Source organism: Zingiber officinale, chromosome 11A (genome assembly GCF_018446385.1).
Source record: "Zingiber officinale cultivar Zhangliang chromosome 11A, Zo_v1.1, whole genome shotgun sequence".
Taxonomy (NCBI): domain Eukaryota; kingdom Viridiplantae; phylum Streptophyta; class Magnoliopsida; order Zingiberales; family Zingiberaceae; genus Zingiber; species Zingiber officinale.
Window position 1 is genome coordinate 95,742,392 of NC_056006.1, and position 72,089 is coordinate 95,814,480.

The 72,089-nt window shown below is 38.3% G+C and overlaps 2 protein-coding genes across 2 annotated transcripts in view; both read left to right on the forward strand.

The window, feature by feature from the left end:
• The first annotated feature begins 40,951 nt into the window (after positions 1 to 40,951).
• LOC122031638 (terpene synthase 10-like) lies at positions 40,952 to 42,286 on the forward strand. Its single transcript, XM_042590729.1, has 4 exons — positions 40,952 to 41,182; positions 41,255 to 41,531; positions 41,601 to 41,985; positions 42,064 to 42,286. Exons 1-4 carry the CDS (start codon positions 40,952 to 40,954, stop codon positions 42,284 to 42,286), a joined length of 1,116 nt encoding a protein of 371 aa, XP_042446663.1.
• Positions 42,287 to 70,441: 28,155 nt separating this feature from the next.
• The window catches only part of LOC122032115 (terpene synthase 10-like), a 2,414-nt gene continuing 766 nt past the window's right edge, over positions 70,442 to 72,089 (forward strand). The window contains exons 1-5 of the mRNA XM_042591369.1: positions 70,442 to 70,701; positions 70,774 to 71,050; positions 71,148 to 71,532; positions 71,612 to 71,830; positions 71,922 to 72,060. Coding sequence (XP_042447303.1) covers positions 70,471 to 70,701; positions 70,774 to 71,050; positions 71,148 to 71,532; positions 71,612 to 71,830; positions 71,922 to 72,060 — 1,251 coding nt within the window. The 5' untranslated portion in view covers positions 70,442 to 70,470. The remainder of the gene's footprint in view (positions 70,702 to 70,773; positions 71,051 to 71,147; positions 71,533 to 71,611; positions 71,831 to 71,921; positions 72,061 to 72,089) is intronic.

Here is a 72,089-nt window from a genome sequence, read left to right on the forward strand (position 1 = left end):
TGCCAAATCAACATGCACTCTCCAATACGGCCTAACCAAAGAAGAATTGAACCTGGTCGACCCCTTTAAAAGTGCGAAAGAATTATGGGAGAAACTGATCAAACCACACGAGGGAACCTCAGAAACCAAGGTAAGCAAACATGATTTGATATTAAATAAAATTTACAATATAAAAATGCAAGATGATGAACCGGCAAGCCAACTTCATGCGCGGATTCAAGACCTCCTCAATGGCCTTCACGTAATTGGACAGAAGGCGGAGAATCGCGACATCATCAGGTATGCGCTCAATGCATTTTCGAGGAATAGCTTGTGGGCATCAATGGTAGAGACTTACAAAGTATCCAAGGACCTTTCTTTAATTAGACTAGACAAGCTTCTTTCTGAATTTGAACTTCATGAACAAACTAATACTACTCGGACCAAGAAAGGTATTGCTTTGATTGAAGGAACAAGCAGAATGCGGGAATCAAAAGCAAAGTGCAAAACCAAACCCGAGTCCGAAGATGAATCGGACTCAGAAGACGACGACGACGATGAAATTATAGCCGAGCTCATAAAGCTGGTACGAAAAATATGCAAAAAAAGAATGTGACTCAATTGAACACGAAGGCCAAGTCTGGAGTTGTTAGAATGTATACTAAAAGTTTAACTTTTTGTATAAACATTTATTTTGAAATAAGAATCATATTGTTCAAATGTCTACATTTATATTCTAAATGTAGTTGTTCATTTAATTTATATTGAAGATAACATTGTTGGTGCAATATCCCTCAGGTCAAGGTTGACCTGGGTAACCAAGCTGAGTCTTGGTTTGGGTTTAGATGTTTGACAATAAGATATTGATTGAAGAAGAGTCAAGTAGGTCAAGGTTGACTGGATACTTGACTGGGAAGTCCTAACTGGGATGTTAGGCAAAATGAAAGTCCTGGTGAGTGAAGCCAGGCAGAAGAAAAGTCCTGGTGAGTGAAGCCAGGCAGAAGAAAAGTCCTGGTGAGTGAAGCCAGGCAGAAGGAAGTCCTGGTGAGTGAAGCCAGGCAGAAGAAAAGTCCTGGTGAGTGAAGCCAGGCAGAAGAAAAGTCCTGGTGAGTGAAGCCAGGCAGAAGAATAATCCTGGTGAGTGAAGCCAGGCAGAAGGAAGTCCTGGTGAGTGAAGCCAGGCAGAAGGAAGTCCTAGTGAGTGAAGCTAGGCAGATGGAAGTCCTAGTGAGTGAAGCTAGGCAGATGGAAAATCCTGGTGAGTGAAGCCAGGTGAAAGTCCTAGTGAGTGAAGCTAGGCAGATGGAAAACCCTAGTGAGTGAAGCTAGGTGAAAGTCCTGGTGAGTGAAGCCAGGCAAGGGAAAATCCAGATGGATCAAGGATGATCGGACATCTGGTGCTGGGAAGTCCAAGTAGGTTAAAGGATTGACTGGATACTTGGCATGAAAGAAAAGTCCAAGTAGGTCAAAGGGATTGACCGGATACTTGGCACAGAGAAAAGTCCAAGTGGGTCAAAGGGATTGACCGGACACTTGGTAAGGGAGTCCTAGCAGGTCAAGGGAGTGACTAGATGCTAGGCATGACATACCAACAGGTCAAGGTTGACCGGATGTTGGTTTGGGAGGTTTGGGACTTGGTTTTGGACAAAAATCAAGTGCTGGATCGATCCGTGGATCGATCCAGGCTCTGGATCGATCAGTGGATCGATCCAGACCTGTCCCAGCGAACAGAGAGCTTCTGGATCGATCCGTGGATCGATCCAGAGGTCCCAATCGATCAGTGGATCGATTGGGACGCGGCTGCTTCGCGCGATAAGCGCTGGATCGATCCGTGGATCGATCCAGGCGCACATAGGCGCTCTGGATCGATCCGTGGATCGATCCAAAGCCTCCCCGATCGATTGGGAACATTCGAATCGATTGGGATCCGACCGTTGGCGTCGTTTATAGCTGCAGGCGTTCGATGGCTGCGGTAATCTCTTCACTGATTCACTCCAGAGCTCTCGCCAACTCCTCCACAGCACTCACAAAGCTCAGATCGCCAGTTCTTGAAGGATCTTGGAAGCTCTCCAAGTCAAGAGGCGGATCAAAGCCAAGAAGAGAAGCTAGGGTTAGGGTTTTGTACTCATTGTAAGCTTGTAAGCTTGTATTTCTTGTATCATTTCCCTCTCTTCTTGTATTGAGTCTTGTAGGGCTTCTCCACCTTTGGTAGTTACCATAAAGGAGAGTTTTATTTAGTGGAGGGTGTGTGTGTTGGTGTGGATCCTTGGATTAGTCACCTCTTGTGAGGTGGATACCAAGTAAAACCAACCGTGTTAGCGTTGTGTGTTTGTTTCTGTATTTTCCGCTGCACATCTTTGAAGGAACAAGCAACGCCGAGCACCGAGCGAAGCGCGACGAGCTATTCACCCCCCCCCCCCTCTAGCTACTTTTGGTCCTAACAAGTGGTATCAGAGCAAGGTTGCTCTTCACCGGAATCATCGCCGGAAGGGTCAAGTATAACAAGAAAAGCTAGAGGGTGAAGAAGTTGGAGCAAATTCTTCAAGTTCAAGATTCTATCAAGCTCAACTTCAAGATGCAATTCCAAGATGGACTTGGATTTGACACAAGGGTGGCTCCACCATACACATCGGCAAGCTTCGATTCTTGGAGATCAAGAATCGAAAACTTTCTTATGATGGAGATAGAGCAATGGTTTGCTCTAATGGAAGGCTTCAAAGCTCCAACGAACTCCAAGGGCAAGCTTCTAAAGAAAAGCAGATGGAGCTCAGAGCAAATTCAAAGGGGCGAGGCAAATGACAAAGTGACCAAGCTTCTGGTCAACTTATTGCCTAGCCACATCTTGGATCGAGTTGGAGAATTCGAAGATGCCAAGGAGCTTTGGAGCAAATTGGCCAAGCTTCATGAAGAGATACCCTCCACTGTACAAGATCATGAAGAATCCAAAGAGGGTGACTCTTTGGAGCAAGACCAAAAGGAGGATTCCGAGGTTGATAGATGCTCAACCTCCGAAGAAGAGGAAATCCAAGAAGCTTCATTCTCAAGGGAATGCAACGAAGGGAACAAGGAGGGAGCATACTCCTTGTTTCATATTCAAGATGATGAAGCCTCCACCTCTAGGATTGAGGGGGAGCAATCCTTGGTGACGCCGGATCAAGAAGAAGGAGAAGCTTCTACATCCGGGTCAAGAGACGAAGAGGAGGAAGTAGATTCTACCTCCACAAGTCAAGAAAAATCAAATGGAGGAGAATCAAGGTCCGATCAAGAGGAAGCTTCTACCTCCGGATCCAAAGAAAAAGATGCCACCCCTACAAGCAAAGGTATAAATATTTCAATTAATAATAAAAATCATATAATATGTTTTGAGTGTAGGGAACATGGGCACTATAAGAGCAAGTGTCCCAACTTGGCCAAGAAGAAGGGCCAAGTGGCACAAAAGGGCAAGGAGAAGCCCAAGACACACCCGGGACAAAGAAGAGCAAGGAGCACATTGTGTGCTTCTTGTGTCAACAAAAAGGGCATTACCGAAGTCAATGCCCCAAGGGGAAGAAGATGGTCAAGGCTCAAGGAGGCACTAGTCAAGGGGGAGCCTCCAAGGTAAAAAGGAAGGTAACTTTCATTGAGCCTATTCCCTTGCAAAATGGTAAAAAGCATGCTAGGTCAAATTTTTATCATTTTAATGCGATTTACCATAAGAATAGGAAGCATGAGGGCTTTAAGGAAAAGCATGTGGCCCTACATGCCAAAACTACTATCCCTAAGGCTAGGAATGTAGGTAAAAACATAGGCAAGAACACTAAGGATAATAGATACAAGCCCAAGAATAAAAATGCTCATGGATCAAATGAAAAACCAAAAACTAAGGACTTAGTGATAGAAAATCAAGTCTTGAGATCAAGGCTTGATAAAATGGAAAAGACCCTAAAAAGGATGGAAAATATCCTATTAGGGAAAAATGAGCATAACCTAGGTTTAAGGGTACAAAAGTCATCCAATGGCCATAGAGGTTTGGGATACAAACCAAAGGCTAAGAAGGATGTGCCCTCTTACCATAGAGTTCCATATAGTTATGGAATAAACCCTAGGTCTAGTGGTCAAGCCAAGAATACTAGGGAAGTCATCCCTAAGAGTATTTTTGCAATAAATGTGACTAAGACTTCTAAGAAGTCTAAGAAAGTCACAAACAAGGTCACAAGGGAGGTTATTCCTAGAGTTGACCTAGAAAATGTGACCAAGGCTTCTAAGAAGCCCAACAAGGTCACTAGGAAGGTATCTAGGGAAGTTATCCCTAGTGAGTATCTAGAGCATCCAAGGAGCACCAATAGGTGTTGGGTTCCTAGGAGCATCTTCTCTACCCCATAGATGGGTTAGAGAGTGTCAACTCCGATTAGAAGGGTAGTTAACCCAACTTTGAGGAAATTGACACTCAAGGAGCATTTTCAAGGTTTTTGTTAACCTTTGAAAATGAAATGGAATTATTGATTACTCCTTGAAAGAGTAAAATGTGCCTAATGGTGGAAGAATTGATTTTAATCTTAAATGGCACATATTGGAAAATTCATAAGAACTATCAAGTTGGGTTTTTGGTATGTTCTTAGGCAATTTAAGGCAATCCGGGCCTCAAATTTAAAAGTGCTACTCTTGAGGAAAAATGGAATATGCCAACATTTGAGGACATGTTTATTTTAATTGGCATAAATTAATCAAGGGAATAAGAAATGCAAACTTAGGCTTTGGCATTTTCTTGAAGCACTTTAGGGCAATCTAGGTTTAAGTTGTAAGTTTAGCTAAAACTTTACGGATACTTAGATAGTTAATCTAGGTATATTTTATTTATGCTAAATCTTGCCATGATTGTTTGCCCATCATATGCCATGACATCATGTCTAGTTTTTGCATTCATGTCTTATTATGAAAAATCCAAAAATACCATGTCATGACATTCATACATCATGTAGTAATAGGATATTTTCTTTTGAAAATTATTTTCTTTTGATATATGCCATAACATAATCATGCATTAAGTTTAATTCCTTGTAATTAAGGACAAATGGCATCTAACGACACTTATTGACAAGTGACATCCTAGGTGGATGTCTAACATTTCTAAAATGCCTAGATAAATATGCATGATCCCTAGATTAGGGCAAAAACCAAAATCTACATCTCACAAGACTATAAGGTGACTTGTATGTGTTTTAGTGCATATTATATACAAGTGAGATGTTAGGATGATGAACAAAACTCAAGATGTTGATTTAGTGCATTCTTTTGAGTTTTAGGTTCATCAAAACACATAGTTATGTGTTTTCCCATCATTGGGAAAGCTAATGTACAAGTCATGTGCATTATGCCCAAGGAACATGATGGGATATTGGTTTTGAAAATGTTTTTAAAATATTTTTGGAAAACCTTGGTGAAGGCTATCTTTTGATAGTAATCACCATTGAATAGTTAGACACAAACTTGAAGAAAACCACTAAAGTTTTTGCAAGTTTTCAAGTTTGTGTCAATCTTTGAAAATATGATGTATTTTCATAGAAAGATATTTTTCCATGATTAAGTATGCCCTAAATAATGTCTACACGAAATTTCATATTTTTTGGATTTTTGTAGGATTTTCTAGGGGTTTCTGAAGTTGACTGAAATGGAATTTCAGCAACTATCAGAGCTCCGATCGATCCATGGATCGATTGGAGTTCCATGAATCGATCCATGGATCGATTCAAACGGCAATTCCCGCGAGCAGAAGCTCGCTGGATCAATCGATCGATCCAGGGAGTCTGAATCGATCAGTGGATCGATTCAGAAAGGTTCAATCGATTGGAACCCAACTCCAATCGATCCAAGTTGATGATTTTGGCTGGGAAGGCCTGATTTCAGCATCTTTGAACCTCTTTGAGTCTAGGTAACCATTCCAAACCCCTTAAATACATTTGTATACATACAAAGGGTGTTTTCATGTTGAAAACAAGGATGGATTGGTTAACGAAGACTAAGTAGAAGTTTAGGTTGAGGTTGTTTCAAATTTTGAATATTTGAACCTCAAAACTTCTAAATTTGGGTTTCCTAATGGTTTAGGGATTCCAAGTCATTGTTGGTGCAATGACAGAAGTTACCACCATGTCTTTAGGGGAGGGACTCTTTAAAGACATGAAAATTATTTTTCATGAACCTTGGAAGGTGGTTAACCTTCTGTTGTGAACTTGCTCAAGGTTGAGCATTTAAACTTGAAATGGGGAGAAATGGGGAGTGGATATCCTCATTATTTCAAGTGGACACTCAAGTGGTAGATAATGCTCAAGGTTGGGTAGTTGTCTACATTGAGGGAGAAGTTAAGGATAAATGAAGGGTATGGGACCTTCATTATCGTGTTGATCACAACGAGTGATGTTGTGAACAACGATGAGCAACTCTTCAGGGGGAGAGTCTTCAACAAATGGATTTGTTGAAGTGTGCCCAGAATTGGAGCATAGGTTGATGTGTGTCCAACGATGGGTTGATGTGTGCCAATAGGGGAAGAATGTATGGTTAAGCTTAGTCCTTCATTACCTATGGGAAGGTCATAGGGGGAGAATGAAAGGACTCATGAAAGGGAGTAAGTTAGGCTTTCATTACCTAGAGGGAGTTTGCCCTCTTAGGGGGAGAATGAAGAGCTTAATTTATCCTTTCATTACCTAGTGGCATGAAGAAGGAGGCTATGGGATTAGCCTAACTTACATATGGGATTGTAAGAGTTATTGTGGTATTGTCAAACATCAAAAAGGGGGAGATTGTTGGTACAATATCCCTCAGGTCAAGGTTGACCTGGGTAACCAAGCTGAGTCTTGGTTTGGGTTTAGATATTTGACAATAAGATATTGATTGAAGAAGAGTCAAGTAGGTCAAGGTTGACTGGATACTTGACTGGGAAGTCCTAACTGGGATGTTAGGCAAAATGAAAGTCCTGGTGAGTGAAGCCAGGCAGAAGAAAAGTCCTGGTGAGTGAAGCCAGGCAGAAGAAAAGTCCTGGTGAGTGAAGCCAGGCAGAAGGAAGTCCTGGTGAGTGAAGCCAGGCAGAAGAAAAGTCCTGGTGAGTGAAGCCAGGCAGAAGAAAAGTCCTGGTGAGTGAAGCCAGGCAGAAGGAAGTCCTGGTGAGTGAAGCCAGGCAGAAGGAAGTCCTAGTGAGTGAAGCTAGGCAGATGGAAGTCCTAGTGAGTGAAGCTAGGCAGATGGAAAATCCTGGTGAGTGAAGCCAGGTGAAAGTCCTAGTGAGTGAAGCTAGGCAGATGGAAAACCCTAGTGAGTGAAGCTAGGTGAAAGTCCTGGTGAGTGAAGCCAGGCAAGGGAAAATCCAGATGGATCAAGGATGATCGGACATCTGGTGCTGGGAAGTCCAAGTAGGTCAAAGGATTGACTGGATACTTGGCATGAAAGAAAAGTCCAAGTAGGTCAAAGGGATTGACCGGATACTTGGCACAGAGAAAAGTCCAAGTGGGTCAAAGGGATTGACCGGACACTTGGTAAGGGAGTCCTAGCAGGCCAAGGGAGTGACTAGATGCTAGGCATGACATACCAACAGGTCAAGGTTGACCGGATGTTGGTTTGGGAGGTTTGGGACTTGGTTTTGGACAAAAATCAAGTGCTGGATCGATCAGTGGATCGATCCAGACCTGTCCCAGCGAACAGAGAGCCTCTGGATCGATCCGTGGATCGATCCAGAGGTCCCAATCGATCAGTGGATCGATTGGGACGCGGCTGCTTCGCGCGATAAGCGCTGGATCGATCCGTGGATCGATCCAGGCGCGTTTCCAGAGCACAGAGGCGCTCTGGATCGATCCGTGGATCGATCCAAAGCCTCCCCGATCGATTGGGAACATTCGAATCGATTGGGATCCGACCGTTGGCGTCGTTTATAGCTGCAGGCGTTCGATGGCTGCGGTAATCTCTTCACTGATTCACTCCAGAGCTCTCGCCAACTCCTCCACAGTGCTCACAAAGCTCAGATCGCCAGTTCTTGAAGGATCTTGGAAGCTCTCCAAGTCAAGAGGCGGATCAAAGCCAAGAAGAGAAGCTAGGGTTAGGGTTTTGTACTCATTGTAAGCTTGTAAGCTTGTATTTCTTGTACCCTTTCCCTCTCTTCTTGTATTGAGTCTTGTAGGGCTTCTCCGCCTTTGGTAGTTACCATAAAGGAGAGTTTTATTTAGTGGAGGGTGTGTGTGTTGGTGTAGATCCTTGGATTAGTCACCTCTTGTGAGGTGGATACCAAGTAAAACCAACCGTGTTAGCGTTGTGTGTTTGTTTCTGTATTTTCCGCTGCACATCTTTGAAGGAACAAGCAACGCCGAGCACCGAGCGAACGCGACGAGCTATTCACCCCCCCTCTAGCTACTTTTGGTCCTAACAAACATGGTGTGTGATGTCACACAGAAGATCATGTTATCAGTTCCTTATAAATTATAAATAGTTGCTCACAACCAAGATAGAATGGGACAAACCATTGGAATGGTTGTATTATAAATTTGATATTAGTTTATCTTGACTATAAAATTACACTAGTACACTCTGAGTGTATTGAGCAGGATCATTTGAGGTTGTTCTTTTTATACTGACTATAAAAAAGAACAGGACCTCTGTTATTATGGAAGTGTGTACTCTTAATCATGATATAATTGTTAGAGTGTATACTAAAAGTCTAGCTTTTTGTATAAACATATAAGAATCACATTGTTCAAATGCCTACATTTATGCTAAGTGTAGTTTTGCATTTAATTTATATTGTAGATAACATGATGTGAGGAGACATACAGAAGATCATGTTATCAGATCCTTATAAATTATAAACAATTGCTCACAACCAAGATGGAATGAGATAAACCATTGGAGTGGTTATAATGTAATTAGGTATTAGTTTATCTTGACTAATAAATTACACTATTACACTATGAGTGTATTGAGCAGGACCAATTGAGGTAATATCTTTTTATACTGACTATATAAAAGAACAATACCTCTGTTATTATGGAAGTGTGTACTCTTAATCATGATATAATAACAAGCACATATACTTAATATTTATTTCTTTGATTTATCAAAGGCTGCGATTTAGCTCGTTAAATCAATAGACCCGATAAGTTTGGTAATGATATTATTTATATGGTGTGTTGTTGATTATAGAATGAAACCGTGTCCTAGTAATCTAGGTTGATGATACCCCCTTGAGGAGCTCATAAGGATTGTCATGTAAACCCTGCAGGTGGACTTTGTCCGACATGACGATAGGGTCGAGTGGTACTACTCTTGGAGCTAGATATTAATTAAGTGAGTTGTTAGTAACTCATTTAATTAGTGGACATTCAATATCTTAAACACAGGGAGACTAACACACTCATGATAAGAAGGAGCCCATATAGTAATATGGGATTGGTGCGGTAGTGCAATAATAACTCTTTAGTGGAATGAGATATTATTGATGAACTTGAGTTGGATGTTCGGGGTGAACACGGGAAGCTCAAGCTCATCGGGAGACCAAAACTAAATCCTCCTCTCGGTCCCTATTGTAGCCTCTTATTTATAAAGTCTTATATTCACCAAAACCCAACTTCTTACCCACCTTAAGGTGGTCGACCAAGCCAAGCTTGGAGTCCAAGCTAGGGTCGGCCAAACCAAGGTTAGATGGGTTCAAGTTGTGACCAGCCCTAATTTGGAGCCCAAGCAAGGGTGGCCGACCACATTGAATTCAAAAGGAAGTTTTATTTTGTAAAATCTTACCTTTTATAGAGATCCATTAAAAGGATTTAAAGGGATGATTTTAATATAAAACTTTCCTTTTTTAGATCGGTTATAAAAGGAAATAAAAGGAAATTTTTATTTTGTTGAAAACTTTCCTTTTATGTTGGTTTTAAAAGAGAGTTTTAAATTTTTAAAATCTTTCCTTTTATATTTTTCTACAAAGGAATAAAAGAAAGATTTGAAATCTTTCCTTATTTGTAGTTATCTATAATGTGAAAGAAAGATTTTAATTTTTTGATAAAACTTTCCTTTCTTGAAACCATGTTTTATTTTAAATATTATTTTTTATAGATATCCATAAATGGATTTAAAAGAGAAAGATTTTAATTTATAAAACATTCCTTTTAGAACTATCCACAAAAGGAATTTTTAAAAGAAAGATTTTAATTTTTGTTTAAAATCTTTCCTTCCTTGGAGAACAAGCATGTGGTCGGCCATGACAAGAAGAAAAGGAAGTTTTGATTTTTTTTATTTTAAAACTTTCCCTTTTAGTCATTGGCAAGGAATATAAGGAAGTTTTAATTATGTTTAAAACTTTCCTTATTTACCAAGACCAAGGAATATAAAAGAGAGGGTAGAGGTGCCTCACCTAACAACAATACATCTTCTATTCCTCTCCTCTCTTCCTTGGTGGTAGCCGACGACCCTTACTCTTTCTCTCTTCTCCTTTGTTTTCCCTCTTGGTGGCCAGCGGCATATTGGTGTGGAGATCCATTGATGGCCGGTTGCTTGAAGGAGAAGAAGAAGAGAAGGAGGTTCTCTTGTCTAGCATCCCTTGGAGGAAAGTTGGTGGCCGAACTTCATAATCTCTTGGAGAAAGTTGGTGGCCGAAACTTGGAAGGAAGAAGAAGGCTTGGGTGGATTCTTGTTTTGGTATATCGTCGCCCACACGACGCCCGAGATAAGAAGAGGAATATAATAGAAGATCAAGAGGTCTATAAGATACAAGAGGTATAACTAGTTATAAGTTTCCGCATCATAACTAGTGCATCCTTTTGTATAGATCTTGTAAAACCAAACACAAGAGGTTATCGATTTTAATTATCATTTTTGTTTTCGATATTTGTTTCGATTTCATGTTTTGATAATGTGTTTCTATTGAGGTCTCTATTGTAAAACCTAGTTTACTGTGAGAAGTTTAAATATCCGATTTCTTTGAAAGGCTTTGTCTAGACAGTGGTGGATGTTCTCATACCCAAGAAGGCTTAGTGCCTCATCACGTTTGACCTGGAAGTCGATTCTTGAAATAGATATTTGATCAACTTCTGTAATATGATTTAACTTAGGAAGATCACATCGGTTGAACTTGAAGTAAGAATGTTAAGTTTCGTTCCCAATTCAAGTTTAGCTTCTAAAGGAAAAATTTGGATTAATAATGTTAAGCATCGTTTGCAATCCAAATTTAACTTTAGTAGAACACATGGGTAGCTAGGATAGTTCTATGCTTGTACAAATTTTTGTAAGGGGAACTAGGACGGTATTTTAAGTAGCAACCAACAATAATAACAAGCACGTATACTTAATATTTATTTCTTTAATTTATCAAAGGATCATATTTAGTTCATTAAATCAAAAGACCCGATAAGTTGGGAAATGATATTATTTATATGGTGTGCTGTTGATTATAGAATGAAACTGTGTCCTAGTGATCTAGGTTGATGATGCCCCCTTGAGGAGCTCATAAGGATTGTCATGTAAACCCTGCAGGTGGACTTAGTCCGACATGACAATAAGGTTGAGTGGTACCACTCTTGGAGTTAGATATTAATTAAGTGAGTTGTCAGTAGCTCATTTAATTAATGGACATTCGATATCTTAAACACAGAGAGATTAGTACACTCATGATAAGAAGGAGCCCATATTATAATATGGGATTGGTGCGGTAGTGCAATAATAACTCTTTAGTGGTATGAGTTATTATTGATGAACTTGAGTTGGGTGTTCGGGGCGAACACGGGAAGCTCAAGCTCATCGGGAGACCAAAACCAATTCCTCCTCTCGGTCCCTATTGTAGCCTATTATTTATAAAGCCTTATATCTACCCAAAGCCCAACTCCTTAACCAAGCTTAAGGGCCGGCCACATCCTTGCTTGGAGCCCGAGCAAGTGTTGGGACCTATGTGCCCGCTAGAGGGGGGGGTGAATAGCGTCTCACCCAAATCGATGGCTTCCTACGTATTCGTTAGTTGCACAGCGGAATAATACGAAACTAAATACGAATATGAAAGCTAAAGACAAAGAAAGGAAATGCAAACCAATGCACGTAAATGTAACGTGGTTCGGAGATAACTTGCTCCTACTCCACGGCTGTCCGTAAGGTGGACGATCCCGATCCTTCGGTGGATTAGCCCCCGGCAAACTCCGGCTACTTAAGCAACTCCTTGTGGGTGGAGAAACCTCACCACAACACCAACCAAGAACACTTGGACACAAGAGAACCTTGAGCACGTTTAGTGACTACTAATTAGGCTTTGACCAAGTCTAATTTCGTCACCTTGGCCGGACATCCCAAGCTCCTTCTTATAGAGCTTGGAACAAATCAGTAAGCTGATTTGCCCGTTACCAGTCGACTGGTCCTTGCACCAGTCGACTGGTGTCAGCCCAACGACTCTCTCAACGGCTCTCTACAGTGCACCAGTCGACTGCTACAGTACTGCTACAGTAACGCTGCAATACTGCTACAGTAACCCCTAATTCTAGGATTTTACCTCGAGTACATTCACTCAACACTCGTTCTCGCCCGACCAACCTAGACCTAGCCTTCTAGCCTCCTCCATCAGCCTTGCGTCCCTCGGATGTCTCTCCATCCTTCACGTCTTGCCTTCTGGAGCTTCCATCGGCCTTGTCATTGTTGTCGGGTCTTCCTTTGCCAAGAGGTCGCGCCTCCGGGGCTTCATCCATTGCCAAGTCACACTTGGACTTACGTTGCCAAGACTACATGCTTGGACTTACACCGCCAAGACTCATCCTTGGACTTTCCTCCTTTGCCAAGATCACACTTGGACTTACGTTGCCAAGACTACACGCTTGGACTTACACCGCCAAGACTCACCCTTGGACTTTCCTTGTTGTACCTGTATCCTGCACACTCACAATGCATATCAAATACAACAATAAACCTAACTTAAACCTTTGCCCAAACATCAAAACTTAGGGCACCTAGATTGCTCCAACAATCTCCCCCTTTTTGATGTTTGACAACCTGTTTAAGTTAGGGAAACATAAATGCAATACATATGCAAATAAATATGCAAATCAACTCATGCATAAATAATGGAACCTAAATCCCTAGGCTCCCCCTTCACCTAAGCTCCCCCTTGAGCTAGGATTTCCCGCAAAGGTAAATTTCTCCCCCTTTGCCTAAACAATCGCTCCCCCTTCACCTAAGCTCTCCCTCGAGTTAGGATTTCTTGCAAAAGTGTATAGGTTTCCCACTTAAACCTAGACTTCTCCCCCTTTGTCATACATCAAAAAGAGCTACAACAATATCCCAATTGTTGAAAACATGTCATCCAAATTGACCCTAAACTCATGTATTTATCCCCCATGGTTCTCATACATTTAAACGAGTTGACACGGTCAAGAACAACGTTGAAAAACATTTTTAGGCTGATATCAGTCGACTGAATTAGGTACCAGTCGACTGCTCCCTTCGACAGAACCTTACAGAAGCATTCTGTGGTCGAAATCTACTGTTACCAGTCGACTGGTATCGGCACCAGTCGACTGGTATCGACAAAATGAGCTTACAGAAACATTCTGTGCTCAAAAACACTGTTACCAGTCGACTGGTATCTGCACCAGTCGACTGGCACCCTATTTCTGCAAAAATCAGCCTTTTAAGGCCAACTTCAGAAATGCACTAGAAATTCCCTAGACCTCAAAAAATCCCCAAATTTTGTGGAGAGGTCTATTATACTCTTGTATACTTGGGAAAATATATATAAAAATATATTTATCACAGATCCCAAGATTGACACAAAATTCAAAACTAGCTAAATAGTTCAATTGAACATTGACCTAAAGTCCTAGTTTTGGCTTCCTCTTGATGTATCTGCCCATACTAAATCATAATACTTCCCTAGCATGGGTTTATATGACATATATACATCAAAAACTAATTTTCATGCAATATGAACCCAATTCATATTTCTATGCACGAAACACATCCCAATTGTGCCAACCCACTAGGTTAGAGACTTAAGTCTGTCTCCGAACCACTTGGCACATTTGATAACCCATCTACCATGGGTCCCAAAGGCTCTTCCTAACCTTAGTCACCTCCCTTGGTAACTCATCCACTATGGCTAGACCACTTCGGTGCACCTCGGGTGATACTTGGCCTACAAAACTCACCTTCTTAACCTTAGACACATTGTCTTTGGTTAATTTCTTCTTGTCCTTAACCTTGGACATCCCATCCTTGCCATAATTATATGTCACCCTAGCATATTCCTTCTTATTGGCCTTGGATGACTCTCCCTTGTCTTTGGTCACACCTCTCTTACCAATGTCATGTGCTACCTTAGCACTTGACCTCCTTTTGGTCTTGGAGGGACCTAATTTGACATTTTTGGGTCTTTGACCACCCAAATACATGTCAAGTCCTTTAGGTCCAATAATGAACCTCTCTAGGATTTTCTCCATTTCCTCAAGCTTTGTCTTCAAGGCTTGATTTTCCAATTCTAGGGTTCTAACCCTAAAGTCAACATGTCCACCTTGGGCATCCCTAGACCTACCCACCTTCCTAGGCATATGTTTCCCTTTCTTGGGATTAATGCCTAGGTTTTCAACCACCTTCTTCTCCTTAGGCAAGATAGGTTGTTTCCTTTTAGGTCTATCATTTGAAAATGATTTCCTAGGGTTATCACCTACATTAACCCTATTCCTATCATTATATCTAAAACCATAAATATGCATGGGAAAATAATTCATATTATTTTTAACATGCATGGAGGAATTTGAATTTGAACTTAAAATCAAATTAGGGTTTGCCTTACCCTTTACCTTTGGAGCTCCCCCTTGACATAAGCCTCCATTCTTCCTCCACTTCTTCTCCCACTTCTTCAAGTGCGCCAATTTCTTGAGCTCTCCTCTCCTTGGGCACTTTGTGTGGTAGTGTCCCCACTCACCACACGTGAAACACCTAATGTGCTTCTTCTCCTTCTTCTTCTTCCTACAACTCACATTAGTTTCTAAATTAACTTTAGTGAGTTTAGGATTTACCTCCTTTACCTTCTTGAGCGAAGGACACCTACTCTTGTAGTGTCCCATCTTACCACACTCAAAGCATTTGATGTGATCCTTTGTTCTCTTCTTGGTAGTTGAGGTGGAGGGTTGAGCTTCCAAGATCTCCTCTTCCTTGGATTGCTCTTCTTCCTCTTCACTTGAAGATGTGGACGGTTCCACTTCTTCCTCCCTTGAAGATGTGGATGATACCTCCTCATCTTCCTTCTCCTCCTCGGATGTTGAGTTCGTGTCAACATTCGATTGATCCTTCTCTTCTTGGACCAATGAGTCCTTCTCCTTAGGTTCCTCCTCTTCTTGGATTTGTGTAGGACTCTCATGAAGCTCAATTACCTTTTTCCAAAGGTCACTTGCATTCTCGTATTCACCTACATTCAATATCGCATTAGGAGGTAATAAATTAATTAAAATTCTGGTTACCTCCTTGTCCGTCTCCGATTGCTCCCTTTGTTCATCGGTCCAATATCGACGTCGGAGACGCTTTCCCTTCTTGTCCGTTGGAGCTTTAAACGGTTCCTCCAACGCAATCCATTGGTTCCAATTCATTTGGAACCACATCTCCATGCGCTTCCTCCAATAGTCGAAGTCCTCGCGCTCATATGGAGGTGGGATTCGGATGTCCCATCCGAGAGGTCCCTCCGACTCCATCTTCTTCCTCTAGCCGCTCTCTTGGCGATTAGTCCAACAAGAGCTCACCTAGCTCTGATACCACTTGTTGGGACCTATGTGCCCGCTAGAGGGGGGGTGAATAGCGTCTCACCCAAATCGATGGCTTCCTACGTATTCATTAGTTGCACAGCGAAATAATACGAAACTAAATACGAATATGAAAGCTAAAGACAAAGAAAGGAAATGCAAACCAATGCACGTCAATGTAACGTGGTTCGGAGATAACTTGCTCCTACTCCACGGCTGTCCATAAGGTGGACGATCCCGATCCTTCGGTGGATTAGCCCCCGGCAAACTCCGGCTACTCAAGCAACTCCTTGTGGGTGGAGAAACCTCACCACAACACCAACCAAGAACACTTGGACACAAGAGAACCTTGAGCATGTTTAGTGACTACTAATTAGGCTTTAACCAAGTCTAATTTCGTCACCTTGGCCGACCATCCCAAGCTCCTTCTTATAGAGCTTGGAACAAATCAGTAAGCTGATTTGCCCGTTACCAGTCGACTGGTCCTTGCACCAGTCGACTGGTGTCAGTCGACTGCTACAGTCACCAGTCGACTGCTACAGTAACGCTACAGTACTGCTACAGTAGACCCTAATTCTAGGATTTTACCTCGAGTACATTCACTCAACACTCGTTCTCGCCCGACCAACCTAGACCTAGCCTTCTAGCCTCCTCCATCAGCCTTGCGTCCCTCGGATGCCTCTCCATCCTTCACATCTTGCCTTCTGGAGCTTCCATCGGCCTTGTCATTGTTGTCGGGTCTTCCTTTGCCAAGAGGTCGCGCCTCCGGGGCTTCATCCATTGCCAAGTCACACTTGGACTTACGTTGCCAAGACTACATGCTTGGACTTACACCGCCAAGACTCATCCTTGGACTTTCCTCCTTTGCCAAGATCACACTTGGACTTACGTTGCCAAGACTACATGCTTGGACTTACACCGCCAAGACTCACCCTTGGACTTTCCTTGTTGTACCTGTATCCTGCACACTCACAATATATATCAAATACAACAATAAACCTAACTTAAACCTTTGCCCAAACATCAAAACTTAGGGCACCTAGATTGCTCCAACAGCAAGGGGTTGGCTAAGCCAAGCTTGGAGCTCAAGCTAGGGTCGGCCAAACCTTGCTTGCAAGGGGCCGACCAAGCCTTGTTTGCAAGGGGCCAGCCAAGCATTATTTGGAGCCAAGAGGTGGTCGGCCCAAGCATATCTTGGTGTCCAAGATATGGTCGGCCACACAGGAATAAAAAAGAGAGTTTTATTTTTTGTAAAATCTTTCCTTTTATAGAGATCCATTAAAAGGATTTAAAAGGATGATTTTAATTATAAAACTTTCCTTTTTTTAGATCGGTCACAAAAGGAAATAAAAGAGAGTTTTTATTTTGTTAAAAACTTTCCTTTTATGATGCTTTCCACATGGTTTTAAAAGAGAGTTTCAAATTTAAAATTTTTTCCTTTTATAGCTTTCTACAAAGGATTAAAAGAGAGATTTGAAATCTTTCCTTATTTGTAGTTATCTATAATGTTTAAAAGAAATATTTTAATTTTAAACTTTCTTTTTTTGTAACCATGATATAAAAGGAGTTTTATTTTAAATCTTTTCTTTTATAGACATTCACAAAAGGATTTAAAAGAGAAGATTTTAATTTTATAAAACATGCCTTTTATAGCTAACCACAAAAGGGATTTTAAAAGAGAGATTTTAATTTTTTGTTTAAAATCTTTCCTTGTTTGATGTACAAGTGGTGGCCGGCCATGTAAAGGAATAAAAGGAAGTTTTAATTTTTTTATTTTAAAACTTTCCTTTTTTGGATTCACCAAGGATTATAAAAGAGAGGGAGAGGGTGCCTCATGGAGAATAACCTAAGCCTTGCATCCTCTCTATTGTGGCCGAAACTACTCTCTTCCTTTTCCTTGGTGGCCAGCCCTCTTCCTTCTCTTTTCTCCTTTTGTTTTCTCTCTTGGAGGCCGGCGGCATCAAGCTTGGTTTTCTCTTGGTGGTTGGTTGCTTGAAGAAGAAGAAGAAGAGAAGGAAGCTCTCTTGTCTAGCATCCCTTGGAGGTTAGTTGGTGGTCGAAACTTGGAAGCAAAGGAAGAGGCTTGGGTGGATTTCATCTTGGTAGATCGTTGCCCACACGACGTCCAAGAGAAAGAGAGGCATACAACAGAATATTAAGAGGTTTATAAGCTACTAAGAAAGGTATAACTAGTTATTTGTTTCCGCATCATAACTAGTTCATCTTCTTTGTATAGATCTTGAAAAACCAAATACAAGAGGCTATAGGTTTTAGGTTATCGTTTTGTTATCGATTTTATTTTTTGATTTCATGTTTCGATATTGTGCTTTTATTGAGGTCTCTGTAATTAAACCTAGTTTACTGTAAGAAGTTAAATATATGATTTCTTTGAAAAACTTTGTCTAGGAAGTGGTGGATGATCCCATACCCAAGAAGGCCTAGTGCCTCACCATATTTAACCTGGAAGTCGATCTTTGAAATAGATATTTAATAAACTTATGTAATATGGTTTAACTTAGGAAGATCACATCGATCAAACTTGGAGTAAAAATGTTAAGTATCGTTTCTAATCCAAGTTTAACTTCTGAAGGATAATTTGGATTAATAATTTTAAGCATCGTTTGCAATCCAAATTTAACTTCAGTAGAGCACATTGGTAGCTAGGATAGTTCTATGCTTGAATAAATTTTTGTACAGGGGAACTAGAACGGTATTCCGAGTAGCAACCAACAGGGGTTACCTACTACGGCTGCAACCAGAAGGAACACTACAAGCCGAAGTGTCCAAACCAGAAGCAACGAAGAAGGAAGGCCTTGAAAGCAACGTGGTCTGAGTCCTTTGAAGATTCTGACGAAGAACATGAGCAAGCAAGCTTCCTTGCTTTACCAGTACAAGCATACATTGCTGAAACAGAGTCCGAATCAGAAATCAGAGCCGAATCGGAAACTAAGTCTAAAAGAAGCCACGGATCCATATCCGTTTCCGAAGGGCCAAACAATTATATTATAAGTTCCCTAATTGTTGGTACTAAAATTGATGAATTACAAAATTCAGTTTCATATTTATTAAGAAAGTTGGCAAAATCCAACCTCTGAGTCAAGTCACTCCAAAAGGAGGTAACAACCCTTAAGGAGGAGACTAACCTAAGTCCTTTGACTGAGCCAGTTCAAAATGGAAGTTCAACCCAACTCAAACAACTTGAGGAAGAAAATTCTAATTTGAAAACTCAAGTTAAAGGACTTAAGGACATGTTGGAACTGTTCACCGTGGGTTCCAAGAATCTTGAACTGATTCTTGAAAAACAAAGGGTCGTATCCAACTGAACTGGACTTGGATACAAGGCCAAATAAAAATTTAGATCTTATTTTGTCTCTAGTAAAATGCTCAAATATAAACTTTGTCCAAACATGGGTCCCCAAGTCTATCCTAATTAATCAAGTTGGACTTGGTCAATATTGGATCCCCAAGGATCAAATTCATTACCTTAATAGACCTTATCGAAACTATGATCCAGGGGGAGCCAAGAAAAAGATCGTCTTTATCATAAAATAGAATTGTCTGATGTTTGCTTTGTTAGAGTGTATACTAAAAGCCTAGCTTTTGGTATAAATATTTATCTAGAAATAAGAATCACATTGGTCAAATGTCTACATTTATGATAAATTTATTTGCTCAATTAATTTATATTGTAGATAACATGGTGTGTGGTGTCACACACAGAAGATCATGTTATTGGCTCCTTATAAATTATAAATAGTAGCTCACGACCAAGATGGAAAGGAACAAACCATTGGAATGTCGTAGTGTAATTAGGTATTAGTTTATCTTAACTATATAATTACACTAGTACACTTAGAGTGTATTGAGTAGGACCATTTGAGGTCGTTCCTTTTATACTGACTTTATGAAGGAACAAAGACCTCAGTTATTATGGAAGTGTGTGCTCTTAATTCTAATATAATAACAAGCACATATATTTGATATTTATTTCTTTAATTTATCAATAGGTGAGATTTAGTTCGATGAATCAATAAACCCGATAAGTTGGGAAATGATATCACTTATAGTGTGTGTTGTTGATTATAGAAGGAAACTGTGTCCTAGTAATCTAGGTTGAGAATGTCCCCAAGAGGAGCTCATAAGGATTGTCATGTTAAACCCTGCAGGTGGACTTAGTCCGACATGATGATGAAGTTGAGTGAAACTACTCTTGGAGCTAGATATTAATTAAGTGAGTTGTCAGTAACTTACTTAATTAGTGGACATTTGTTATCTTAAACACAGGGAGACTAACACACTCATAATAAGAAGGAGCCCAAAATGTAATTTGGGATTGGTGCGGTAGTTCAATAATAGTTCTTTAGTGGAATAAATTATTATTGATGAAATTAAGTTGTGTGTTCGGGGCGAACACGGGATGCTTAATTTCATCGGGAGACCAAAACCAATTCCTCCTCTCGGTCCCTATCGTAGCCTCTAGTATATAGAGATTTATACCCACCGCATACCCACCTTCTTACCCATCCATGGGGGCCAAGCTAGCTTGGAACCCAAGCTAGGGGCCAAGATCAAGTGGATGAGTCATGTAGGTGGTGGCCAAAGCTTGGGTCCCAAGCTTAGGTGGCCGACCACTAGAATATTAAAGGTTTTTATTAAAATTATTTCTTATGTGGATATCATGATTTTAAAGAGAGTTTAAAATTAAAATTTCCTTTATAGCTTTCTACAAAGATTAAGAGAAGAGATTAATCTCTTTCCTTATTTGTAGTTTAAAAGGATGGTTTTAATTTTGGTAAAACTTTCCTTATTTGTAAAACATCTACATGTTTAAAGAGAGTTTAAAATTTGAAATCTTTCCTTATTTGTTGATTAAAGGAGGACTTTAAATTTTAAGAAAACTTTCCTTTTTAACCATGTTCATGATTTAAAAGAAAGTTTAAAAATTAATAATTCTCTTTTATTAGTTTCTACAAAAGATTAAGAAAAGACTTGATATCTTTCCTTATTTGTAGATTAAAAGAGATTTTAATTTTTAGAGATAACTTTCTTTTTATCCATATGTTTAAAAGAAATATTTTAATTTATTAAATTTTCTTTTTATAAACCAATCATGAAGGGATTAAATTATTGGAGAAATTTTTATAAATTTCCGGAAACAAATTAGGAAGTTTTAATTCTTGTTTTAATTAAAACTTTCCTTGATTTGGGGCTTGAGGTGGCCGGCCATTGTATTTGAAAAAGAGAATTATTTTTAATTAAATAATTTTTCTTTTCAATGGAAAAAGAATTAAGGAAATTTTTATTAAACTTTCCTTATTTGCCAAGACCAAGGATTATAAAAGAGGGGGTAGAGGAGGCTTCAAGGTGAACGACTCTATTCTATTTTTCTTCCTCTTTTTCTTGGTGGTGTGGCCGGCCCTTCCTTCTTCTCTTCTTCTTCTCTTTGTGGCCGAACCTCTTCATGCTTATGGAGTTTTAATTGGTAGCCGGATCTAGCTTGAGGAAGAAGGAGAGAAAGCCTACATCCCTTGGAGCTTGGTTGGTGGAAAAGATCTTCATCTTTTGGAAGCTTTGTGCTTGGCTGAAATTTGAAGAAAGGAGAAGGTGCTTTGGTGGTTTCTCATCTTGGAAGATCGTTGCCCACACAACGTCCGAGATTAGAAGAGGAATACGGTAGAAGATCAAGAGGGTTTTCTAAAAGGTATAACTAGTATTTTTTTTTTCTTTCCGCATCATACTAGTTATTTTTGGAAATAATACTAAATACAAGAGGCATACGATTCTAGAGTTTCGAATTTATTTTCGATATAGTGTTCTTTTGTTTTTCTTTTCCTTGTGATTTGATTTTTCTTTTCGGTTAACCTAAAGTTATTTTAGGAAATTAAATATTAGCTTTTCATAAAAAGTTTTGTCTAGTCGGTGGTGGTTGCTCCCATATCCAAGAAGGCCATGTGCCTCGCCACGTCAGTACTGGGAACCAATTATGGAAATTAATATTTAATGAAATTAATAACTTAAGGTGACTTGGGTCGAACGTGTTAAGTTCCGCAGGAGATCCAAGTCAAAACCTAAAAGAACAAATAGATTAAGTTTTGGATCAAACGTGTTAAGTTCCGCAGGCGATCCAAAATTTAATTTAAAAGAACACATGGTAGCTAGGAAAAGGTTCAGACCTTTGTACAAAATTTTTGTACAGTGGAACCTCTAGGTTTTCCGAGTAGCAACCAACATGCTTTACTGTTTTTCATTATACATGCTTAGATCAGGATAGATAAGGACTTAGGCTTGATCCACACTAGACCTAGGATTTTCAAAAAGAAAATTAAATATTTAATTTCTTTAAAAGACTTTGTCTAGAAGTGGTGAATGATCTTATACCCAAGAAAGCCTAGTGTATCGCTATAGTCTGGAAGTCAATTACTGAAATAGATATTTAATTAACTGATTGTTAAACCTTAGTCTAACTCAAATGTTGATCAATCTGTAGATTGGAATTTAAATTGAAGATTAAATTAATCATCTTACAAAACTATTAAGATTCCCTTATTGAAAATCTAGAAAAGGGTGAGATGGACCAAGGTTTAAAATATAAAATAGTTAACCAAACCCAAATTAGTTAAACACAATTAAGTTAACTAAAAATTAATTCAATTAAACTAAGTCATTTTAATTAATAATTAATTTTAAAATCTAATTAATTATAATTAATTTCTAATCATAATTAATTTCAAAATATTAATTATTTTCAAATCATAATTAAATTATAATTATTTTTAAATCATAATTAATTTTAAAATGTTAATTAATTTTAAATCATAATTAAATTATAATTAATTTTAAAAGTATAATTAATTTCAATTTATTCTAAAATTCTTAATCAAAGTAAATTATTTTCAAATGATTTAATTTTCAAAATCTTAATCATAATTATTTTTAAATATTGTTTAAAAAATTTTAAAATTCAAAATTTAATTACTCAAACGTATATGTCTTCAAATTCAAAACTTATATTTTAAAATCTCAAAGTCAGTATTTTTAAAATCAAACTTTAACTTAAATTAATTTTGAAATATACTTCTATATCATAAATATTTTTCAAAGTTAAAAATAAAATCAACTTAATTTAACTTCGTCTCTCACACACTCATAAGCTAAACATACATGACAACATAAAATGAGTGAGATGAAAAATTAGGAAAATAAAATATAATTTTTATGTTTATTTTACATGTTTGGACTGTAGGACCCTCAAACATTTTTGGTATTAATTAAGGGGGAATGAAAGGAAGTTTAAGACATTAATTTTTATTTATTTTATATATAGGTTTTAAAAGTTAAACTTTTCAAAAGTTTAAAATACTTCCGAAAGAGGAAGTTTAATTTTTTTTTAAACTATTTTTGAAAAGAAAAATAAATTATTTTTGAAAAGACAAAAACTAAGTATTTGATGAAGTATTTTAAAGTATTTTTCAAAGAAATCTTTTACTTAGCTAATTTCTTTTTAAATATTTTTAAAACGAAGTGTTTATCAAAATCTTTTTAAAAGCTAAGCTTATATAAATTTTTTTAAGCTAAGTACTAAACTAAGCTTGTATCAAAAATTTTTTAAGCCAAGTACTTAACTAAGCTTTTATCAAAATTTTTTATAAGCTAAGTACTTTAACTAAACTTTTATCAAAATCTTTTTTAAGCTAAGTACTTAACTAAGATTTTATCAAAATCTTTTTAAAGCTAAGTTTTTTTTTTCAAAATCTTTTTAAAGCTAAGTTTTTATCAAAATCTTTTTAGAGCCTAGTTTTTATCAAAAGTTTTTCAAAAACCTAAGTACTTGACAAAGTTTTTTTTGTAAAAACTAAGTATTTTCAAAGTATTTTTAATTTAGCTAAGTGTTTTTCAAAGTAATTATTTTCAAAGCTAAGTTTAGCTAAGTTTTTTTTTGAAAAAGCTGACTCACTTTCAACACTTAAAAATTAGCTAAATTTTTTTTTTTTAAGTGTTACCCTTCAAGGGGAGCTTAAGTTAAACAGAGTAAAAACCTTTTTGTCAAATAACCTTTCCTCCCTAAATTATTTTTGATATATGGCAAAGGGGGAGAGAATTGTCAAAAGTTAAGGAGAGCGATAAATTAAGGGGGAGATAATACTTAGTGAGAAAATGTTATATTTTTCTTTAAATATTTTTCATTAAACTACTATATATTTACTTAACTTTTGAACCTGGTTGTAATAATCAAAAAGGGAAAAATTGTTGGTGCAGGAAGAACCAGACGATCAAACCTGTATTTTGATAATAGCAAAGGATTCAAAAGTTAAGATGTCTTATTATCTAATAAGGTCGATTGAGCTTGCAGAAAAATCCTAAGTTGTCCTAGGCAAAAGTCTTAGTGGATTCTAGGCATGTGGAAAATCCTAGGGAGAGATAACCCTAGGTCCTAGGGGTGGTAACCCTAGGTGATGAAAAGTCCTATCTGCAATTAGGCAGGTGGAAACCCCTAAGGGGCGGTAACCCTAGGTCCTGGGGGTGGTAACCCTAGGCTGAAAGTCTTGACGGGTCGATAACTTCTGTTGACGCAGTGGGGCAGGCAAGAGAGGGTTGAATCGCTTGAAACAGAAAAATACACCCTTCCTCTATCCTTGGACTCAGATTAGTAAGGCAATTATAAACAGAAATAATAACTTAAAAAATAAGTAAAATGTCACTATTTACTTGGTTACAACCTACGTGGTTGTTAATCCAAGGCGGTTACAAAGCTCACTAAGAATCTCCTTTTCTGAAAGCGGAGAAGCCTTTTACACACAATGAAAGCTAAGAAAAGACTAAGAAAGTGATTACAGAAGTTGTTATATAATTTCCTAGCTCCAGGAGCATTTTTATAGCTCCTAGAAATCCTATCTGTAGCTTGAAGGCGCCTCCAAAGGGGTTGGAAGGCGCCTCCAACGAGGCCCAGTGGATAAAGCTTTATCCACTACCAACGGTAACAAAATTGGGTCGAAGGGGCCTTCCATAAGCATGGAAGGTGCCTCCCTTGCTCATGGAGGGTGCCTTCTATGCTCATGGAACGCTCCTTCCATCTAAAGAAAGTGGAGGCATGTAGGGGTGCCTTGGAGGCGCCTTCAATGCTCTTTGAAGGCGCCTCCAGCAGTGTATACCTTGCTTCAAGCCTTTCTTTAGATCTTCTGTTGCTTTGATCGCTTGGGTGATTTTGGCCAACCAAAATAGGGCTCACCCGAACCCAATTTCCGGCCTTCTCCTCGAGTAGACTTCCGCTCCAATTTCTCATCCCTCAAACGTCGCATGCGTTCTTCTTGTCAATCGGTGTACTCTTCCGCAGCACCTTGTCCCTCGGATGCACTGAGCCCGTCGGCTCCCTTCCTGTGACATCCTTCTCGCTAGTTGCGTCTTCCGCTCGACTTTCTGTGCTCCTAAGCTCTTGCACACTTAGGCACAAGGATCAAAATAATACAGGACCTAACTTAACTTAGTTGATCACACCAAAACAACCACGGGGTCCAACAATCTCCCCCTTTTTGATGTGCATCAACCCAAGTTCAAGTTAGGGTAATAACGAACAAGTTGCAATAAAAGAAATTGCAAAACAAACATTTTAAGTATAAAGTTGCAATAAAAGAAATTGCAACATCAAGTATAATTCAAATTGATATATCAAAATTCAGACTGATAAAATAGAGTTATCAAAATTCAAAATTTGATAAAAGTTTAAAAATCCTAACTCCCCCTAAACTTGTACCTATTCCTCCCCTTTGATCATATCAAAAAAATAGGGTACAAAAATAAAAAAATAAGTTTAAAATTTTTTTAATTTTAAATTTTAGGGACACACAAAAAAACTTGATTTAATAAAAAAAAATTAAAATAATTTCTAAGTTATGAAGTTTTCAAACAATTGACAAAGATTGAAAGCATTATATTAATTAATTTCACAACTTATCAGTTTGTCAATTAAATATTCAATTCAGTAATTGACTTCCATGCTATAGCGAGACACTAGACCTTCTTAGTTATTGGATCATCAACCACTTCTAGACAAAACTTCTTAAAGAATTTAAACATTAACTTTTCTAAAAGCCTTAGATAAAAAAAAAATGTTTAATCTAAGTATGATTTTGGAACCCAGTATAGGTTCCTTCCTACTGGGTTAACTAAGAATCTAGGGGGTACATATTTTATGGGAATTCTTCTAAGTTATTTCTGATATTTTCTAATGTACCAATTTAACTTTCCATAAATTCTATGTTTTAACTTTTGAAAGTTATTTGGTTTTCAACATGCATCTTTTTTCAAACTTTTTTGCATTTTCTGTCACGCCCCAGGTAGTCCCTGCCAGAAGAAATTTCGGCAGCATCTCCCCTGTACGGGTGACAATATGAATCCAGAATACATATATCTCTATACCTCGGCCACACACGGCCGGAATAATACAATACAAATAAGAAACAATCCACGCAGTTATATTCAACATTTCCACACAGATATAATATGAACAATCCACGCAGTTATATAAAGAAAGAACGATATAGAATCCTCGAAGATATATGTAAACATCCTACTCCACTACAACGAAGAAAGACAAAATCCACGAAGTAATGAAAATATATCCGCAGCGGAAAACCAAAAGTAGTAAACCCAAGTGTTCATTATAAAGTCCACAATACAAAACCCACATCACAAGTATATAAGATGCAAAAACAAAACAGATCCCGACAACAGGAAATCCTCGCGATAAAGGGGCTAGCGACTGGAATCTCTCCTGACGGCCTCAACCTGAAAAATAGTAACAACGGGGTGAGTTCAAAGAACTCAGCAGGTAATCCAATAGATATGTACAGCAACATATAACTACTGGCAATATCCTAAGGTACAGTACACTAAACCATAGAGCCTACAGTACAGTTTCCTAACAATACAACCTATGGTACAGTCTTCTAACAGTATAACAGATATGCATGGCTGAAATAAACTGTAATAACCAGCAATAGGCATAAAGTACAGTCTATAGCAAGAACAATAAGAAATGCATAACTGAAATAAACTATACTCACCTGCGAGTCTTGGGCAAATGACTGTGGACATACACAGACAAAGATAGTCAGAGCAAATAAGCATGTATCCTGTATGCATGTCAATCATATGCAGTCACCCAAGTGCATCATCCAATATGCAACAATCACAATAAATGCAATATGTGCATATGATGTAATATGACATGGTCACCACTGTCAGTCAGTCAGCCATCTCACACACAATGGTGAGACCGAGTGGGTAGGGCTGTGACACCGTGCACTCTGCCGTCACTACCCCTGATGAGTGACCAAGTGGACGGAATGCTGTCGGAGTACACCTATCCTCCTACCTTAGACATAGTGAGGGAGCGCAATGCTCTCATCTCCCGGTACACAATGACGGGGAGGGACCCCGGCTGCAACCTCGCTGTATCGTGCTACCCATGAGCACCCCGGCAGTGCACCACCGAACAACCTACCATACACACCCTAAGTGTTGTGCCACTACCCATGCAGTGGTCACGTGTGTAGAGGTCCATGTAGCCGGCCGACGAGCTCAACAACAATGAAGTCGTCAATCGCCCAGCATGTAATCATGCGATATGGTACGTGCGGCTACAATATGTCATACCTGAACAAATCCTCCTCCATATACGTAGGTGCCAATAAAACAAACGCATATGTATCAATGATAATAAAGAGCATAAACCCAACATCACATATCCAGCATGTATAACAACTAATCCAGTATAGTGAAGCACTATAAATATCCATATCCACAAACATATATACATATGGTAAGAAGTAAAGGTATACCAGCCTAATGTATAGTAGATAACAGTAGAAGCATGTAGCAGGTATCAACTAAACTAAATCCAGGAAAATACTAATTACCAACACTAGTAAGTATATATAAACTGGACATATCATAAGACACTATCAAAAGATAAGTCAAAGGGTACCCGCCTCAAATAGAAGGTACAATCCAGTCCTAATCCAATGTCAAGATGCTCGTCTCACATTAGAGTCCTGTGTAAATAAATACATTTACTTTTATTTAGCTAGAATACAAACAAATAGCTAAATAAATCCTAAACAGAAATTCAGGGACAACCCTAACCCATAACCCTCGACCTTTCTAATGGTTAATCAGGGATAATTCATAATCCTTAATTAACCATTAGATTAGCAAATCAACCCTAAATCCATTTACACATGATTAATTATCTACATAATCATTCACTTAATCCCAAGCATATAAAACCATAAGATCCAATCCAAATAGCCTAATTAATCTACATAACCTAATGATGAATAAACTATCAATAGGTATCAAGATCCTACCAAATCATCTAACACCTGATCATCAGACTAATATCCAATTTCAATACATCATGTACTTAAAATCCCTACTCATACCTTAATTTCCAGCTACTGTTGATGCCGGAACCAGAGGAGCTACCGGTTGTGGGTGCTGCCGGACCAACAACAAGCAACCTCACAGAACACTGCTGGAAACCAAGATGCCACAGAACCCAATTCCAGATCCACCGCAAGAGCACATAACCTCACTGATGGATCAGTCGGATCAAGCAATGAATCAAGCAAGAAGATCACAGATCCAAACACCAACCGAATTAACAACCTAACCTTACCTCAATCGGTTGTCTCCAAAAGAAATCGCCCAATCCGTGACCTAAATCAACCTCAAAGAAGAGGAGGATCAAGAACAGAGGAGGATCAGTCTATAGAGAAGAAGGTCTAAGCCCTAAAACAGCTATCCGATGCTTCCTCTAATCCAACAAGAAGAATCAATGAAGAACATAACCCAATCGATCGAAATCTGGTAACACCTTACCTTAAGGATCGTTGCTAGGGCACGGCTCTGTTGCCGCGACGACTGATCGGAGCCAACCGAAGAGATCTAGGGCACAGTTGCACAAGGAGAAAGGGCTCGGGTGAAGCCAGCCCCTCTCTCGAACCTCCGGAAGAAAACCCTCACCGGCGATCGGGTGGATCTCGCTCGATCCAGTGGCGTCAGCAGGTAGGCGTGAGAAGACGCGATGTTGTGAAGCGGCCCAGAGAGGAAGACACCGGTCGGACCTGAGCTCAATGGGCGTCGATGCCGGTGGAGAAAGATCGCCGGAGCTGGAGCCTGGCTTCTGTCGGCGTTGCTCGTCCGCGAGAGAACAAAGGAAGGGGAGAAGAGAGAATCGGGAGGGAGGAGAAGGTTCGGGTGAATAGGGTTCGGCGATGGGTTTGGGTAAGGAAAAGAAAAGAATTTATAATTAAAACATTTCCTCTTTTAAATGGGTATCCCAAACAGGCTTAATCCGTACCCGAAATTAATCCCCTCAAAACCCGTCATACGAGCTCCGAAAAATTTCTAGAAAATTTCTAAAATTCCGAAAAAATTCCTATAAGGCTATTTTTAAATAACCCTATTTATTTAAATTTTCTGAGATCTCACATTTTCAATTTATCATTTTCTAACTTTAAATTGTTAAATAATTCTAAGGGACATGTTTTTGCTAAGTTCAATTTTAACTCATCATTTTCCTTTTCTAATTTTACTAAATCTTTAGAAAGAATTTTAATAAAATTAAAGGAATGCTTAGGAGATAGAGTACATACCTTACTTACCTCATTTTTTGATGCTCCTCCTTCATCACATCTTTCTTCTGATGACCCACCTCCTTCATCGATGCTCATCTCTGAGCTGGTTTCATCTTCTACTTGATGGTTGGCCATTAGGGCTAGTCCTGAGAAGGCCTTAACCTCGGACTCAGAGGATGACGATTCATCCCATGTGACCTTTAGATTCTTGTGTTTGGAGGATGTTGGTCTTTTATACTTCTCCTTTTCTTTCTTTAGTTTAGGGCATTCATCCTTGATGTGTCATTCTTCATTGTAGTTGTAACAGTGGACCTTCCTTTTGCTTCGATAATCCTTACTCGTCTGCGATTTAAATTTATTAGATTGAATAAACTTATTGAACTTTCTTACCATTAGGGCAGCTTCGACTTCATTAATTGATTTTTTGGAGTGTGAATAGTTCGTTCTTGCCTTTAGGGCAATATTCTGACTCGGTCTCTTTTGTCCTACACACCGAGATTCGTGTAATTCGAAAATAGAAAGAGATTTTCTAGTGTACTCACCTCGAGATCCTTTGAGATATAGTATGAGTCTACTATCGATGTCCATTCCGGTGTTCTTGGGAACGCATTTGATACATACCTTTGTGCGTCTCAATTCGTTGTCGTTTCTCCCAGGTTTGTTAACCCGGTGATTAGCTCCTTGAGTCTTCCGTATAGTTGTGCTACTGACTCTCCTTCTTCCATCTGGAGGTTCGTCAATTGATTCTGGAGCATGCCCTGTCTCGCAAGCTTTGTTTCAGAAGTTCCTTCATATAGTTCCAGGAACTTCTCCTAAAGTTCCTTTGCTGAGTCATAATCTCCGATTCGATTTACTTCCTGGGGTAGAAGTACGCTGAGTAGGTGGAACTCGGCTGGTTTGTTTGCTATGAAATTTGTTTGCTCCTTCTTGGTCCACTGATATTCTTCTTTTTCTTCTCCTTGGGGGATATTTGGAGCTACATGTTGGATCGAGAAGCGCTAGAGGGGGGGTGAATAGCGCTCGCGACTATTTCGTTCGATTATTGGAATCGTAAAACGTTCGTCGAGTAATTAAAGCAGCGGAATAAAAGAACAAGGAGATGAACACAGTGGATTTACTTCATTCGGAGCCTAGATCGACTCCTACTCGAAGGCTCGCGATCCTTGATCGCTTTCCGTGGGCAACAACTATAAGCTCATATAATTATTACAAACTAATTACAAATGTAACTGTAATTAAAGTTATACCGACAACAGTGGTAGAAAAATCTGAGCTCCGGGTCGTCGAAATATATGTTGTAGCAGCACTTCGAAAGCAATACTTGAGCAGAACACAGCATGAGGAAGCTTTTTATTTCATTGTCTTTTGCTGCTGCTCGAACCCCTCTTATAAAGGGTGTTCAAGGCGCCTTAAACCCCTCCAAGGCGCCTCCAGGCTGGCCACATCACCCGCGTGGATCAGAACTGACCTGGTCGAACTTTATCTTGTTCAAGGCGCCTTCAACCTCTCCAAGGCGCCTTCATCAACTTGTTCAAGGCGCCTTCAGCCTCTCCAAGGCGCCTTGAAGCTTGCTTCGCAGCCAGCTCAGGTTTTGCACCCGAGGCGCCTTCAAGCTCCATGGAGGCGCCTCGGTACTGTTCATCCGAGGCCAAATTTATACTTTAGTCCCTGCAAGATATGTTAATCACAAAAATACCCTGCAGTACAAAGTTAGCACACAGACATAATCATAAACAGAATATACGACAGTCAACAGACTGTCCGGGTTTGACTTCGGATTTCCGACCGAAAATCCTAGGTCGACTCGACGCCTACTGTTCCCTCTACGGGGAACGCGTCCTCACCTACTCCACTCAGGAGATTTACCTGATGCCAGTTCAGTCCTCCAGACCGACTGGACTTTTCGCCTAGGGTTACCACCCCTAGGACATAGGGTTACCACCCCTAGGACATAGGGTTACCACCCCTAGGACCTAGGGTTACCGCCCCTAGGGTTTTTCTCCACCTAGGGTTACCACCCCCTAGGACCTAAGGTTACCCCCCCTTAGGATTTTCCTCCACCTAGGGTTACCACCCCCTAGGACCTAAGGTTGCCGCCCCTTAGGGTTTTCCTCCACCTAGGGTTACCACCCCCTAGGACCTAAGGTTACCCCCCCCCTTAGGATTTCCCTTCACCTAGGGTTACTACCCCCTAGGACCTAAGGTTACCGTCCCTTAGAATTTTCCACCTGCTTAACCGCAGTTAGGACTTTCCTGCACACTTGTTTAAGCTCATTAGATAACAAAACAACTTAACTTGAACCCTTTGACATAATCAAAACACCGGTTCGATCGTCGGATGCTTCCCGCACCAATAATCTCCCCCTTTTTTATTATGGCAACATAGTTCAAAGTTAAGTAATAGTATGACAATATTAAGAAATTTAAACATGAGCATGAATGCAAAAATTTGTAAAACTTATGCTCCTCTTTATGTTTAAATTCTTAATTCTTAATTTCTTTAACTTTGACTTTTCTCTCCCCCTTTGACATAAATCAAAAAAGAATATCAGGAAGAGAAAAGAATAATTAGTTTAAGCTCCCCCTGAAGAGTAGCCCTTTATTTAATGTCTTTGTCACGCCCCCAGAGGAGACCCTGTCCGAGAACATTTCGGCAGCATCTCCCCTGTACGGTGGACAATCTGAAACTTTTCTACATCTCATATACCTCAGCCACAGGCGGCTGGAATAATAACAAGAAATAAAAACAATCACCACGCAGTTTATATATATATTCAGCCTCTGGCTGTCACAACCACGCAGTATATAATAGTAAACAACAATAGTACTCTGACTCGAAATCCACCCTACTCAACTACACTCGTAAAGCTCAAAACCGACGAACTCACCTCTTATGCCGTTCAGGCAGGCATGTAGTAGATTAAATCCAAAATCCAAATCCATCGATATAATAAAATCTATACCATGTCCATAAGTAAATAAATCCAGAACATAACAAGTGCAAACAGTCTAGAACAGAAAAGGAAACCAAACGAAAACCCAATCACATCCTCGAGGTCTGCAGGGACCAGCAACTGGAACTCTCTCCTGACAGCATCAACCTGAAAATATCAACAATGGAGGTGGGGTGAGTCCAACACTCAGCAGGTACAATTGATATGCAAAGTAAAGAAACAACACCTAGCACTAATCATGCGTACAGTCTCCTGATAAGAAAGATAAAAATGCATCTGAAGTAAACAGGAGAATGCTGTACTAACCAGGTCCTGAGTATAAGGTCAAACAGTCTGAGGGATAAGGAAATCCTGTATGCATGTCAAACATAGGTATCCAAACAATATGCAGCATATAAATGCAGCAAACACAAACACAAGCAATAAATGCATCATGCATATGATGCCAATGATGCGTCCTGGTCACCCCTGACGCCAGTCGATCATCTCACACATAATAGTAAGGCCGAGTGGGTAGGGCTGTGACAACCGTGCACTCTGTCATCACTACTCCTGATGAGTGACCGAGTGGACAGGATGCTGTCGGAGTACACCTATCCTCCTACCCCAAATCATAAATGGGGGAGCGCAATGCTCTCAACTCCCGGTACACAATGACGGGGAGGAATCCCTGCCGGATAACACGTTGTGTCACACTACCCATGAGCGGACCAACGGTGCCTAACAGAGTCCTTGCTGCAACACACTCTGCCTGAATCGACCACTAACCCATGAGTGGTGGTGGTGTGCAGATCCATGTAACTGGCGATGTGCTCAACAATAATGGAGCGGACTATCGCACAGCATGCAATCATGCAAATGATGCATGGCAATAACCATATAAACATCCTGACCTAATCTATATATATAGAAAAGTGCACCCTAGGTCAACGAATCATATCGAATCAAAGGTACACAGAAGGTATAAAACCTAGGTCCTGAACATGGTAAAGTATGGTATATCACTACCCCTATAAGCATGTATAAACAGGTAAAATATACATGAGATGCAAACCAATCAATCAATCAAGCATGTACCAAGATTTGGGTAGTGATTAACCGAAACAGATAAGAAACACGATTAATGCAACATGTTAATTTCATTACTAAGCATATCAAAGACAAAAAGTCAAAAGTACCCGCCTCCAAAAGAAATGGTCCAATCAATCCAGATCCGGACGTCGAGATACTCGTCTCGCGTCAAAGTCCTGTGAGATCAATGTGTATATTTTTATTTAGCTACAATTATCATAAATAGCTAAATGAAATCTCTAACCCTAAATTAGGACAAACCCTAATCAATATACACAACCTCAATCTACTCATAATCATCCATCCAAACAATCGAATCAAAACCATATTCTATAGCATGTATAAAATGCTCTACACCTTACCTCAAATCAACCGGATCAAGAAGGAGGAAGTGGTGATCGACCACAGCTACTTTCCACAGCAAATAACCTACTGTTGACGCTGGAACCAAGCAAATCCACAGATCTCAACAGAATGGAACAGAACCTCCTCTCTGCTGGATTCTCCCCTACCATTCGGATCAAGGTGAGATCAAGAATACCACAGAACATCATAGTAACCAAAACTCACCTCACTGATCTCAACCATACCTACCCAATTCTGTGCCAAATCCCTTCCTCTCTAAGGATCGGCAGAAGGCTCGGCAGTATACTGTGGGGTGGCGCTGTGGAGATGGGTGTCGCGGGCTGAGGTTAGGGTACAGAAGGGGCAGTAGCGCCGGCGGTTGTGAACCCACACCAGGGCACACGGCTGGAGGCTAAACTCGGGGTGGCCGGCACTAGGCCTCGGCCGTCGGCTGTGGCGGCATTGTCACTCGGCGGAAACGGCAGAGCAAAGCAATATAGCTAGGGCAGAGGAGGAGAAGGGTTCGGCTAGGGCAGAGAGCGAAGCCGCCAGAGACCTTGTGGCTGATGCTCGGCGTCGGCAAAGGAGAAGATGTAAGAGGAGAGGAGGAAACCGAGAAGAGGAAGAAGAGGAAGTGGGTGGCGGCGAGGAAGAAACCGCCGGACCGGCGGTTAGGGCAAGGGAGGAGGAAGGTGTCGGGCTTGCGGGAGTTCTCGGCGTCGGGTGCACGGGAAAAGAAGCGGAGGAAATAAAGAAAAAGAGAAAACAAAAAATAAAAAGAAAAAGAAATTTAAGAAATAAACATTTCCTCGCTTAAATGGGGTAGCCCAAACAGGCTTTTCCGAACCCCGTTTTTGTCCCCGTTAACTCGTCTGTACGAGCTCCGAAAAATTCCTGAAAAATTTCCAAAAATTTCGGAAAATTCCCTTATTAATATTCACCTATTTTCCGGTATTTTACAGTCTTAGTGTTTCAAAAAGAATTATTTTACTTAAATTAGGAAATACCTTGGAAAATACTTAGTGTTTTCAATAAAAACTTAGCAAAATTTAGCATTTGAAAATAATTACTTTGGTAAACACTTAGCTAAATTTGAAAAGCCTTTCGTGAAAAAGTATTTAACTTAGTTAATTAATTTTGAAAAAGGGTATAGAAGTCACTTAGCTAAATTTGAAAAGAAGTTTTAGAGAATACTTTAGCTAAATTTTAACAAGCCTTTTGAAAAACACTTAGCTCAATTTGAAATGGTTTTGAAAATACTTAACTCATTTTCAACAAAAATTAGCTAAACTTAATCTTTTGAAACTAATTGTTGTTTGAAAAATGAGTTATTAAAAAAAAATTTGCCAAACACTTAAAGGTATAAATACTTTTTTTGAAAAATTATTGATAAAAGCTTTGCTTGACTTTAAAAGGTTTTCATAAAAGCTTAACTTAAGTACTTAGCTTTGAGAGACTGTTTCTTGCTTAGTTTTAAAAAATGATTATCTAAAAATCCAAGCTTTTAAAAATAATGTTAATTCAATATCATATCTATTTTAAAGCTGAGTCAAACATAATTTTTTATTTTAAGTCAAGTCAAAAATAATTTTTAAAATCAAGTCAAAGATAATTTTTATTTTAAAGGAAAACTAACTTGAAAAGAAAAATTCACTCCCCCTTGATTAATGTCTCAATAAATTCTTAGGGTCTTATAGTCCAAGCATGTGGCAACTTATTTAACTTGTCTTGATCAGGTATCAGAGCCCTAAAGCATGCTCAATCTTACAATCTCCATTTGAAAAGTATTTTGAAAGATATTTAATTAAATTTGAAAAGCTCTTCAAAAGTTACTTGATAATTAGCTTGACTCCGTTCACTCCCCCTTAATTAATCCAAATATGAATCCCTAGGGTCCTAGAGTCCAAGCATGTATAAAATATAATAGGTCTTTTATATTTTGTCTAATTTTCCATCTCACCCATTCTAGGTTTTCAGGCATGTTTAGCTTATGAGTGAGTGTGAGATGGAGTTTACTTTAATTTACAATATTGAAAATATCAGTTAGAATTCCAAATAAGTGACCATTATTTTGAAGATTTAAAAATTAATTGAGTTTAGAATTTCAAAGAATTTCATAACTTCTGAAAAGGGTTTTGAAATTAATTTTTTAGAGATATTTCAAATGATTTTTCAAATAATTTTTCAAATAATTTTTCAAATTATATAAAAAATTTTAACATAATTTTTTAAAAGATTTTTCAAATAATTTTGAAATTAAGTTTTAAAAGATTTTCAAAATGATTTTTAAAAGATTTTTCAAATAATTTTGAAATTAAGTTTTAAAAGATTTTTAAAATAATTTTTCAAAGATTTTTCTAATAATTTTAAATGATTTTTCTAATAATTTTTAAATGATTTTGAAATTAATTTTCAAAAGATTTTTCAAATAATTTTTTAAATGATTTCTTAAAAGATTTTTCAAATAATTTTGAAATGAAGTTTTAAGATTTTGAAATGATTTTTAAAAGATTTTGAAAAGATTTTTCAAATAATTTTGAAATGAAGTTTTTAAGATTTTGAAATGATTTTGAAAAGATTTTTCAAATAATTTTGAAATGAAGTTTTTAAGATTTTGAAAAGATTTTTCAAATAATTTTGAAATGAAGTTTTAAGATTTTGAAATGATTTTGAAATTAAGTTTTTAAAAAGATTTTAAAGTAATTTAAAAATATTTTTAAAGGAGTTTTGAAATTAAGTTTTTAAAAGATTTTTTTTTAAATAATTTTGAAATATAATTTTGATTTAATTTCATTTGAAAAATAATATTAATTACAGAATTTGAATTAATTATAGTTATGAGTTTAATTTTGAATTTTTTTAAATTCCTTAGTCATCTCACCCGATCTAATTTTCAATCAAGTACTCCTATAATTGTTGTGAGATGAATTGAGGTTCAATTTAAGGGTTTGGTTTAACTTTGTGTTAGATTCAGGTTTAGCTTTGGGTTCAACAACGTTAACCAACCAGCTAGGGAACTGTACCTCTCGAATGTAGCTGACCTCCAATAGCTTGTCGACCTCTTCCCAGATGATCTTATTTGGGTCAGCCCCAAAATCTCTCTTTCTCTACTTGACCGGGCGGGCATCAGGGAAGACATGGAGTACATGCTCTATAACCGTAGGTGAAATGCCCATGATCTCTTTAGGTTCTCATGCAAAAACATCACTGTTGTGTGTCAAACACGTAATGAGGCCTTTTTTAAGTTTCGGAGGCAGGTCGTCGACAATTTGGGTGATGGCTTCCGGCCAGTCTGGTTGAATTTGAACTTTCTCCTTTTCTTCATATACCAGCGTGGGCGGTGCTTCTCGGATGGTATTACGCTCCATCCTCTAGACCTTCCGGGCAGTATTAGTCTCTATCTTGATGTTCTCCACTTAGCACTTGCAAGCTACTAACTAATTCCACTTAACCTCCCTCACCTAGTCTTCCACAGGAAACTTTATTGTTTGGCTGAAGGTTGAGACAACAACTTAGAGTTCATTTAAGGCTGGTCGACCTAAAATGACGTTATAAGCCGAAGGTGCGTCCACAACTATAATAGTCGGTCGGTGCATCCTCATTAGGGCTCCTCCCCTAAGGATATGACCAATTTTATTTGGTTGAGCAGCTGGACCTCATTACTCGTGAAGTCGTACAAGGGTGTCATCATGGGTTGAAGCTCGCTCGGGTCTATTTGTAACTATTCGAATGCTTGTTTGAAGATGATGTCGACCAAATTACCCTCGTCAATAAAAGTACGATAAATGTAATCATCATCATGGGATATTTCAACTCCTTTTAGATCCTTGGGCCCGAAGCTAATTTCGGGGCTTTAAGCCTTCTCTTGGCTATAGCTGACCATGTGGATCTCTAGCCTATAGGCATTCAACTTCCTCGCCCGGTTGGAGTCCCCATCAATCGGTCCTTTGATGATCATACCAATATCAACCTAAGCGACATTATTATGATTTTTTTCTTGTCACGTTGGGGATCTCTCCTGCTGAACTCTAACGGGGGCCTGAGCCCGATCTTCCTGATGTTGGGGCCTCCTTTGACACCGAACAAAGCCCTGATAATCTCTCCTGGGCGGGCCATTTTGTCGCTGGTAATGCCGAAGATTAGGAGATGGCGAGTGCCGGTGATAACTTGGATTAACGTCTAGCCGATTCGCCCGATTATAATGATAGTAGTCCTGAGTGTCGTGGGTCACCAAGCGGTAGTATGTGAAAAATCTAGGCAGAGCCCATTTAAAGGGCTCAGGGTGTTCTGGTTACTCACCCCCCACATGTTGTACAGTGTGGGGACACTACTCTTGATGGTGAGGCTGAGGGCCTGCTCGAAGTCTTTTATGTGGAGGAGACGGAGGCAACGCTCGGTGTTCAGTGGCTGGCGTCTGAGCAGGAGTAGGGACTTCCTTCTTCCAAGCTGATTGTACTTCTTCCACATTAATATACTCAATCGCTCAGCTGAGTAAGTGGTCGAAGTCTCTGGGCAGCTTTCTGATGAGAGATTGAAAGAAATCATTGTCGGTGAGCTTTTGTGAGAAGGCGCTCACCAGAATCTCCGAGGTGGCCAAAGGCACATCCATTGCCACCTGGTTGAAGTTCTTAATGTGAGCCTAGAGCATTTCCTTGGGCTCTTGCTTGAGCGAGAAAGGACTCAAGGAGGTTTTGTGGTAGCGACGACTACTGGCATCCTACTGCTCCATACTGAGCGTTGACTGTCTTACCGTATTATCCTGAGCTGAACGGGTGATTCGCTCGAATATGTCTCCCGTCGGTCGGGCACTGACTGTCCCGACCAACCATTGCAATTGTCCTCCATTTGGTCCTTTGACATCTTGGCTTTGACCACCTTGACTTTGACCTCCACTTTGACAATTGACCTTGTGCTAGGTGGGTCTCCCTATATCTCCGCATCACTCAACATCATTTAATGTGATTTCATAATCAATTCTTTTAGGTGGATATTTTCGTGACTGGCTTTATTTTCAAAAGATATATATTGAGTTATGGTACCGTGGAAGAGTATTAAGTTATCATCTAGTTATTCATAGTTTGATACCTAACTATAACATATTTATAGGAATTTTTTCTTCAAATAGGGCGTGCAACCATGAGATGCTGAGATTTTGGGCTATTTGCTACCAACGCTTTCTAATTTATCTTAACAATCGATGAAAATTTTCTATAAGACTAGACGGGTAGCCTAGATTTGATATTTCTGATTCATCAATATTTTTGATTGTACACGAAGAAATTGAGGGATAAATTATTTTTGATAAATTTCATAATTATCTTGATTCTTAAGTTTCTTTTATAATATGACAGTCATAGTCGCGTGAGAGTGCTTAGGGTTGTAAATAAGCTGAGCCGAGCTGAAATTTGGGATGTTCAAAATTGTTTGATAAGGTAACTGAGCCGATCCGAGCCGAGCCGAGCTTAAAATGAACGAAGATTTTGAAATGATTGTTTAAGCTTGACTTGATTTATTTTTTATGAACTTGAGCTTGTTTGAAGCTTGGCTTATTTATATGTTATCGATCTCTCAATTCAAGCTTGACTTGAGTTTGGTTCGAGCTTGGTTTGTTTAGATATTATCGAACTCTCAATTCAAGCTTGTTTGATTGTTTGAAAACTGTAGTTGTTTGATTGGTTATTGATCTTGATAATTTAAACTTATTTATTTATTTTATTTTATGATTTATTTAGCATATTGAAAAGAGTTTTATTAATGAATATGATTCGTGAACATTGTTCACGAATGTTAACGAGTTGAACATATATGTGTTCAAGCTTATTTGTTTAGTTTAATGAGTTGTTCAAGTTTGTTTGTTTAATTAATCTTGTGTATATTGAACGAACATTAACAAACTCTTATCAAACCAAACTCTATGTTTATTCACTAACGTTTGGTTCATTTACATCCCTAATAATGCTCAATTGGTTAGAAGATAATAAATTTATTATCATGGGAGAGAGATTAATTTCTGATAGACTTATGCTCTCAAGGAAAAAAAATACCTCACATCCCTTAACTATTAGGTATAAATTGACTCTATGGTTAATTACTTCTTTTCATATAATTTGACGACGAATTCTAAGAAATACTTAGAGTAAACACATATCACTTTTTTGTTATAATTTTATAATAACATGAGGTATGTAAAAATTAAATTCTTGGAGCTTGACGGATGTTTTTTAATTGTCATGCATAAATTAATCCAGACATTTTGTTACTTTTTCTAAAATGGAAAGATCATTAGAACTGACATGATCATCGTGTTAGCTTTATTGTTTCTCTTATAATTATTTTTGTTTCAGGAGGTCATATGCATTAGTATTGGATTACAGCAGCCATTTATTAAATATGAGTTTGGTATGGAAATAAAAGGTATTTTACAATAAAAAGGTCGATGCACAAAAAAAACCGCTATCTTTGAAACAAGTTATTTATAAAATTAAGACAATAATTTTTAAAATTTTATTTGCATTGTATCCCGATTTATAAATATTATATAAATATTGAACACAGACTCTTTATGAAATTTGATACACAGCTTAAATATAGCATGATAGACGGAGTAAGAGAGGAATATTGATCTAGTTTTTTTAATGTGTATCTGAAGGATTTGTAATTTTGATTATTCAATTTAATGCATTTATATTTATCGATAAAACAATAAAAGGTTAAAAATTTAGAGAGGATAATTTTTTCATTAATGAATAAATAACTTAGCCACCAACAAACTGATATATCAGACATCATTTTTTTTTCAATCATATATGCATATATAAGCATTAATTAACCACGGTAATAACATTAACTTGATGTTCTAAGTCAACATCCATGTTGTTCTTGGATAATGGTGCAAAGTTAGATGTTTCAAATGGTTAATTAGGTATCCACGTTGTCATGAATTTTTCTCCATGACAATTCTAAGATGAGCAAAGACAACATCCACATTTATATTCGACAGAGACAAGGGTCCTACTATTGGATTAGATCTTATTTAAAAAAAAATGACAAACATGTTTTTGGTAAAATCTCTTGGAATATGGAAATATGAATCATGTTCGTAATGCCGTAACCACGAAACTACGAGACTTGAACAGTGGTCTTATTGTAATGAAGAAACCCTTTCAATTTGCTCTATAAATACCATACCAACTCTAGTAATTTCTATCCCACATTTCACCGTACACACACACAAACTGGCCGTTGAGTTAAGATGTCTGTCTCCCTTCCTTTCGCAGCTTCGGCGACCTTCGGTTCTCCCGATGGCCTCGGCGGGTTTTCCCGTCCAGCCGCCGCCATCAAGCAGTGGCGCTGCCTTCCACTCATCCAATGCCACGCGACCGAGCAATCTCAATCTCCGTCGACGAGGTTGAGGAGGTCGGGGAATTACCAGCCCAGCATATGGACTCACGAGCGCATTCAATCTCTCACTCTTAGCCACACAGTTAATATTCATTAATATTAATTCTTCTTTTTTTTTTATAATGTTCTTAATTTGAGTATATATTGATTGTAGGCGGATGAGGACGATCACGCTGAGAGAATTAAATTACTCAAGAATCAAACTAGCAAACTGATGGAAGAGAAGAAAGGTCAATTGGAGGAGCAGCTTCAGCTCATCGACCACCTGCAACAGCTCGGAGTGGCTTATCACTTCAAGGATGAGATCAAGGACACTTTGCGAGGGTTTCACGCTTCTTTCGGGGACATAGGCTCCCAGCTCAAGGACAATCTGCACGCCTCAGCGCTGCTCTTTAGGCTTCTCAGAGAAAACGGCTTCTCTGTTTCCGAAGGTGAGCCATGAATATCTACTGCGCGCGTCAATTCCAATAATTAATTAACCTTGTTGGTTAATGATTAAGATATATTCAAGAAATTTAAAGACGAGAAAGGCCAGTTCGAAGACCGGCTCCAGAGCCAGGCTGAGGGATTGCTGAGTTTGTACGAGGCTTCTTACCTTGAAAAAGACGGCGAGGAGTTATTGCACGAGGCCAGGGAGTTCACAACCAAGCACCTCAAGAACCTCTTGGAGGAAGAAGGAGCTTTGAAACCTGGTCTGATCAGGGAGCAAGTGGCCCACGCGTTGGAGCTCCCGCTGAACTGGAGATTCCAGCGATTGCACTCGAAGTGGTTCATTGGGGCATGGCAAAGGGATCCCGCCATGGATCCTGCTCTGCTTTTGTTGGCCAAGTTGGACTTCAACGCACTGCAGAACATCTACAAGCGAGAACTTAATGAACTCTCAAGGTACATGTATATATTTATTCATTTATAAGTTCATTATTTGTTATTTAATCCTTAATTATAATGAAAGCAAATTATTAGATGGTGGACGGATCTCGGGCTTCCCCAGAAGCTGCCATTTTTCAGAGACAGACTGACCGAGAACTACTTATGGACCGTCGGCTGGGCAATGGAGCCAGATTGCTGGGCTTTCAGGGAGTTGCAAACAAAGACCAATTGCTTCATAACAATGATCGATGACGTTTACGACGTGTATGGAACGCTCCATGAGCTAGAACTATTCACCGATATAATGGAGAGGTAATTAATTAATTAATTAATAACTAATAATTTAATCAATATAATTTCTAGAAATTCAGTTACATTCTTCAATTATAATAAAGCAGATGGGATGTCAACGCGATTGATAAGCTCCCAGAGTACATGAAGATATGTTTTCTAGCCGTCTTCAACTCGGTAAATGATGCAGGGTACGAGGTCACGAGAGATAAGGGAGTAGACATAATACCTTACCTCAAGAGGGCGGTACGTAATTCACTAATTAATAATTAATATATATACTTGTATCTAGGTCAGACTATATATATTCATATTATCTTATCTTTCTTTTTGGTTGATTTTAATTAGTGGGCAGAATTGTGCAAAATATACATGAGGGAAGCCAGATGGTACCACGCAGGGTATACACCAACGCTGGATGAGTATTTAGACGGCGCATGAATATCGATATCAGGCGCGTTGAACTGTCCACAGCTTACTGCATGGGCAAAGATCTCACGAAGGAGGACTTGGATAAGTTCTCCACTTACCCTTCCATCGTGCAGCCCTCCTGTATGCTTCTTCGACTCCATGACGATTTTGGAACCTCGACGGTGCTAAAATTCTCCAACGAATTAATTAATTAATAAATATATATGTCAAAATTAACTGGCTTTAATATAATTAACCTTGATCGAGTAATTAAGCACTACGTACAGGATGAGCTGGCGAGAGGAGATGTGCAGAAGGCGGTGCAGTGCTGCATGCACGAGCGGAAGGTGCCGGAGGCAGTTGCCCGTGAGCATATCAAGCAAGTGATGGAGGCGAAATGGAGGGTGCTGAACGGGAACCGGGTGGCGACGTCGTCGTTCGAGGAATATTTCCAGAATGTGGCGATTAATCTCCCTCGAGCGGGGCAATTCTTCTATGGAAAAGGAGACGATGGATATACGAATTCGAATGGAGAAACCCAGAAACAAGTCATGTCGTTGTTGATCGAACCTCTCCAGCTCTGATTTTCTATATGCATGCTTAAGGACGTACTTCGAAGTACTTATAATAAACGTAATCAAATAATTACGTACTTGTATTTACAAAGTTTTATTGATCTATAAAAGGTTCAAACTTTTACACTAATGGTTAGTAGTCATCCGTGATTTACCTTCTCTGTGTTGACCTAGGGGCGGATTGACGGGAACGTTGGGGGCGAACGAATTGCCTTTTGTCACATATAAAAGGTTCAAACTCCCTTATGTGTTAGTTACTATTCCAAATGTTAGTAGTCGTTCGTGATTTACCTCCTCCGTGTTGGTCCTGAGACGGATTGACAGGGGCGCTGGGACGAACATATTCGCCTTTTACGACCAATAAAAGGTTAAAACTCGTGTAACCGTTATAATAGTTAAATAATAATATTGATGGCATTCGAAGTTATTGGCCGAGCCGATTAGGTTCGATCCAGCATTTAATTGAATTTTATTCGGAGTCCGATTCAAATTAAATGCTATAGTAAATGTTATAGTATTCTCCCGAGGCCCCATAGTTCTCGAATGCTATAGTAAGTGTTATAGTATTTGCTGTGCTATACTAAATGATACAATATTGCAGAGCTACAGTGCTCAAGAAAGTACTCAATCTCTCGAGCACTCAAAGTTCTTGAATGCTACAATACTTGAGATGCTGTAGTAAATGTTACAGTAGTCAAGATTTTATTGTAAATAGTACTACACTAGCTAAGATGTTACAGTTCTTGGGGAAGCAATGTATTCTCTTGGGCACTTGCAATTCTCAGGATGCTACAATACTTGAGATGCTACAGTAATACTATAGTATCATGTGATCCTAAAGTACCATTGATTTCCTATTCGGGTTCAAGAAACTCAAAAACTCAGCCTTAGCCTTTGACAACTCCCAACATCACAACAACTTGCCTACCAACAATCCAACAATGTTAGTGAACAGTATAACAGCTGTTGTCCTTGGTTCCTAACGTCGGACAAAATAACGATTATCCTGCGTGCGGTTGAGAGATGATGAAATTTAGGAGAAGACAAGAAAAGAAAATCAAAAAGACAAAGAGAAAACTTTGCCAAAAAGAAAACTTTGTTAAGTAATCGAGGGATGAATTCTCATAGAACTAAACAAGTATTATATATACTCTAAACCTTAAGTCAAAGAAAGAAACGAAATCACAATTTATGAATCTTAATTTCTATCTAAAAGAAAATTTATTACTAGAAAAGGGAATTTATTTACAAAAATTGAAATTAATAGATAGGACATTGATATAAACAAATTAGGACCTATAAATATTAGAAATAATAAAATTATCCTAAATACCATAAAAATGAAAATGACTATAAATAGTAATAAAATCTTTGGAAGCTCGAGAGCCTAAAATATATATTTCTTTTGGGGCTTAAAACTTGGCGGTTATAAGTTCCTTAATAATAAATATATATTTCTAAATTCTTTAGGTTTTTCATCATGTGTTTCTATGAATGGTTTGCAGAATTGTGTTTTGATCGAGATTTTTGTGCCTTTGGCATCATAGGAACGCATCTATATCTTTTTTGTTAAGAAATTCTTATACCATCGTAATGCAAGGTGCAACCAATGATACTTTTGTATGTCTCAATCGTCTCTAGTGGTTCTCAATGAGAATTCGATTCCGGTATATGTGAATCGGGTGCTAGCTTTATTATAATGTGGTCTAAAATTGAGTTATTCTTTAAACAAGGACTCAAGGAGAGTTGCTAACTTAATTTAATCATGATTTCAATATGTAAATTTAGATATCTAGATAGGTTTTGAGGATAATTATCAGCAAACAAGAATAAGATATCTTAAGGATCTATATACCTTATTAGGTTTGAAGTATATGCACTTCATAAATATTAGAATTGATTTCATGTCTTAGAACAACTGCATGATGCATTCTTTGGATGTAGTACAATAAGCACAATAATGATCATGGTATTCTTGCCAATCAAATTTTGATCAGTGTAGTTACATGACTTTCTACTTAATTTCACTCAATAAAAATCTTGTTACTCATGGTCTGTTACCATCAAAGTAATTTTTTTTTTAATGAAGAACAAATTGTGATACTAAGGATATCATAATACCTTGGGACAATATTCTAAAGTTCTGTGAAACTTCCATGTCCTTTAAGCTAAAGGAAAAAAATATATATAAGACTGGTAAAATATCTAAAATATCTATTAGTCTTTATGGGTTGGAGTGCTGGGCATGAGTACTCTGAATTTATGGGTTAAGTTGGTGTTAATATTTTTAAAACTGTCTTATTGATGTTATAATCAAACAAGAGTTGAATCGACTAGAGGTGTAGGTATGAGATGAATGTAGATCAAAAAAATTATTATATAATAATATCTTGATCATTTGATATATGAATCAATTGTTATGGTTACTATGAAAGAAGATTATAAGTGACGCTTATTTTTCTAAAAAGTAAATGAAAGTTTAGCTTCTGGATTATATGAAGGATAATATTCATATAGATGATGATATAGTAAAAGATTGAATTCAATGATATAAGAGAATTCATATGTAACTCCACTTATTGAGACAAAGACTTGGTTGTCGTTGAATCATCCCAATATCCTTGTTTTCAGTTTTCAAGATACTATAGAGATACCATTTCCCATGGTTTCTAAAATTAGTATAAGATTGATGATGCCTAGTGAAAATAAAAAAAAAAATAGTATAAGATTAGATACTATGTCTATCATATGTATTATGGTTTTAAATTCTATATTATTTAATGCACGAGCAATTCTTGGATAAGGCAAAAATCTCTTCTGATTACTTTATTTCTGATTGTGAAGGAATGCTGGTAAGTAGTCTTTATGAGAGCTTTGTGAAGTCCTTTCTGTTGGGAGATCTTGTGGCCGGTTAGAAGGAGGGTTGAATAGTTAAGTCACTCTCCACTTGATTTCTTCTCTACAAAAAGTTAGTGTGTAGTGGAATTACAACTAACTAATGAAAACAATAAAAGCAATATAGAGAAATAATATCAAATGCTAAAATAATTCCTTTTACGTGGTTCGGAGATTGCTTGCTCCTACTTCACGACTTATCCTTGACGTGGACAAACTCTTAATCCTTCGGTGGATTAATCCTCGGCAATCTCCAGCTAAAACTTACTCCTTCTTGGTGGAGTACAACCTCTCATAAGACACTCTTCTTCTTTACAAGATTGAGAATAGGAATTGGAAGAAGAGTATTAGGCTTTGGAAGCTTGGAGGCCAAGACTAGGAGTGTTTCAATAAGATAAGTAACCTTCTTCAATGCCCCAAGCTTCCAATATATAGAGAGGAAAGAGTTGATCACAAGACAACTCATTTCCTGCTCGCCAGTCGACTGACACTTCCATCAATTGACTGGTACAACCGTTGGACATAGCCAATGGCTACTTGGCAGAATCAGGGTTTCTGCCAATGACTACTTACCAATCGACTGGTAAAAGTACCAGTCGACTACTAGCTGCTGGCTGAGCGAACAGATACTTTTGTTCGCTCCCAGTCGACTGGTCAGTTGTCAGTCGACTGGGTCAACTGCTCAGTCAACTGACCCAGTCGACTACAACTTCCATTAATCGACTTCTCCCGGTTATACACTCACACTCATCTTCTCCAGAGTCACCCTTGAAACCCTCTTCCTCGGCCTTCGTCCCTCAGATGCACCCGAGTCGTGGCTCCTCTCCGTGACATCCTTTAGGTTGTCTTGAAGTCTGCTTCCCTCGGCTCAACTCCATTGCTCCTCGTCCAGCGGTCCCTTGGATGTCTTTCACATCATCCTTCATCGTCTCGAGGACCCGAGCTCTAGGATGAACTTCCCAAGTTTAGCCGCACCAAGTTCCTCATGTGTGTTTCACCAAGCCCTGCATGACTCAAACACACATATCAAACCAATATGAAAACGTAACTTAAACTCTTTAACACACACATCAAAACCATGATCGTACCAATCAAACTTAGGTCAATTGCATTAACAATCTCCTCCTTTTTAATGTGTGACAATATGTTTAAGTTAGACACAAATAATAACTTAAAAATTACAAGCATAGTATAAACATGAAGCATAAAACTCAAGCTCTCCCTTAGCATATGCTCTATCACTCAATTTTTAAGTTTTGCACAAATATGGAGAATTAAGTTTCTAACTTGAACTTTCCCATTTCTCCCCTTTAGACACCATAAAAAAGATTGTACCAAACAATTGCACATACCATTGCATCAAATTTTGGACTAAATTAAGCAAGACTAGCTTCTGAAAGTGCTAGAAATCATGTACTAGTCGACTGGTATCTAATACAATTGACTGATACATAATTCAAATTTTGGCATTCTGAAGCAAACTTCAGAAATACATAAAAAATTCTAAAAAATTCAAAAAATCATGAAAATTTGAAAACATATTTATTTTAATGTCCTTCAACTAGGAAAAATATGTATGCATGAAAAATTCAAAGTATTTTGAATTTTTTACTAAAACTCAAAAACCTTGAAAACATATAATTGTGTGTATCAATTTGAAACCTAGTTTTACAATCATATGTTTCAAAATAGTTATACCACAGTAAATAAAACATAAAATTATTTTCAAAATATTTAAAATGTCTAACTATGATCTATGGGTAATGTGTCCATTAATTAAATATTTACTTTCCCCATAGTTGACCTATGATCACTAAAAATTGATACATTTCATAATTCATCAAAATTTCATAAGCATAAGTGAATTATTAGTATCATCCTATCATCTCACATTTATATTTAGAAATAGAATGCAATTCATTGTGAGATGTAATAAAGGTAACCTCTACTTAGTCTGCTTTATCATGAATTTCTATCAAGGCTAAGTGTTCCCCCCTTTATGTCTTAAGTCAACCATTTTTTTAAAAAAATTGAATTATGGCTATCATGGTTGTCAATCAAAATCCTCTAACCCTTGAGGATTGATTTTGACACCCAATAAAAGTTTTTTCTAATTGGGTTGACCAAGTACTCCTTAGGGATCTATTTTCTATCTATGGTCTTTGTCTTTGATTACCCCTTGAAATTAGACAATGACAGAATTTTTCATTGTTGGATTCCTTATACCCCAAATTCTTTTTGTTGAAACTTACCCTTTAGCTCCCAATGATCATGTTTAGGGTATTTGAGCCAATTTTAAATTTTCTAAGGGCTTTGGTGAAGTGTTCTACCTTTTTCCTTAAAGCCTTATTTTCTTCTTCTAAGCATGATACATTTAAATAAGAAGAAGCATGCAAATTATTATCCTTAATAGTCATGGATTCTAATTTTTCTTCAAGAATGCTAATATCATGTTTCAAAGACTTGTTTTTCCTTTTTGCCTTAAACAAATCTTCATTTGTACCTTTAATAATTTTAATTAAAACATAAGGAGGAAGATTGTATATCTCACTTACTGAGACGTCCGAATCTAATGTTTGACCTCCCCCTTCACTTGAGCTCTTTCCCTCTTCATTTTCGGATGAGATGGAGGCTACATCATCAATTTCCATTAGAGCAAAATGGGACACATGGTATTTGTTAGGATCTCTTCGTACGGCTAGAGAGGGGGGGTGTGAATAGCCGACCCCAATTGCTCGCGTTTCTTTCTACAAACTAGGGTTAGCGCAGCGGAAACTAAATGCAGAAAGAAAACAGGAGAAGAAATCAAACCTCTACGCAAGGATGTAACGAGGTTCGGAGATGAAACTCCTACTCCTCGGCGTGTCCGTAAGGTGGACGAAGCCTATCAATCCGTCGGTGGATGAGTCCCCGAAAAACCGGCTAAATCAAACTCCTTGTGGGTGGAGAAACCTGCCCACAATCACTTGCAACAGCAAGCTAAGAGTACAAGAGAATAGCAAGAACAAAATACAACAGGAATGTAAACACAGTAGCTTGCCTTCTCGTCGACTGGGGTCCCGGATGAAGTAGCAACTTCACGGACAGATGCAACAAGCAACTCAGCAGCAGCTAATCTAGTCGTGGAATGAAGCTCACGCGAACCTTCGACAAGGAGGAGCTCAACAAAGCTCAAGCACAACAGCACTTCGCAACAGGAAGGAAGAAGAAGAAAATCTTCGTGCAGCAGCAGCCCTCGACCCCTTTATACCTGCGAAGAAGACAGCGAAGAAACTAGCCGTTGCGTCGCAACGGCTAGAACCCTGATCGGTCTGCAGACCGATCAGGGAAGAGATCGGTCCCCAGACCGATCAGGTGTCGTGATCGAAGCCCTGATCGGTCCACAGACCGATCAGGCTTATGCTTGATCGGTCTTGCCGACCGATCAAGCTATGGGTGGATCGGTCAGCAGACCGATCCACGGCTTTCTTCTCGCGAGGTTGCGTTGCCTCCTGATCGGTCTCCAGACCGATCAGATTACAATCAGTGAGTCACTGATCTGATTCTGATCGGTCACCAGACCGATCAGGGCAAACGCAGTATCACTGGATCGGTCACCAGACCGATCCAAACTTCTCAGCCCTAGACCTAAGGCTTCCACACCAACATTCGGTCAACCTTGACCTGTTGGTACATCATTCCTAGCATCCGGTCACTCCCTTGACCTGTTAGCATTTCCCGCTAATTGTCCGGTCAATCCTTTTGACCCACTTAGACTTCTCCATGTCCAGAGTCTTATCCATATCCATCTTGCCCTGCTTCACTCACCAGGACTTTCCACACTGCCTAACATCCCAGTTAGGACTTTCTCACTGTCTGGCTTCACTCACCAGGACTTTCCAACTACCTAACATCCCAGTTAGGACTTTCTCACTGCCTGACTTCACTCACCAGGACTTTCCAACTGCCTAACATCCCAGTTAGGACTTTCCCATTGCCTAACATCCCAGTTAGGACTTTTCCACTGCCTGGCTTCACTCACCAGGACTTTCCACACTGCCTAACATCCCAGTTAGGACTTTCTTACTGCCTGGCTTCACTCACCAGGACTTTCCAACTGCCTAACATCCCAGTTAGGACTTTCCCTCGTGCCAAGCTCCCTGCTTGGACTTCTCCGTGCCAAGTCTCCATACTTGGACTTTCTCAGTGCCAAGTCTCCATACTTGGACTTTTCCCATGCCAAGTCTCTACACTTGGACTTTTCGCGTGCCAAGCTCCCTGCTTGGACTTTTCCAGTGCCAAGTCTCCATACTTGGACTTTTCCGTTGCCAAGTCTCCATACTTGGACTCTTTCCCGAATCAGGTCAACCAGGTCAACCTTGACCTACGGTTGCACCAATAATCTCCCAAACATCTATTCTTGTCCCATATCAAGAATAGAACTTCTCTTCTCATCAAACATCGTCAAACATAACTCGTCAAACATCAAAACACAACTCGAGTCAAGTCAACTCGAGTCTGGTCAACCAGGTCAACCTTGACCTAAGATTGCACGAACAGTATTCTTCTTCCTTTGATGACGATGGATCATCCCATGTTGCTTTTAGGTTTTTGACCTTCTTCCCTTTTTCTTTTGACTTCTTCTTCTCTTCCTTCTTCTTTTCTTCCTCCTTCTTCAAGAGGGGGCATTCATCTCTCATGTGTCCTTCTCCTTGGCAATTGTAAGAAATGACCTTCCTTGTTCTACTCTTGCTTCTTGAATTTTTCCTAGCATGGGATTTGTTAGTAGAAAAAATTTTAAATGCTTTTCTCATCTTCCTTACAATATATGCCTCTTAATCGCTATCTATTGAGGCGATTGATTCTTCAGAGTCGGAGGATGGTGGGGATGAAGACTTCTTCTTCTTACCCTTTCTCTTGTTTGCCACATGGGCTACTCCTCTTGATCTATGGTCTTCTCTATCTAGCCCTTCCACTCTAGTTTCGTGGAGCTCCATTGTTGAGAAGAATTCATCTAGAGAAGATTTCTTTAGATCCTTTGAAATGTAGAACTAGTCTACAATCCATGTCGAGGTTCTTGGGAAAGCATTGATGACTTTCATCATAATGTCCCGGTTGTTGAGTTTCTCACCTACACTTGTTAATTCACTTAAAATTTCTTTAATTTTAGCATGAAGTGAAGATACCTTTTCTCCTTTTTCAAGTTTGATATTGTTGAGTTGAGTTCAGAGAAGGTCTCTTCTTGCTAACTTTGCCTCCGATGTGCCTTCATGAAGCTTTATGAGCTTTTCCCATAAATCCTTGGCACTTGTGAAGTTCCCAATCCGAGTTACTTTTTGTTGGGGAAGAGCACTTAAGAGATGGGCATTTCTCTTGAGTTTGCTACGTGTTCTTCCCTTTTCTTCTTGCTCCATCTTACTTTCTCGATTAACGCATTATTTGGATCCCTAGGTATCTCAAAACCATTTTCTATGATTAGCATAATATCAAAATCAGTTTTGAAAAATACCTCCATTCTCTTTTTCCACCAAGAAAAATCTCCTTCGAATTTTGGAGATTGAATGTGTGAGCCGACCATTTGATGATGTTGCGCGCTCTTCTTGGCAATTAGTTCGTTGAAGGGTGTCCTCGCTTTAATACCACTTGTTGGGAGATCTTGTAGTCGGCTAAAAGGTGGGTTGAATAGCTAGGTCACCCCTAACTTGGTTTCTTCTCTACAAAAAGTTAGTGCGTAGCAGAAATACAACTAACTAATAAAAACAATAAAAGCAATGTAGAGAAAGAATACCAAACGTTAACACAATTCCTTTTACGTGGTTTGGAGATTGCTTGCTCCTACTCCATGGCTTATCCTTAAGGTGGATGAACCCTTAATCCTTCGGTGGATTAGTCCCCGGCAATCTCCGGCTAAAACTTACTCCTTCTAGGTGGAGTACAACCTCTTAGAAGGCACTCTTCTTCTTTACAAGATTGAGATTAGGAATTGGAAGAAGAGTGTTAGGCTTTGGAAGCTTGGAGGCCAAGACTTAGGAGTGTTTCAATAAGATCAGTAACCTCCTTCAATGCCTCAAGATTTCAATATATAGAGAGAAAAGAGTTAATCACAAGACAACTCATTTCCTGTGCACCAGTTGACTGACACTTCCATCAGTCGACTGATGAAACCGTTGGATACAGCCAATGGCTACTTGGCAGAATCAGGGTTTCTTCCAACGACCACTTACCAGTCGACTGGTAAAAGTACCAGTCGACTGCTAGCTATTGGCTGAACGAACAGAATGCTTCTGTTCGCTCCCAATCGACTGCTTAGTCTTTTGTTCGCTTCCAGTCGACTGGACTAGTCGACTTGTCAGTCGCTGGTCAGTCGATTAGATCAGTCGACTGCAACTTCTATTAGTCGACTGATCCCGGTTACACACTCACACTCATCCTCTTCGGAGTCACCTTTGAACCGCTCTTCCTCGGCCTTTGTCCCTCAGATGCACCCGAGCCCGCGCCTCCTCTCCGTGTCATCCTTCACGTTGCCTTGAAGTCCGCTTCCCTTGGCTCAACTCCATTGCTCCTCGTCCGACGGTCCCTTGGATGTCTTCCACATCATCCTTCAGTGTCTTAAGGACCTAAGCCCTAGGATGAGCTTCCCAAGCTTAGCCGCACCAAGCTCCTCATGTGTATTTCACCAAGCCCTGCATGACTCAAATACATATATCAAACCAATATGAAAGCATAACTTAAACTCTTTGATAGATACATTAAAATCATGATCGTATCGATCAAACTTAGGTCGATTGCACCAATACTTTCATTATAGATCATACATAATTTGAACTGTGTGTAGAATTTCAAAGGTGATAGAAAGGAACTGAGTCATGAGCCATGAGCCATTGGCTTAGTATATGATTTAATGACAACAAAAATAGTAGTCAAGATCAAATTATATTGTTTCCAATCAATAAGGGATTACCACATAATTCATATTTGTTGCTACAATTGTTGTTACCACAATTTTAAGACAAGATACCAGAATTGTGAGGTAAACAATTTGTTAGTATATTCTACCACAACAATAACAAGAAGAATTTTTTTCTCAATTTCTATTTTTCCTTTTTCTGTTTCTATATCTTTCTGTCACATTAAGAAAACTGATTTCTATGATTCATTGCTCTAAGAATGGAACTACTTCTATATGATTCCCTCCATTTTCTTTCATTGGAATGAGTTGAAGACCTTTCCATTCACTACGAGGAGCAAAGAAGCAGCAAATCAACTTTTTCTCATCTATCCATCAAGCAATCAATGACCCTAGATTTCAACTGTTTATTGGAGATATACAATAGCTACTTGGGTCTTCTCCATCATTACAGTATGCACTAACATGAAAGTATATATAGATTGGGCCTTTCTTAACCTTTAGCTTTGGAATAAGTGGAGTATGAAAGCGTCAGTTCCATTCACAATATCAAACTGATATTATATTGTTCTCATTAGGATCGTGATTATTCTATTTGGTAGCATAAACCTCCTAATGATTTCTTAATTAATGTGCAAAATGGTTTAATTGATTAATTAATTAATAGACTAATTAATCAATTAAATGATTAATATATTTTTAAAAAATTTTCTTTGCAGCCGCACGCAGTACGCTCAACAATCATTTGATCAATTAATCTTTTAATTAATCAAATAATCAGTCCATTGATCTTTTATTTAATTAATTAATTCTCAGTGGTTAATTAAAATAATTGATTATTTTTTTCATTGTTTCATCAAATTTTAAATATTGATTCCAATTTCTTAATTAACTTTTTCATCGCTTAATGATTCCACATTTATTTTCATTTTTTTGAACTCACCTCGTATAAGAGCTAATATTTTATTTAATTATAATAAATTAACCTTACATTATTTAAATAATCATGTGCATTGATTTTTTATTCACTTAAAAAAATAATTTAGATGATTATTTATCAAATAGTCGATGTATCTCGCCTAGTCAATTTATTGATTACTAAAATTAATTTTTCAATATTAACTCCCTGTCCTTTTCTAAATTATCGAGCATATCTGGATCGGTTTATATTTTATAATACATATTCTTTTTATGTGTTCTTTAAATTACTTGTAAGAAACGTCCTCTTAATGAATCCAAAAATAAAAAATCATACGAATCAAAATCTGATTAAATTCTATCGGTAATTCATGATTCATTTATCAAATAAATAATTATAACGAGGGATTTTTTTTTTTAAACTTTGTTAAATGAAAAATGTAAAAAAAAAATCCGCTATCTTGGAGGTCATCAGACACTATTGGAACAAATTGTTTATATGACAATAATTTTTAAATTTTTATCTGCATTATATCTAGATATTTAAATATTATATAAATATTGGATACAGACATTTTATGAAATTTGACAGACGATAACATATAGATGAAGTAATGGAGTAGTAATTTTGATAATTCAATTTAATGGATTTATACTTATTGATAAAAATAAATAAAAAGGTTAAAAATTTAAAGAGGATATATATATTTTTTTCTATTTTTTCATTAATGACTAAATAACTTATTTATAAAATAATAAAAAGCTTAGCCATAAGCATTAATTAACTACACTAAATAATGGACAGGATAACGATTATAGCTGATGAGAAAACAAGATAAGAAAATGCAAAAACTTGAAGAGAAAAAAATGTCTTTCTGTGAGTTTTACTTAAAAAAAAAATTATTGATAATAGAGGATAATTCTTTAATATATAAACTATAATTTCTATCTTATAAATAAAAAAAATTAAAAGAAAAAAATTATTAATAGAAATATAAAAGAATACAAAAATAGAAAATACCAAAAATATATAAAATACCTTAAGTAATAAAAGAATAAAAATGATCAAAAAAATAACAAAAAAATTTCGATCCTCTTGCATTAGTCATCCCAGGATAAAGGAATTCATTTTCGAGTTTAGAGTAGTATCATGTGGTAGCCAGAAAAAGATCATCTGGTACCAAATCGGTTTCACGGTGCTCAACTTCCTCAATCATAAACCGTCTTTCATGGTGCTTAGCTTCCTCAATCGGAACCTTCCTGTTGCAACCACGACCACGACCACGACGACCTTCCATTGAATCTAACGCTTGACTTCCTCAATCGAAACGTGTCAGCTATGATACCAATTGACGTTGGAGAGTAGTGATTATCTTGTGGGCTGAAAGAGGACAAATCTAAAAAGACAAAAAGGAAGAAGGCGTTTCAAGCCACCTAGGACGAGTCTTCTTCAGAAGAATCGGATGCTGAAGAACTGATGCAAACAAACTACCTCGTGCTGATGGCAACCAGACCCGAGTCGTAAAGTGATTCAGATTGAGAAGATGAGTCTGAAGATGAATCAAGCCATATATCCATATCCATTTCTGAAGGTTCCAATGACGTAGAATTTAATTCAACTATAAATTTTTTTAAAATAATTACATGTTTAAATAAAAGATTAACCAAATATTTAGAACAAGTTAAATTGATTCTTAAGAAAAATCAAGACCTTAAGAAACAACATAACCTAAATTCCTCAACTACGTAAGTTCAACATGGAAACTCAACTCAAGTTGCAAAACTTGAGAAAGAAAATTCCATCTTGAAATGTGAAGTTGAGAAATTTAGAGTAGTTCTAGAAAAAGTCACCATAAGATTCAAATATCTAAATATGATACTTAGATCCCAAAGAGCTATATACAACAAGTTTGGACTCAGAAATAAATCTAGCTCAACTAATAAAATATTTATTTAACTTGTTAGTCAAAATAAAAAATAAACTAAAGCATAAGTTTCGAAAGCTTACCTAACCAAGCAAGTAGGACAAAATCAATACTATATACCTAAAAGTGAAATTCATTACTTAAACACAAAATAAAGATTATATGATTTAGAGGGAGACACCAAATTAGTTGGAACATCAAGAACATAACCTACCCACTTGGATAATTAGGACTAAATAAATCAAGAATAGTTCTAACTTGTTAGGACCAAGGATTAGTACTAAATCCTCTGGGTGAGATTAATTGAAAAGCTTTGTCTAAAACACGTAATTATTCTAATGATATATCCAAGTGACTCACCATAGCCTGTAAGCTTATTCAAGGAAGCTTGTTTGATGGAACCAAAGTTATACTTGAATCTAACACAAGTTAAAACAACCCCTGAAAAATGACACAATTCATCTCACAAAAATTATAGGATTATCTTAGTTAAAAATGTAAACCAGGTGAGATGAATAACTAAACTCAAATTCAAAATTAAACCTAATCCAAACTTAACTTAAATTCAAATAATCCAAACTTAACTTAAATTCAAAATTAAACCTAATCCAAGCTAAACTTAATTCAAAATTAAACCTAATCCAAACTTAACTTAAATTCAAAATTAAACCTAATCCAAACTAAACTTAATTCAAAATTAAACCTAGACCAAACTTAACTTAAATACAAAATTAAACCTAATCCAAATTTAACTTAAATTCAAAAGTAAACTAAACTTAATTCAAAATTAAACCTAAACTAAACTTAACTTAAATTGAAAATTAGACCAAATCTAAACTTAACTAAAATTCAAAATCTAAACTTAACTTAAACCTAATCTAAACTTAAATTAAATTTAAATCTAGTCTAAACTAGACTTAAATCTAAACTTAACTTGAAACTTAAATTGAATATAAATTAAACTAAAAATTAATGTTTCAAGCTTAAGTAATAATAATAACTCCTACTTTTTGTAGGAATGAAAGTGGATATTGGATAGTGGTTGATTCAGACATATAACTGGAAATCACACCAAATTTACAAAACTAGGACTCAAGAGTTATTAATAGTTATCTTTAGAAATAATGACAAATTTAAGGTAATTAGAATAGGTAATATTGAACTCGAATCTAATTTTGTTATTCAAAAAGTACTACTTGTCAAAAATTTTAAGTTTAATTTACTTAGCATAGGTCAATTATGTGATTTTGGTTATAAGGTTAAGTTTCTATCATTTGAATGCTTGATCAAGCACACAAACAACCATAATATAAGACTTAAAAGATTTAGGTAAAATAACATCTATGCAATAAACTTAGCCAGCTCCTCACTTAAGTGTCACTTGACAAAGGAAAAGAAAACTTGTCCATGGCATATCCCATAGAAATTTTAGGTATATCACTAAATTAAATGACTTAGTTAGAGGATTATTGATGTGTGATAAATCCACAAGTGCACGGAGATATCGTTAAGTAATAAAGATAACGAACCCACAATGACTGGTGATTGAGTACTAGCTTGTTAACAAATTTAATTATCTAGATTAATCACTGGTGTAGAGTATCAATAATGAGAAAATCAAAATACTAGGATGAAGATAAAAGAGAGAAAGTAGGCTTGATCAAGAAGATAGTAGGCGGAGAAGCTACGATGTCACTGAGCTCAGACGTAATAGTATCGGAGAAGTTTTGGATGATAGTAGGTTATGAAAACTCTGTCTATGCATGTCTAGGAAGATATGACTTTGACCTGATGCATTTGGCTTAGTGAAACTAATTGAAGCTACCCCATACCAATTTTAGCTAGTCAGACCAAAGTTTTGTTACTAAGTTTAGTGGGTAAGACTATTTATAAAATTTTAAAGGCGTGGTTACTCTAATGATGTCCAGGTGACTCGCCACAACTTAGAAGTTTATCCAAAAAATACTCGTTTGTTGAATCCAAAGTTAAACTTGAATCTAACAGAAGTTAAACCAAACCCTGAAATACAACATAACTCATCTCACAAAATCATAGGACCCCTTGTCTAAAAACTTAAACGGGTGAGATGAATAAGGATTAAATTAAAAATAAATTAAATTAAAATCAAAATAAATTAAGTTCGAATAAGTTCACACTTGAGCTGAAATGTTGTTTCTCCTAATCTTTTTCTGGAATTTAAATGGAGATAGTGGTTGCTCCTGACACATGATTGGGGATTAAACAATGTTCACAAAGTTAACCTTCAAAAGAGTAGGAATAGTTATGTTTAGAAACAACGACAAACTGAAGGTAATTGGAATAGGTAACAATGAATTAGAATCCAATTTCGTTATTAATAAAGTACTCATTAAAATTTTAAATTTAACTTACTCAACGTTAGTCAATTATGTAACTCAGAATATAAAGTTAGGTTTACATCCACTAAATAGTTAATTAAACATATGAAAGACCATACAATAAGATTAAAAGGACTTAGGAATAATAATATTTATATAATTAACCTAGCTGATTCTTCACTTGAGTATCACTTGACACAAAAAGAGGAAACCTAGCTGTAGCATAAGAGAATATTCCACACTAACTTTAGAGACCTCACCAAACTAAATGGCTTAGTTAGAGGATTACCAAAACTACCTAACTTAGACTTAACAATTTGTAATGCTTGTCAACAAGGAAAATATACCAAATCAACCCACAAACCAAATAATCAAATTCAAACTAATTCAATAATTGAATTACTGCACTTCAATTTATTTGACTTATATGGGATTAAATCCATAAATAGAAACTTATACTATCTAGTAATAATTGATGATTATTCAAGATTCACTTAGATAAAATTCTTAAAACATAAAGAACAAACATTTGAAATATTTAGAAATTTTTGTAAATAAATTGAAAATGAAAAAGACTTAAAAAATCAAAAGAATTATGAGTGATAACGGTGAAGAATTCAAAAAACATAGATTTACTAAATTCTGCATAGAAAATGGGTACCATCAAGCATTCTCATATCCTTATACATCTCAACAAAATAGAATTGTAAAATACCGAAAAGGGCGAATAATCATAAGGGAATTTTTCGAGTTTTTTAGAAATTTTTAGGGAATTTTTCGGAGCTCGTATGGCTTAGGTTACGGGGATAAATATTAGGTCCCGAAAAAAATATGTTTAGATCTCCTCATATATGTTAAGTTATATCACAGATATTACTACAAGTAACTAAAATAATAAAATTACCTTTTTACCTATTTGCCGTCAGGAGATATTCCGTCGTTGTCCAGCCCCCATACATAACCTCACTGATATAGTCGCGGCACGAGCTCGGATCCCAGCACTGACAGAGTCGATGAAGAGTCGATTCACACTCTTCTGAGGAGAGACTGATCCGAGTGCGGCTCATTCCTGGATAGAGACCATGGAGCGGACCTTCGTCTACATGGCTTGCTCCGAGTGGGAGAAAGTAAAGCTGGCTGCTTTCCATTTACATGATGAGGCCAACACCTGGTGGGTTACGCAGCGATCCATCATAGGCGAGCAGAACATCACCTAGGCCAGATTCAGAGAGGCTTTTGAGAGCCGCTACTTCTCACATGCATATCAGATGGCTCGTCGACAGGATTTTCTGAGTCTGCGACAGAACAACTGCTCGGCGACAGAGTACAATGCTAAGTTTAATCGGTTGGCTAGGTTTTGTCCAGAATTAGTTGCTGAGGACAGTTCCCGTATGCATCAGTTTATCCAAGGACTAGATGGACATCTGCAAGTAAAGCTTGCTGGTTTCGGGAGTTCATCTTATTTAGAGACGTTGGATAGAGCCCTCATGATTGAGTCAGCTCAGCAGAGAGTATTTCCGGACAAGAAAAGGAAGCAGAAGGGTCAGACATCAAGACAGATCTAGCAGGCACAGGTGACCGGACAATAGCAGAGTAGTCGCAGTCGGCCAGGTCAGGGTACTTCTGGGGTTTCTGGTCAGCCTCAGAAGTCAGGGCGATCTTCCGATCTTGGAGGAGCTACTTTAGGAGGCTTATTGCTCTCGATTTACCATCCACCTAGGTGGAACCCGTATGTATCGAGATTTGAGGCGTTCCTATTGATGGAACAACATGAAGGAAGATATTACAGAGTTTGTAGCTAGATGTCTAGTCTGACTATGGATTTGCTAGGATTGCCTAGGACACAACGAGGCCATGACGCAATTTGGATGATCGTTGATCGATTAATCAAATCCGCACACACTTCTTACCGATTCAGAAGACTGATTCGCTACATCGATTGGCAGAGCTGTATTGTCGAGAGATCATCAGATTGCATGGTGTTCCATTGAGCATTATACCGGATAGAGACCCATGGTTCACGTCTCGATTCTGGTAAAGTCTGCCGCAGTCCTTGGGCACAAACTCCATTTCAGTACAGCGTTCTATCCGTAGACAGATGGGCAGCCAGAGCGGATATCCAGACTTTAGAGGACTTGTTGAGGACCTGCTTTATGAATTTCAGAAGCGGCTGGGAGAATCACCTGGCATTAGTAGAGTTCGTCAACAACAATAGCTATCATTCAACTATCCATATGACACTGTTTAAAGCATTGTATGGTAGGCCTTGTCGGATACCCACCCTCTGGGAGGAGGTTGGGGAGGCCCAGCTGCTAGGACCTCATAGAGCTCAGTAGGGGGTAGAGTTGGTCCGTACTATTAGACGGAGAATGTTAGAGGCGTAGGACCGCCAGAAGAGTTATGCTGATCAGAGACAGAGACCCCTGGAGTTCTCCACTAACACCATGTAATTCTGAGAGTCTCACCGACGAAAGGGGTGAAGAGATTTAGTCTCCGAGATAAGCTAGCTCCATGATACATTGAGCCTTTCCAGATCTGGGAGAGGATTGGAGCGGTAGCCTATCGTATGACACTACTACCGTCTCTGGCAGGCATTCACAATGTATTTTATGTGTCTATGCTGGGAAAATATGTATCCAATCCACCACATGTTCTATCAGATGTATCAGTTCCCATTCAGCCTGACGTTATCTACGAAGAGGTTCTGGTACGGATTCTTGATCATAGAGAGCATCATCTGTGGTACAAGACTCTCCAGTTGGCTAAAGTCGGATGACAGTATCATTCTGACGAGAAGACCACCTAGGAGCTCGAGATTACGATCCGAGCTCGATACCCCTATATTTTTACTTAGAAATGTGGGTTAGATTTCTGTTAAGCATTTAAACTATTTAGCTATAGCTAGTACTTGCAAAATAGATTTACAACATAAACCTGTAGCGTAAGATTAGTGCAAATATAGTATGCATGAATGATATAGTAATGACTATCTTGATCTCAACTTAGAAACTTCCTTTGGTCTCTTTAGTTGGATCAGTATCTAAGGTTTGTCCCTACTGGAACTAATGGATCGAAAAGAAGCGATATAGGGGGTTAATATCGCTTGTTAAAACTTTTTCTTTTGTATTATAAAAGCAATAAGAGTGTAGCAGAATAATAAGACTTGTTCAGTTACTTGGTTCGAAACCTATGTTGACTCCTACTCCAATACTTGCGGTCCTTGATTGTACCGATGGATAATCCATTATAACTCTTCTTTCCAAAATCTTCAGAAAGAAGTAATTTGTACAAATGAAAAGATAGTAACAACATACTATCTTTTAGAAAATAAAACAATGCAAGCTTTACTAAAATTATACCGACAATAGGTAGAAGATAAAGTTTTGTTGACACTTCTTGATGGAACAGTATGCTTGTGAAGATGAAGCGTAGAGTAAGAGCATGAATAATAGTTTTGCACAGAGATGAACTGAAAATTTATTTTACTTGTCTTGGACCTTGAGCTCCCCTTATATAAGCCTTATTCAATTGACTGAAAAGCCATTCGATCAACTGATCCTCCTATCGGTTGACTAAACCCTTTCTTACCTTCTTCGCTGAGATCTAATCTTCGTATATTTATGAGCATTTATTGATCGGTCGACCAATCATCTTGTTCAATTGACCGAACAAAGCAGTTTCCCTATTCGTAGAGATTCATCATTATTTCTCCATTAATGCATTAATTGTTCAGTCGACCGATCCTCAAATTCGGTCGACTGATCGGCTTGGCTTCCATGTTTGCTTTGGAGTGATCTGATCTCTATTTTGTATAAACCTAGTTCGATCAATTGATCATGGTGTTCGGTTGACTGATAACTTCAGTTCCTATAAAATAGAGTTAAACAAATACTCCAACAAAACAAAGTTAGCACAGTGAGAATATATGATGCATGAGTAGTAATTGACAGTAAAACTGTTTTGATCTTAATTTGGAAACCTTCACAGTTTCTTCAATTGGATCAGCGACTTAAGGTTGTTCCTTTCAGAACACGACCTCACCGTTGCTCCACTCCAGTTGCTTACCTCAACATACTTGTCAAACATTAGTCCTCCAAACATGTTTGGACTTTCTTAACTTAGTGTCTAATCTCTGATCCATTAAGACTTTTCCTACAATACTACATTAGCCAATAGTGATAATTGTAATACAAAACACTGTGATAAAACTAAACTTAGATTAACCAAGATCTGTTGGTCCGGTCGACCGTGCATAGTCAATCGGAAACCATCTGATGCAATACTAAATTAGCACAACAACAAATAATAGTAATGTAAAATAGTGTTGGTAAAACTATAGTTAGGTTTACCAAAATTCATTGGTCCGATCAACTGTACACGGTTGACCGGAAACCATTTGGTCACACATACTTGAAGTTCACTCCTCCAAGGATTTTCATTACATAAGATTACCTCCCCTTAGGATTTTCCATTGCACGACTTCACTCACTAGGGCCTTCACCATCTAGCTTCACTTATTAGGGTCTGATTTCTCTCACTAGGACTTTTACTTAGAGTTCACTTCTCCAATACTTCTCATTACCTAGGGTTACCTCCCCTTAGGATTTTTCTCTTTACCTAGGATTACCTCCCCTAGGTACGTAGGGTTACTTCTCCCTAGGATTTTTCTCTTGCTAAACATCAGGTCACCTTGACCTACTTGGACTTGCTAGTCACTTGGTAAACTATTCACCACTTACAGTCACTCGGTAGACTACTCACCACTTGTCAATCATCTAATCAACTTTGATCTGACAAGACTTCACACTCGACTAGGTCAATCTTGACTAAGATCTATTAAGCATATTGTCAAACAAACATCAAAATTCTAGAGGTCGATTGCACTAACATACATCACTTTTCAAGCAATATTTTTCTTTTTCTTCCTTGGTATGCGAGTACGATGTTGGACCCTGTGGTAGTTTTGATGTGATCAACCAAGTTGGTTAGGTCCTGCGTTGTATTTGATCCCTGTGTCTGAGTGTGCAGGAGCTTAGGAACACAGGAAGTCGAGCGGAAGATGCAGCTAGCGAGAAGGACGGCACGGGAACGGAGCCGACGGGTTCGGTGCGTCCGAAGGACGAGAAAGCTGCGGAAGAGTACTCCGATGGGCGTGAAGAGCGTGCGCGACGTTCAAGGGACGTTAAGCCGGGACGGAAGGCTGCTCGAGGAAGGCCGGAAATTAGGTTCGGGTGAGCCCTATTTCGGTTGGCCACAATCACCCAAAAGATCGGAGCATCGGAAGTCGCAACAAGCTGGAAACGAAGTCAAAGGAGCTGAGCTGCCAGCTTGGAGGCGCCTCCAACCTGACTGGAGGCACCTCCAGCTTGAAGGCGCCTTCAGCCAGGCTGGAGGCGCCTTCAGCCTGATTGGAGGCGCCTCCAACCTGACTGGAGGCACCTCCAGCTTGAAGGCGCCTTCAGCCAGGCTGGAGGCGCCTTCAGCCTGATTGGAGGCGCCTTCAACCAGTCAAAGTGATCGTTCTATGCGCGGATAAAGTTTTATCCGCTGACTCCCATGGAGGCGCCTTGGACCCTCGTTGGAGGCGCCTTGGAGCCCCGGGATAGAATTTCCAGGACCTATATAAAGGCCCCTGGAGCTAGGAATTCAATAACAACTCAAGCATTCAATCTGTAGTGTTTCCTAGCAATAGTTCTGAGCTTTTGAAAGTGTAAAAGGCTTCTTCGCCTTCAGCAAAGGAGAGTTTCTTTTAGTGCGCTTCTACTGCCCTGGATTAACAACCTCCTTGGTTGTAACCAGGTTAATTCCTGAGTCTCTTTTTATTGATTTATTATTTTGTTAACTATTGTACTAACTGAGTTGAAAGAACGAGGAGGGTATAGTTACTTTTTGTTTTCAGCAATTCACCCCCCTCTTGCCGGCCACCGCTGCACCAACAAGTGGTATCAGAGCCTGATCGCCTCAGAAGGACTAACCGCCAACTGAAGCACTACGATCAAGACAATGGCCGGCGCGAACATCCATCCCCCGAAGTTCGACGGAGATTTCTCTACATGGAAGCGCAAAATGGAGGTATTTTTTAAAACGGATTTTGATATTCTAATTACGATGAAATATGATTTTGCAGTGCCGAAAGACAAAGAAGAAAACACATGGAGCAAGAAGGAGCAAGCCGATTTCGTCGCCAACGGAAAGGCAGAGTTCCACCTGCTCAGCGTTCTACCACCACAAGAAGTAAATCAGATCGGAAGCTACGACTCAGCGAAAGATCTCTGGGAAAAATTCCTGGAGCTACACGAAGGTACTTTCGAAGCAAAGCTAGCAAAACGTGACATCCTCCGGAACCAGTTAACAAACCTCCGGATGAACCAAGGCGAGAAGGTAGCGCAACTCCAAGCGAGAATCAAGGAGCTGATAACGTAACTAACGAACCTTGGAGAAGAGATAACCAACCGGGACTCTATCCGGTACGCGCTCAACGCCTTCCCTAGAACTCCAGAGTGGGTTTCCTTAGTAGATGCGTATTACATCTCTAAGGACCTCGAGGTAAGTACTTTAGAACAATTATTTTCCACTTTTGAACTTCACGAATCTCGAGTTTTAGAACCCAACGGAGCAGAGAAGACAAGTCAGAACATTGCCCTAAAGGCAAAGATAAACAGTTCTGACTCCAAAGCCTCAGTCGACGAATCTAAAGCGGCACTACTGGTAAGACGCTTCAATAAGTTTTTTAGTACTAATAAATTTAAATCGCAAAGGCATCATCGAAAGAAGAGGACGATTCGCTGCTACAACTACAACGAAGAGGGACACATCAAAGATGACTATCCAAAGCTAAAGAGAAAGGAGAAAGAAAGGGCAAAGCCAAAATACAATAAACCAGAACCCTCCAAGCACAAGAATCTGAAGGCTACTTGGTCAGATTCGTCATCCTCCGAATCGGAAGTCGAAGAATTCTCGGGACTAGCACTGATGGCCATCCATCAGAAAGAAGAAACGTCCAACTCAGAGATGAGCATCGATGAAGGGGGAGGAACATCAGAAGAAGAAAGCAGCAGTGAAGGGAGAGCGTCACCAGACCAGGTAAGTAAGGTACGCAATCTAACCCCAACTCAATCTTTCAAATTTATCAAGTCTCTTTCTAAAGAGTTAGATCAATTAGAAAAAGAGAATGCTGAACTAAAGTTGAACTTAGCAAGAGCATGCCCGTTAGAAATGTATGATCATCTAAAATAAGAAAATGAAAATTTAAAATTAGAAATTGAAAAATTGAAAAATGATGCATGCTTAAAGAAATTTCCAAAGTCACAAATTAGAACTTATGGTAAATTAAATTGGTATATAAGGAAGCATCAAGGTCAACTTAGAAAAATACCAAGAAACTATGTACCCCCTAGATTTTTGAATGATCTTGTAGGAAGGAACCTCTATTGGGTTCCAAAATCTGTGCTTAATTAATTTTTCAAAAATTAAAAGCTTAAAGTGAGAAAATTAAACATTGAAATTCTTTATGGAAGCTTTGTCTAAGGAAGTGGTTGTTGCTCCAATAACCAAGAAGGCCTAGTGCCTCGCTACGACCTGGAAGCTAAAATATTGAAAGAAAATGTTTAATTAACTTTCTGAAAAAGCATTAAACTAGAATCAAATAATGCTTTAAAAGTTTTTTTTAATCTTTTTAAAATTCTAAAAAGTCAGATTGTGAAAATTAAAAAAAAAATTTAAATTTGACTTAGAATTTTTTTTTTATTGACTTAGAAAATTTTTTCTGAAAATTCAAAAATTTGACTTAGAATTTTTTTTGGGGAAAAATTCATTTTGACTTAGAAATGTTTTTTAAATAATTCATATTGAGGTAGAAAATTTTTTCTGAAAATTCAAAAAATTGTCTTAGAATTTTTTTTTTTGAAAAATTCATTTTGACTTAGAAATTTTTTTATTCATATTGACTTAGAAATTTTTTTTCTGAAAATTCAAAAATTTGACTTAGAAATTTTTTAAACCTCAAAAATTTAAATTTGACTTAGAAATTATTTTTGGAATTCATTTTTAACTTAGAATATTTTTAAAAATTCTATACATTTCACTTAACTTAAGTCATTTGTTTCTTAACCCCATTTTTGCTGTGATCAAAGGGGGAGAGAAAGGTACAAGTTCAAGGGGAAGTTAAACAAGGGGGAGATAAAATTTTAAATGTTTACTTATTGCAATTTTTTTTTTTAAAAAAAAAGGGTGTTGCAATTTTATTTATTGCAAAATTGTACTTAACCTGTTAGTCTAGTAATTTACCTTTAAAATTACTATTTATGTCTATGTTGTCCGTAACTTGAACTTGGGTTGATGCACATCAAAAAGGGGGAGATTGTTGGACCCCGTGGTAGTTTTAATGTGATCAACCAAGTTGGTTAGGTCCTGCGTTGTATTTGATCCCTGTGTCTGAGTGTGCAGGAGCTTAGGAACACAGGAAGTCGAGCAGCTAGCGAGAAGGACGGCACGGGAAGGGAGCCGACGGGCTCGGTGCGTCCGAAGGACGAGAGAGCTGCGGAAGAGTACTCCGGTGGGCGTGAAGAGCGTGCGCGACGTTCGAAGGACGTTAAGCCGGGATGGAAGGCTGCTCGAGGAAGGCAGGAAATTGGGTTCGGGTGAGCCCTATTTCGGTTGGCCACAATCACTCAAAAGATCGGAGCATCGGAAGTCGCAACAAGCTGGAAACGAAGTCAAAGGAGCTGAGCTGCCAGCTTGGAGGCGCCTCCAACCTGACTGGAGGCGCCTCCAGCTTGAAGGCGCCTTCAACCAGTCAAAGTGACTGTTCTACGCGCGGATAAAGTTTTATCCGCTGACTCCCATGGAGGCGCCTTAGACCCTCGTTGGAGGCGTCTTGGAGCCTCGGGATAGAATTTCTAGGACCTATATAAAGGCCCCTGGAGCTAGGAATTCAATAACAACTCAAGCATTCAATCTGTAGTGTTTCCTAGCAATAGTTCTGAGCTTTTGAAAGTGTAAAAGGCTTCTCCGCCTTCAGCAAAGGAGAGTTTCTTTTAGTGCGCTTCTACTGCCCTGGATTAACAACCTCCTTGGTTGTAACCAGGTTAATTCCTGAGTCTCTTTTTATTGATTTATTATTTTGTTAACTATTGCACTAACTGAGTTGAAAGAACGAGGAGGGTATAGTTACTTTTTGTTTTCAGCAATTCACCCCCCTCTTGCCGGCCTCCGCTGCACCAACATAAGATGGTTATAACAAGAGTTAGTATAAATTCTATATTCAATTAGTTCGTTGTCTTCATTCCAAAATATTATGTAGTTGTTTATACAACAATCAATCTTCTTTACAAACAAATCTAACCCCCTAATCAATTTCTTTATACTATAGAAGATATCAGTCATTATATTATTAGTAGGGAGCAACTCTGACATCAATTAACATATGTCACCGTAACATCTTTTTGAAAAATGATGTTCTGATTTCATATTCAATAACCTTGTAGTAGCTGATAGTTGGGAATGAGCAGAAGGAATATCTTCCCACAATTCTCTTTCATTAGTCTTTAATATTTCATATAGTTGTTGATATTAAGGTGTTGGTATTTCATCTATATTGAAATAATTAACTGTATTTATCGCATCATAAACCATTGATTGCATTGTAATATCATTAGTTGATAATTTCCCAACAACAGTTGTGTCAAATGATGAACCACTAGAAGACCCAATTAATTCATATAAATACTCTCCGTGACACTACCGGTTGCGTTGTAGAAATTTGACACAAAATTATTTCTATATATATATACTTTCATGATATCCTCATAATGGAAGACTTTATTTCTACATTTACAATGATTACACAGATAATGTAACTCGACATCACTTATATATTTTGGATAACTTTTAGTAAAATTTATAAACTATTCAACTTTAGCAATAGAATCTTCTCTAATAAATATATTTTCTAATCAATTGCACATCTAAATTTTGTTCATATACATTGTTACCTAATGAGAATACAATTTGAAACATTATTAAACTTATATAATTTAAATTAAGCTTATACATTATTAAACTTGTAGTATGTATCAACCTAATTACAAGAAACCTAGATTCCAGATCACACAAATAATATATATTATCATGCATTCAATATTCAAGAAACCTATAAATCACCGATATAATTTTAAACTAAAGAGTCTTTGTAATTAAAGGTCTTATTTGTAAATACTATTTAATCAATTATATTAGGAGATGAGCAACTAGAGAAGAGTAGCCAGAGAGGAGTAGAAAATGCAGCATACTTTAAAATATATAAAAAAAAATTAGCTACAATCAATCACAACAAAGGAGCAGCTGCCAAGCTTGTGGTAGGCCGATCTCGTAGCCGCGATTTAGGAGCCGACCCAATCACCAGCCATGAGTTGGCAACCGACCAAGCTGTCGGTCGTGAGCTCGCCTAGGCCAAGCTCCGGCCGTGAGGAGGCGGTCGGCCAAGCTCGCGGCCAAGAGTTATCGGTTGCCCGCCCAACCTCGTGGCCATGAGCTGCTAGCCGACCACCCAAGCTCGCGGTCGCGTGTTACCGGTCAGTAGAACAAGCTCGAGGTCGCAAGTTGGCGGTAGCCCAAGCTCAGGGACACGAGCTGGCGGTCAACCAAGCTCGCGGCTGTCGGCCACAAGCTTGGCCTGCCACCCAAGCTTGCAGATGCAACAAAGCTGCTGGTCACAAGCTTGGTCAGTCGCCCAAGCTTGCGGCCGCGAGCTAGTGGCAGCCCAAGCTTGCGGTCGTGAGCTTGGTCGGCTGCCCAAGCTCGTGGCTATGAGCTAGCGGCAACCCAAGCTCACGGCCGTTAGACAACAGAGAGAGAGGAGCATACTGGAGATGTTGCCTAAGAGAGAGAATGTTGAGAGAAAGGTTGTCGTTGGAAGACGAGGGCTATGCATGTAAGAAAATTATGGCTCAACCCTAATTTTTATCCAGGGCTACAACAGAATTAAAATTTCGTCGACATTTACCGATGGAATTTCAATTCCGTAAGTAAATGTACGATGGGATTGTATTTTCATCGATAAATACTGATAAAATTTTGATTCCATTGGTAAATCTAGACGGGGCCACTATTCCGTTAATAGCCCCGGGTTCTGATCGAACCAAAATCCTCATTTTTTTGAACTACCGACGGAATTGGATTAGAATATTATTCTGTTGGTAATTCTGGCAGTACTCTCAGATTTTTTTAACATATAGGGCAGATATTTTGTTGCTTTTTCTAAATTAGAAAGATCATTTATTATGTTTTTATGAGGAGGTTATATGTATTGGTATTGGATTACACTAGCCATTTATTAAATATGCATGAGTTTGGTATGGAAATAAAAGGTATTGTACAATAAAAGGTCGATGAACAAAAAAACCCGCTATCTTTGAAACAAGTTATTTATAAAATTAAGACAATAATTTTTAAAATTTTATTTGCATTGTATCCCGATATCTAAATATTATATAAATATTGAACAGACTCTTTATGAAATTTGATACACAGCTTAATTCAGTATGATAATGTTAGAGATAGATGGAGTAAGAGAGGAATATTGACGTAGTACTCTTAATGCGTATCTGAAGGGTTTGTAATTTATATATATATATATAGATGAAACTGAATTCTAGAGTTAAAACTTTACTGGTTTAAACTCATGATAATCAACTTCTAAATTTTAAACACTAAATATATCTAATATACCCTAAAAAATAAATTTAAAAAAAAACTTTTTGCTTGAATCTAGATGCCTAAATTCAGAGCAATCCAAATGCTCTGGATCTATACAGACGTGAGATGTTTCATCCACAATATAAGTAATTTCAATATATATATATATATATATATATATATATATACTGACCTAACTATTAAAAGGTCGAATACCAGCGGTGGCACACTGTATAATTTTTTCTCTCTGAACAACGACAACATCCGTATTTATATATTAAATTTTATCAGTCAAAGACAAGTGTCGTAGTATTGGATTAGATCTTATTTAAAAAATACCACACATGTTTTTGGTAAAATCTCTTGGAATATGGAAATATGAATAATGCTCGTAATGCCGTGACTACAAAACTACGAGACTTGAACAGTGATCATATTGTAATGAAGGAACCCATTCAATTTGCTCTATAAATAACATACCAAATTTAGTAATTTCTATCCCACATTTCACCGTACAAACACACACACACAAAAGCCATTGAATTAAGATGTCTATCTCCCTTTCTTTCGCAGCTTCGGCGACCTTCGGTTCTCGCGGTGACCTCGGCGGTTTTTCCCGTCCAGCCGCCGCCATCAAGCAGTGGCGCTGCCTTCCACGCATCCAATGCCACGCGGCCGAGCAATCTCAATCTCCGTCGACGACGTTGAGGAGGTCGGGGAATTACCAGCCCAGCATATGGACTCCCGACCGCATTCAATCTCTCACTCTTTGCCACACAGTTATTATTCATTAATATTAATTCTTCTTCTTTTTTATAATGTTCTTCATTTGAGTATATAATTGATTGTAGGCAGATGAGGACGACCAGGCTGAGAGAATTAAATTACTCAAGAATCATACTAGCAAACTGATGGAAGAGAAGAAAGGTCAATTGGAGGAGCAGCTTCAGCTCATCGACCACCTGCAACAGCTCGGAGTGGCTTATCACTTCAAGGATGAGATCAAGGACACTTTGCGAGGGTTTCACGCTTCTTTCGAGGACATAGGCTCACAGCTCGAGGACAATCTGCACGCCTCAGCGCTGCTCTTTAGGCTTCTCAGAGAAAACGGCTTCTCTGTTTCCGAAGGTGAGCCATTAACAACTAACTGATCCGCGCCATCAATATCTACTGCGCGCCTCAATTCCAATAATTAATTAACCTTGTTGGTTAATGATATATTAAGATATATTCAAGAAATTTAAAGACGAGAAAGGCCAGTTCGAAGACCGGCTCCGCAGCCAGACCCAGGGATTACTGAGTTTGTACGAGGCTTCTTACCTTGAAAAAGACGGCGAGGAGTTATTGCACGAGGCCAGGGAGTTCACAACCAAGCACCTCAAGAACCTCTTGGAGGAAGAAGGATCTTTGAAACCTGGTCTGATCAGGGAGCAAGTGGCCCACGCGTTGGAGCTCCCGCTGAACTGGAGATTCCAGCGATTGCACGCGAAGTGGTTCATTGGGGCATGGCAAAGGGATCCCGCCATGGATCCTGCTCTTCTTTTGTTGGCCAAGTTGGACTTCAACGCACTGCAGAACATCTACAAGCGAGAACTTAATGAACTCTCAAGGTATATATTTATTCATTTATAAATTCATTATTAATTTGTTATTTAATCCTTATAATGAAAAACAAAAAATAATTATTAGATGGTGGACGGATCTCGGGCTACCCGAGAAGCTGCCATTTTTCAGAGACAGGTTGACCGAGAACTACTTGTGGACCGTCGGGTTTGCATTTGAGCCAGATAGCTGGGCTTTCAGGGAGTTGCAAACAAAGTTCAATTCCTTCATAACAATGATCGATGACGTTTACGACGTGTACGGAACGCTCGATGAGCTCGAACTATTCACTGATATTATGGAGAGGTAATTAATTAACTTTAATCAATACCTAGAAACTGATCAGTTAAATTCTAATTCAATATTCATACTTTCACTGCACTTAATGTGTGATCAGATGGGATGTTAACGCGATCGATAAGCTCCCAGAGTACATGAAACTATGTTTTCTAGCCGTCTTCAACACGGTAAATGATACAGGCTACGAGGTCATGAGAAATAAGGGAGTAGACATAATACCTTACCTCAAGAGGGCAGTACGTAATTCACGAATTAAGCATTAATA

Excerpts from the sequence above, each read along its gene's own strand:
- LOC122031638 (XM_042590729.1), top strand. The coding sequence starts at position 40,952 with ATGTCTGTCTCCCTTCCTTTCGCAGCTTCGGCGACCTTCGGTTCTCCC. Across the intron at positions 41,532-41,600 it reads CGGCTTCTCTGTTTCCGAAG|ATATATTCAAGAAATTTAAA; the intron begins GTGAGCCATGAA and ends TTAATGATTAAG. Across the intron at positions 41,986-42,063 it reads GAACTTAATGAACTCTCAAG|ATGGTGGACGGATCTCGGGC; the intron begins GTACATGTATAT and ends GCAAATTATTAG.